Source organism: Corylus avellana, chromosome 3 (genome assembly GCF_965113065.1).
Source record: "Corylus avellana chromosome 3, dhCorAvel1.hap1.2, whole genome shotgun sequence".
Lineage (NCBI taxonomy): Eukaryota > Viridiplantae > Streptophyta > Magnoliopsida > Fagales > Betulaceae > Corylus > Corylus avellana.
Genome location: NC_142492.1, coordinates 11,052,278 through 11,115,279, shown reverse-complemented (window position 1 = coordinate 11,115,279; position 63,002 = coordinate 11,052,278). Strand labels below are relative to the sequence as shown.

At 34.2% G+C, this 63,002-nt stretch overlaps 4 protein-coding genes, 1 long non-coding RNA gene and 3 pseudogenes across 6 annotated transcripts in view; 6 read left to right on the top strand and 2 right to left on the bottom strand.

Moving 5' to 3' along the window:
- Positions 1 to 141, top strand: part of LOC132176234 (Haloacid dehalogenase-like hydrolase (HAD) superfamily protein) — a 2,228-nt gene extending 2,087 nt beyond the window's left edge. The window contains exon 1 of the mRNA XM_059588379.2: positions 1 to 141. This exon is cut by the window's left edge and continues 2,087 nt beyond it. The gene's annotated coding sequence lies outside the window, so the exon portion shown is untranslated.
- Positions 142 to 13,839: 13,698 nt separating this feature from the next.
- Positions 13,840 to 20,800, top strand: LOC132173368 (glutamate--cysteine ligase, chloroplastic). Its single transcript, XM_059584844.2, has 16 exons — positions 13,840 to 13,931; positions 15,296 to 15,573; positions 15,663 to 15,813; positions 15,952 to 16,059; positions 16,541 to 16,633; positions 17,127 to 17,210; positions 17,355 to 17,423; positions 17,507 to 17,577; positions 17,670 to 17,738; positions 18,107 to 18,200; positions 18,371 to 18,460; positions 18,542 to 18,622; positions 19,521 to 19,613; positions 19,695 to 19,775; positions 19,850 to 19,919; positions 20,476 to 20,800. Exons 2-16 carry the CDS (start codon positions 15,305 to 15,307, stop codon positions 20,562 to 20,564), a joined length of 1,512 nt encoding a protein of 503 aa, XP_059440827.2. The 5' UTR covers positions 13,840 to 13,931; positions 15,296 to 15,304; the 3' UTR covers positions 20,565 to 20,800.
- A 4,699-nt stretch (positions 20,801 to 25,499) lies between these two features.
- On the top strand, positions 25,500 to 33,585 carry LOC132173370 (glutamate--cysteine ligase, chloroplastic). Its single transcript, XM_059584851.2, has 17 exons — positions 25,500 to 25,529; positions 25,699 to 25,727; positions 26,385 to 26,651; positions 27,277 to 27,427; positions 27,569 to 27,676; positions 28,325 to 28,417; positions 29,737 to 29,820; positions 30,006 to 30,074; positions 30,160 to 30,230; positions 30,319 to 30,387; positions 30,680 to 30,773; positions 30,932 to 31,021; positions 31,100 to 31,180; positions 32,088 to 32,180; positions 32,268 to 32,348; positions 32,420 to 32,489; positions 33,235 to 33,585. Exons 3-17 carry the CDS (start codon positions 26,386 to 26,388, stop codon positions 33,321 to 33,323), a joined length of 1,509 nt encoding a protein of 502 aa, XP_059440834.2. The 5' UTR covers positions 25,500 to 25,529; positions 25,699 to 25,727; position 26,385; the 3' UTR covers positions 33,324 to 33,585.
- A 5,775-nt stretch (positions 33,586 to 39,360) lies between these two features.
- On the top strand, positions 39,361 to 44,484 carry LOC132175280 (glutamate--cysteine ligase, chloroplastic-like; annotated as a pseudogene). The gene is made up of 13 exons (XR_015911752.1): positions 39,361 to 39,513; positions 40,263 to 40,355; positions 40,488 to 40,571; positions 40,696 to 40,764; positions 40,884 to 40,973; positions 41,046 to 41,112; positions 42,848 to 42,945; positions 43,106 to 43,195; positions 43,270 to 43,350; positions 43,502 to 43,594; positions 43,676 to 43,756; positions 43,851 to 43,920; positions 44,215 to 44,484. The product of XR_015911752.1 is annotated as a glutamate--cysteine ligase, chloroplastic-like (transcript).
- Positions 44,485 to 45,324: 840 nt separating this feature from the next.
- On the bottom strand, positions 45,325 to 53,181 carry LOC132174338 (subtilisin-like protease SBT3 pseudogene; annotated as a pseudogene).
- LOC132176753 (U6 spliceosomal RNA) lies at positions 46,079 to 46,188 on the top strand (annotated as a pseudogene).
- A 4,668-nt stretch (positions 53,182 to 57,849) lies between the features above and the next one.
- Positions 57,850 to 58,626, top strand: LOC132180631 (subtilisin-like protease SBT3). The gene has a single exon (XM_059593523.2). It carries the CDS (start codon positions 57,850 to 57,852, stop codon positions 58,624 to 58,626), a length of 777 nt encoding a protein of 258 aa, XP_059449506.2.
- Positions 58,627 to 60,553: 1,927 nt separating this feature from the next.
- LOC148586781 (uncharacterized) lies at positions 60,554 to 61,015 on the bottom strand. Its single transcript, XR_015911673.1, has 3 exons — positions 60,911 to 61,015; positions 60,717 to 60,809; positions 60,554 to 60,619 (listed from the first exon to the last, which is right to left on the bottom strand). It is a non-coding gene; the product is annotated as an uncharacterized LOC148586781 (long non-coding RNA).
- Between the last annotated feature and the right edge of the window lie 1,987 nt (positions 61,016 to 63,002).

Sequence of the window (63,002 nt, the reverse complement as noted above, 5' to 3'; positions counted from 1 at the left end):
CTGGTGCTGCTTCTCTTCCATCAATATTCAATGATTGAACTGTCTTAATGGGAATATTGATTCCTGAATAGTTATTTTGATATGGGATAGATTGGAAGATGATCAGATTATGTGTGTATTATTAAAATTGATTCCTGAATAGTTATTTGGATATGGGATAGATTAGAAGATGATCAGATGGTGTGTGTATTATTAAAGAAAGTACGGATGAGATTGGCATCTAGTTACTTTATAAATCAGTCTCTACCTGCTTAATTCCTATGTCAAGGGCATATAACTCATTAGGCTTCCAGGTTGGCTGCCCATTTTCTCTTAAAAAGCAAGAATTCCATTTCTTTTCAGAGCAAAATTATGTTGACCGTTGAAACTTCAATAACTAGCCTATCTTTGAAGTAACTTAAGACGTTGGTTGTATTTATTATATGAAGGAAAGTGTTCATGTTTTGATTGGAATAGGATCCTTTCCATTACTTTAAATGGTGATAAACTTTTCATGGTCCAGATTATTAAATTGTATGGGCCTAACGGCGTGTACGTTGTCATGGCATTTAAAATTCTATAAGGTATACACCACTAGATTTGTGAAATCTAATCTTGACTTTAAAATGGAAAGGATCAAGATCTTGATCTTGGATTTTCGGTACTTGATTATGTTTAATTATTAGCTTCTGTAGGTTGAGTTTATCATGTTTGTCGAGTGTTGAGTTGAATAGAGATTAAGAACTATTTCATTAATGTTGTACCAAATCATATACTATAAACTACACTTCTATTTCATTATGATGTATATGTTATCACATCATTTAAAACTTGATAGTGTATATGTCATTAGATTTATGAAATCTAATATTAACCTTAAAATGGAAAGGATTAGGATTCCAATCTTGGTTTTTGGGTACTTGATTGATTATATTTGACTATTAGCTGCGGTATGTTAAATTTATCATGTTTGCCAAATGTTGAGTTGAATAGAGATTATGAAATAGTTCATTCATCTTGCTGTAAATTGCACTTTTATTTAGAGTAGTAATCATTATATATATATCCACCAATAGATTTTGAGAAATGCTATCCGCCTCAACTTTATTTTATTGTTCTTTCACTATACTGATGGGAGAGGAGTGTGGTGGCCTTGGATCAGCCCCCTGATACTGATTGATTTTAGAAAGAAAGAATGGATGAAATCTAGCATTGTTCTTCACCTCAAATGTTATCTCCGTTGCTTCCCTATGGGCTTTATGCCTTTACTGTCCTTTTCCTCCTGCTAATGACCCGTCTCTTACTAAATAGGCCCAACTCTAGGTCTTATTGCCAATGAAACAACCCAAATGTGTATGCACTTTAGTGCAACAAAGAAAAAAACACAATAAAATAAAATAAAATAAATGGGGAGACAAAGTTTTCCTTCATTTTCTCTAATTTAGTATATTAATCTGACTTGTGTTTAAAGCACATGTAAAAATTATATGCATTTTACATTTGTTTAATAAACTATGTTGGAGAAAATTACTTCGACCCAATAGAGAGAAAAAAAAACTTTATCCTAGGTGGTCCGAGCTATCATCCAATGGCAGATTTTAATAGGGTTGTCCCCAAGGAGTAGCTCAATCGGTTGTGGACCACGCCTCATGAAGCGAAAGTTACTAGTTGGAATTCTTTCTCCTCTTTCCCTTGTGTGGATATATCAAAAAAAGATTTTAATAGGGTCTTGGCCAATTCCTATGGATAGATTTGATAAGAATTTTGAAATAGCCGGAAAATAAAGGGATTATGATTAGCAACTGGCACACCATAAAAAACCAAGTGTCTAAGGCTATTTCATGTTTAAGATTGCATTAAGAAGCTTAAAAAGTGTTTTTATACATAAAAAATTGTGTCAAACAAAAATGAGTTTGTTTGGTAAGAAACACCTTTTTTAAAAAATCTTTTTTGCTCTAAAAAATCCTAAAACTACGTTTTGGAAGAAGTTTAAAAATGAAACTTTTTTTTTTTTTTAGACAAAAACTTTATTTTCTAACTAATATATATGGGTGAAGTAAAAGAGAACGTACATGCCGGCAATTTTTTTTTTTTTTTTTTTTTTTTTAATATTAAATTTTTTTTAAAAAAAATGAGAATAGCTTGGCGTGCTAAGCACACCGGTGTTCTCAGAATCACGACCCAATATATTTATATAAAAGACTAGGTGTCAAAATTGGGCTGGCTTATTCTTTCTAAAACAGCTCTAGAGCATAGAGTCCAAATGGCTTTCGATTTAAAGTCCAGAGAGCTCCAAGGTATGTGTTATGAACTTTTTTTTTGACATGTCTGCACAAGAAGGGGGAGGAGAATTCGAACTAGTGACCTCCACTTCATTAAGTGTGATCTCAGCCGATTGAGCTACCTCTTGGAGACCTGTATGTGTTATGAACTTATGAGGTCTACGACGGTCAGCCCATAAGCATTCTCTTTTCAGCTTGTGAGTGTTTACTGTGCTTTCACTTTATTCACAATGCTGCACAATTCTGCAAGAGGGATACTAAGTTTCACGTTACTTGCTTACTATGTCAAATTGAGTTTTATAAGTAATTGTAAAGAACCTTTAAATTGATTAATTTTTTTAAAGTGATAGTGCAGATGTAGTTATAATTTTCACTGGGTCGTTACAAACAGTGCTAGAGCCACCTAGTAATGTCATGTAATATAGGAGCATTGCATGATGTGGCTTTGACGAGGACGTCAAAGGTTTAAGGGTAGGTGAAGTTGGGCTTTATAAGTGATTTTAAGGAAGTTCTAAAATTGACTAATCCTCTTAAGATGATAATACATATATAACTAGTGCTTTTCCTAAATCGTTACCAATAAAAAATTTGGACTATTTCTCAATTTATGCGTGTCATCCTTACGCGAGGGTGTTACACTAACTCTCTTTTATTGTGGTAGCCTAATATAATTTGGGGCCTAAAATGAAAAGTTTACATAAGAATTTTATGATTTTAGTATTATAATATAATAACAAAATTATATTAAATATAAAAGAGTTTTTATGAACTTGTCAACGAGCTAACTATTTGAGGAATTGAAGGGCTATTGGAGGTCACCGATACCAATGGGCCTTTAAGGCTTGACTACTAGGAAGCCCTAAGAGGCCTTAAGAGATGTACATACCACTTAAGCCAATACCATGTTAAGACCAAGCCCGGCGGTCGAGTTCACACCAAGTCTAGAGAGTAGAGACTAACAATAGCATGCACCTTCGTCTCAATAGGACACACCACAGTCGATTCCCTCTCTCGTCAGGTCGTATAACAACCTCCCACACAAGAAACCACCTTAATGGCCTTATATTCCCTTGTCAAGAAGTTCAGTTGGAGGCCCTTGGAGTCCTAGCTAGGCTAGAAGGGTGGAAACCCTACCAATATATAGAGGGCAAGACCCCTCCATCAGGCATGCAATCACTCTCACTCATATGGGTATATACACACACAATATCTACTTTAATCATTTTATCTAACTTTACTCTCTCAGAAAGAGCATTTTACTGACTTGAGCATCAATCGGGGGCTTTTTTACGGTCTCTACATTCTTTTGTAGAAGAATTGTTGTATTTTTTTTTTGGTGGACTAGCATAGTCATTTGTTTTGTTTTGGATCCATAATAAGATGGGCCAATTTTGTGAACTCATGAATAAGCCATTTACTCTCACTCTATATATAAGTAAAGTTTGCCCATTAGGTTTCACTAGATCATTATGTAAAAATTAGGGTCGAGAGTAATATTCTCTCAGTCTTCTTCTATATGTTTGGGCATCTACAAGAGATTGATGAAGGTAGATATTGAAAACTTGTCATGAGAATATTGAAGGTATGACATTGTTAGATTTATTTATATATGCTATGGAGAAAGAACAGATTTATTCTAACAATTGGTATCAGAGCCTCTGTTTCTTTTCTTCATGGCTGTAATAAATCTCGTTTTAGATTGATTTTTTTTAAATTTTTTTTTTTTTTAATTTTTTTTATATATCTGAAAAATATTGTGAACGAAATAGATTTGATTTCGAGTGGAGGTGGTAGTGGGTTTGAATTCCTTGCCGCTGCCACTACTATGGGTAATCTAAGTGTACCGTTCGAAAAATCCTGATTTTTGGTGCCAAATACTCGTAAGTCGCTTAATCTGCCGCCTTTTTTTTTTTTTGGTAGGTTTTGTTTTTCGATTATGAATCGTAGATTGTTTGCGTTTTGGGTGTATGAGATTACTGGTGATAATGGATTTGTTGAATCTGGGTCCAAATTGATAATGGATTGTCGTAAACTTCTAAAAGAAAAAATTAGAAGAAACAAGCTTTTTCTATTATCCAAACTATTGTTTTGGGGTCCTATATAATTCTCAGACCATAATTCTGTCGTGGAATAGGTTTGAGCAGAATAAGTGCACAATCAATTCATAAAGACTGACCGAATTTGGAGTCATGTAGTAAATTGCTCCCTGCTTCTGTATTCTTCTCAACACTATATTGGCATCTGCCATGCATTTATGGGTTATTTGGCAGTTTTAGCAATGACTTTTCTTGAATTATGGATTTGAGTTTTGTACCGACTTGTTCAAAGTAGCCATCTTTGTGTTTCCGTTTATGATTGCTAAAGATAGACATGTGATAGAGTTATGTGTGAACTTCAACAATGTGTGCATATGTGATGGAGTGATGAGACTTTTGCTTTGACATTAATTTACATATTTATCAAACAAAACAGTTAAAGATTAAATCTGTGTAAACTTATCCTAGATTCATGTCTTTTTATGTCCAACTATGAGTTGTTTATATTTTTTATAAACTTGGTTTTATTGGATATGAGGATTTTGGCGAAAAGGAGATTTGTCTCAATTGCGGTATTTATTTTGAGATTGATAAGTTTTTTGTGCAATATTTATTTCAACAATGTGTTTTATTTTGTGAAAATACACATTGTTTTGTTTTTTATGTATACATATGGTTTTGAGTATACATATTATTTTTATCCCTAAAAATGAGGGCTTTGACAACTCCATTGATATTTATTTCAATCATATGTGATGTTTATTTTGATTGAAATATTTTTTGTCAAGCATAAATTGTTAATGTGTTAAAGAGTATATTTATGTTCAACATAAAGATGTAAGCTTTATGGCACACAAATTGAAAATTTCCTGCATGTGTGTTAAATGTAGAACATAGAATTCAAAATTTTTTATTTCCTTTGTCATGGACAACAAGCGTTTTTGACCCAAGAGATTTTAAGTATTATTTCTTGGAGATGTGTCATCTTATGGGAGTAGTATGTTATATATTTTCTTATAAAACTTTGGTTCCAGCCTATCAGTCGATAAAATGCTATTGGTATAACTCTTGTATACGTGACACTCTATGATTTGTAAAATGACTCACATATAAGAGAGAATTGAGTCAATGTAAAAGAAACTCACATGTGAATGAGAGATTTGTTATAAATGCACGTGTGAGTGTTATGTCCCATATTGAGAAATGAAAATAAAAGGGTAAGTATTATATTAAAGAAAACAAATACTAATATCAACTTATTTTATATATACGTATTGTTTTGTATACATTATTAATTAGATTTGTGATTCTGAAATATTTGGTTATGAACAAATACTGATTTTAAGGCATGTGTTATAATAAATAAATAAACGGTGCATGTATTATTGCTTGTGAAATTTATATACATGCATTCCTATTGAGATTAAGGAATTTTGAACAATATGAATAATTGTGTTGTGTATAAAATCGATGATTTTGACTAGTTATGTTCCCACCTATCGTGAAACAAACAGTAATAAATTGTTGAATTTTATCGTAAATTCAATAAATGATTTTTTGTGAACGAATAATTATGTTACAAATAAAATTGATGATTTTGACAAGTTATGCTCTCACCTATCGTGGGACTAACTGCAATAAATTGTTGGATTTTATTGTTAATTTAATAAATGATTTTTTGTGAACGAATAATTATGTTACAAATAAAATTGATGATTTTGACCAGTTATGCTCTCACCTATCGTGGGACTAACTGCAATAAATTGTTGAATGTTATTGTTAATTCAATAAAGTGTTTTGCGAATTTTGAGAGCATCGGCATATTTAATACATGATGCATCATTGTCCTTATTGTAATTCAATGATGCCGTGCATGTGGTGTAATTTGGTGGTTGGCTGGTTGCTACGATTTTTATGTTATTTTGATTTAATATTATTTTGTGTCCGTTGGTTAAATCTCTAGCTTGTTTGAAAGATATCTTGGTGTAAATCTAGAGATTATTTGCAAATATAAAATTCTTGTTTAAATGAACAAAATCAATTTTTGTCTAGAATCTTTTATAATGATTATCAAATAATTATTCAATATGTTGTGTCTTTATCATTGTAAAGGTGCACTTGGTAATCATTTTAATGAGTTATTTCAAAATATTTCTGAACTAAATGAGACAAATAAATGGATATCATTTTCACTTTTACCTAAGAGAAGGATTTTTATTTATTTATTTTTTTTAAAAATGAGATATACAATTTATGACTAATGTTCATTTTGATTATAATTGGAAGCAATATTTGTGATTTTCTATTATCTTCCAATTGACGTTAAACTACATGCATTTATTATGATATCTATTTTGTGATAAAAGAACCGTTAGTTTAATGTGGATATTATTGTTGTAGACCAAACCAATGATTTTGAGTGTTTATATACCCGCCTATTGGGAGACTAATCATGATAAATTATTTGAGTTTTTTGTTGTTGTTCAACATGGATGATGTTGTACATCGAAATAAATGATTTTAAGTGGTTACGTGCTTGCCTATTGTGAGACCAACCATGATAAATTATCGGGTTTTATTGGGTATTATTCAAAATGAATAAATAAATATATGCTGGATTATTATTTTGTGAACTGTTATACTAAGGTCCATACGAATAATTACTTTGCCCTATCGGTAAATTATTATTTGGTAGGATACTTGGGACGACGAAGAAAATAGTTAAATACTTTGCACTTAGTTACCTAGTCCTATCTTTTCGATAGCCGGTCATTTTAAGTTTTTATATTTAATTATTTTGCTTTATCATGCATAGTAGTCTATTTTGTACTGCGGACTCTAGCATAGAATTTTGACAAAAATAGTGCGTAAGAGTCCATTGTGTACTATGGACTATGGCATGGAGTTGAGATAAAAATAATGCGTAAGAGTTAATTATGTGTTGCAGACTCTAGCATGAATTTGAGATTAAAATAATGTATAAGAGTGCAATGCGTATTGCGAACTCTAGCATGTGTGTAAGGTAAAAATCTTACTATTTGGTGAATGAGAATATTTATGAGTGCATATTCTGTTTTCACATGCATCAAAAATTTATTGTGACATCCTCAATCCTTGGTGATCCTGACATGTCTCTCCTGGAAAGACACATATTATGAAAATGTGATAACCAAGAAATCATATTTGCGTTAACTGTGTGTAGCTTGATGTGCACTTAAGTATGTACATAAAATCATATGATTATATTGTTGATGTACTTGGTAAATACTTGAGTCACTTGAAAACTGCAAAGAAGTACTAAGGTACTTGCAGGAGTGTTAAGGAGTTTGTACCAACGTAACGGTAATCCACATTCTTGATGTAGTTGGATATTGTGATGCCGATTGTTTTGGTTGTCCAGGTAGTGTATTTGTGATGGTGGGAAGAACTATTACTGGAAAAGTGTCATACAAACACTTATAGCTTTCTCAACTATTATGTATCTAGCTTGACTAGTGTCAGGATACATAGCTGCAGAATTTTATCTCAGGGCTACGTAGTCTAGATGCCATTGTGATGTTAGAGATATTTTGAATTATATCTGCAGCAATTTTTTTTTTCTCTCGGAATACTAAGAACTCCTTGCTATACAAGCATATTGGCATAAAAGTATTCATTTCTAGAGAGAAAGTTAGTTGAATCTCACATTTGAGTTATGTATACTCCCACAGAACATATGTTGGCGAACTTACTGACCACGGGTATTTGGCTTCTATAGTGTTTCAGGAGCATGCGACTTATATGGGATTGTTAGAGTCTTTTGTTCTATTAAGTTTGTGAGAGTTATGTGCCTTGCTTATATCATGAGTATTTTTGTGCTACCATTTGCGTGGATTTGTGTTAACTATGGCATTGATGTTGTGATACGAGACATTGTGTGTGAGTCTTGGTGAGACATTGTGTATTAGTCTAAGTGGACTTGTGTTATTTGTGTCTTACACTTGTATTCAATTTTTCAGGGTCACGTGATTGTAAGTACTTGTTATATGTCATGCATCCTATCGGTGTATTCTAACTTGTTACTTGCAAATACATTTTGATCAAGTTGTGTGTTTAGAATGCTTATTTGTGTTTATCTTGTGGTTAAATGTCTTATGCTGTCCAAGTAGGAGATTGTTGTATTTATTCATTTTAGGTGGACTAGCATAGTCATTTGTTTTGTTTTGGACCCATAATGGGATGAGCCAATTTTGTGGACACATGAGGAAGCCATTTACTCTCATCCTATATGTAAGTGAAGTTTGCTCATTAAGCATCACTAGGACATTATGTGAAAATTAGGGTTGAGAGTAATAGTCTTTCTCCACACACAAAACACAGTCTTATTCCATATGTTTAGACATCTATAGGAGATTGATGGAGGTAGATATTGAAAGCTTGTCATAAGAATATTAAAGGTATGACATTGTTATTTATTTATATATACTATAGAACAATAACAGATTTATTCTGACAGGAACTCCTTAAAAGATGGTCACGAGGTCACTAAAAGTTCTTGCACCAACAAGAGAATATATAGTCATTTGGAACAATGGCTCAGAAAATATGAGATGATAGAATAAATAGTAAGACAAGACATGATAGAATAAGGTTGTGGAAGCAAAATATTTTTTTTTTAAAAAAAGTAGAATTATTAAGTTAAAGAGAAAAATTCCATTACCACAACCTTCTCTTTCAATGGTAAAGATATATTTCACCTTTTCTTGATTTTTTATTTTGAATAGATTTTTTTTTTTTTGACAGTTGTAAAGATGCCTTTTAGATAATAATAATAATGCCTCTCTTAATCTTAAATATGTGGCATTCAATATTTTAATTTTTAACAGCAGATCGATGTGGTGGAAAGAAGCCGAATTCGTGTGTAAGATATAATTGCCGACATTTGTAAGTCATGCATGTGAGAATTATCAGAGGAGTCGTGGGTCGGCACATGACTCCTGCTGACTAGCGGTTGTCTAAGAATATAAGCTCACATGTTTTGTGCAGTGATACAGTCGTATGATACCTCACTTTTGTTTGGTTATTTTCAATGAGTTGTGGGAATGAGATTAAATATTTAATAATTATTATTTATTTTTTATATGACTTGCTGAGTACTGCAGCAGTTAACTGTGGCAGCTAATCAAATTTTAATCAAAATAATTAGTTGAATATAGAGCATTTTTTTGACAATGTAAATGCTCTTAAGTTGTGTGCAAGAGAATCGACTTCTGTGCTGTAGTAAAACATTTGCTGTTAATATGTTGAATGGCTTAGATTTAACCAAGCCTTTTTTAACTCAAATTGTAACGTTTGAGTCTCACTGCAAAATAACCTTTTTCACAATGCTTTCTGCAATAAATTAAGTTGGAATTCTGATCAAAACCTTGGAGACAAGTGTGGATAGAAAGGAATCATGAATCATTGGGGGAGTGACTTCATTATTATGAACCTCTCATAGATGACATTCATTGAGAAGTGGGAATTGATACTCCACCCACAAAGGGATGTTAGGAAAAATAATAAAATCTTAGTTCTATTAGGTTTTGGACACTTTTTATTTATTTATTTATTTATTTTGTCTTATAATTAACCTAAAATTATTATTAATTATATTTTATTCTACTATAAAAGTATAATTACACTTTATCATAGTTTATTTATATATTACACAAGAGCCTTCTTACTACTTAAAATTGCAGTTAACACTCCCTGAAATATACATAGTGAAATAAAATCAAAATAATTTTATTTTTTTTCAACTGCATCTTAGTTAATTCATTGAGTTCCTACTTTATACTCTTAGAATTCAATATAGAGTATATTTATTTTAGTATCTCTTTACTAAAATGCTTAGATCTAAGACTTAGAATAATTCATTCTCATTAAATCTTTTTAAAGAAATACTTTTTAACCTTTGGAGGGTATATATATCTATGGTGAATCAAGTAAAAGAAAAAAAAAACAAATCTTATCATAATATTATGAGAATATTGAAATAATATTAAAAGAGGAAGCTTGATTTGAAAGCAAGATATCTTCATTAAAAAAGCAAGATATCCATTTTGTTTCGTGCGTGCTTTGTTTCGTGGTTATACATTTTTTATTCATTAAAAAAAATAAAAAGCAAGATATCCTAAGAGCAAACCTTCATCATATTTCCTATAAAGCACGCACGTGGTTCATGATAGAATATTAATTATGAGTAATGCTGTTTTTTAAGTAATTTTATATTAATTACACATTATTTATAATCACATGCTTTGAACAAGTGGTTTGATCTGTATTCAGTAAAAAAATGATTCATGATATAATATTAATTATAATCACGTGCGTGATCAATCGAAACAATGATTGTGGTCGGATAACACTTAAAAAGCTTTCATTATTGCTCTCGGATGTTTATCTTTTTTAAACCCTTTACACGTATAAATTTGATTTTTATATTTGTCTTTATTGAACCCTTTATTAAAGCCAAATTGAATGATATTTGTCTGTCTTTGTTCCTCCTCCACTCTTCATCTAAACCCTTTACACGTATAAATTTTCATGATGAAGCTAGCCACTTGCAAAAAGGTTTAAATGAAGAGTAGTGTAGGAGGACCAACAAAGACAAAATCAAACATCACTTAGCCGCCGCCCGCGTGCAGGGTATTCAGTGTTGTGAGCGTATTCATGAGTTTTTAGTCTCATATTAAAAAATATAAAAAAAAAAAAAGTTAACAGTTAACATACACTAAGTTAACACAAGCTCATTAACTTATGCTTTTAAGTTAGAAAGGTGTTTAAATATATATATTAATGTACTATTGTAAAAACTCTCAAAACCGTTTATCTCTTCAACATTAAGATAATCCTTATGAGATTAGGCACGTACTAAAGCTTGGATTCAACTCTCTCCGTAATAGAAAACCACTCACACAAGCCTAATTAGTATTTGTCACCTTAGAAACTATTGATGTCTTAGTGGAGTTGAATTAAGCTATGACTCAATTGATTTTGAGAGAACGCCTTCTGATTGATATGTCAGTGTATTTGGAATACATTGAACTGGACTAATGTAAGTTATTATTCTATAAACTACAGTCATATAATAATTAAAATCGAGTTTGTTTATAGCATTGACTCGCAATCATGAGAGGAATGTAAACTCAACATACAGTATTGTAAAGATGGAGTCCATCTAGATGTTATTAATTAATTGGAAAAACTTTGCTTAAGGCATGTTTAAGATTGCGTTTGTGAGGCCTAAAAGTATATTTAACACTCAAAGAGGTCTGTTTGAAGAAAAAAAAACTCATTTAGTAAAAAAATTAAAAACATTTTTAAGGGTCTAAAAAACAAAAAAATAGTCAAAACACACTTTTAATAAAAGCTTAAAAATGAAGCTTTTGCCAAAAAGTGCTTTTGACTTAAAAACTCTATTCCTCAAACACAATCCTAAACATGCTCTTAATCTCTATAAATTTTCATCACTTTTGCAATTACTCTCTAAAGTTCAAAAACTCTTAATTTAGTGTATCAAAACTTCTAATTTTTTTTTAATATAACCTCTTTGTTAAATCTTAACGGAGGGGGTGTCAAGATTACCAAAATACCAACCTTCTTTCAATGTGATAAAGGTTTCAATCTTGGGACATGTGGATTATTACTATATTCAAGATATAGTAAAGATGGTTGAATTGAAGTTAACTTTATTACTGCGGTAGTATTAGTGGTCTAAAAAATACCTAGGTGTAGGTGAACGAGATTATGCAATCCTTTATGTGGGACATAATATTGATCTGTTTAACGTAGGAGACATTAATGAGATATGGATATTATGGTTCATATGGATGTAAAGTAATGAGATATAGATATTATGGTTCATATGGATGTAAATACTAATACTCATCTAGTGTAAAGTCACCGATAAGGTGTATCGAGAAAAACCTCAAGACTTAGAACTTGTTCAAAAATTTAGAATAGGTCGACACATGTGATATGTGTTTGGCTGAAGTCATCATGGTGGTATGGGTGTGGACCGTAATGCCCTGAATTAATTAATAAGATAAATAGAATATTCACATATTGCTAGTGGCACTATTGCAGTAACTTGTAATTCACACTGCGAAAGTTGCATGTATTTTTTATTTTTTATTTTTTTCCCACTTACTCACATTCCAAAAGAGATAATTGAACACGAGATCTTTAACTAAACAAACATATTTATATAAATATCAAGAGACATTACAATTAGTCCCAATACTGTTCATAATATTACAAAAGTGCCCCTAATAAAAACTACAACTATTTATGGTTGATCTCTACAAAATCCAGTTATACCTCAAAACCTTAGGGCTTTAGCAGACCTCAGGAATAGAAATTTAGATTCAGATAGTACTGCTCATTCTCTCCCATTGTGACTATATTGGTAAAATCCCACAATCTTTTGGGTGGAAAAAAGTAAGTTCACAGCTCAATAAGTAAATGATAACCGACAAATTTTTGTGTGTAACGCGAGCCATTCATTTCAAAATTTTGCGTTCTCTTATTTTTTTTTTAAAACAAGTCATTTCTGAACAGATGCAGTGCTTTATCATGTAAAAACATTTTAAATTCTAATAGATACTACCTTTCATAATAGATGTTAGGTAACATATACTCTTAGGATCAGAATTATACCAAAACATTAGTGTATATATAGCTTATTTAACTTAATTATTATTTAATAATAATAATGGTAAACTACAGTTAAATCATAACGTGCCAGAGTGTAAAGCAAATGCATATCCCTACATTTTGGGTAGAAACATGTTAAAGTGTTTAATTTGGCATGCAGTGGTAGTTTAGGGCTGGGGCTCCAATGCCACTTTCTAAAATTTAGAGGTATAAATGAAAATGTGGTGATAGTTCAAAAAACTAAAGTATATTTTACCTTACATTTTATTATTATTAATATTCTATTTATTATGTATATCCTTTAATTTTTCAGGCATTACACATGAACTATATTCCCTACCACAGAGGGTTGATGTCTTTCACTTGAAATATAGTGAGATGAAGTGACCCCGAATATGTTAGTGGGAGAGCATATGGTAAAGGGTGTTGTTAGGTTAGGAAAAGACAAAAGCGTGCACAAGACCATGTTACAGTCTTAACGCCAATCTGTAAGTTTTACATATGAGAGTTGGCATGGGCACTTACAAATTTTGGTACCAAAGGTAAAACAAATCCGATTGAAAATCCCATCAATCACTATTATAGTGTACATAAGTGGGAATTAATGTGATGGGTGATCACATAATAATAACTTCACACAGTGAGAAGTTTGCCATCATGACATGTTATGAAGAGGCATGTCATGATGTCTCCCATTAGATCAACACTCTCACAAGATATCACCATAAATCCATAATTGTCAAAAATTAGTGTATGTTAATTTGTACTTATTATATTTCAAGATAAATAGGCATATAATCTTACACGTTCTCTCTCTCTCTCTCTCTCTCTATATATATATATATATATATATATATACCTCAAGTACTACTCCAAGGTCCTCCAACCCTCTGATCATGAGCAACGCACTGAAGTGAAGGTTAACAAGGGAAGCCTTCCTCTCTGCAGCTAGCAGGTACCAATGGGTTTCACTCTACTCTATATATCTCTTACATTGTTTTAACTGAAAATGAAAGGGAGCTAGGGAAGCCTTTGTGCATGGCAGCCTTCTTCTCTTCCTCTTTACAACCCAAAGACAGAACATGTAAGATGATGATATCATCAATCCTTGTCTGGCCGGAAACCAGCCACCCTTGACAAGCCTTTGCACCGGCAGGGTGGTCTTGTTCTGGAAACAACAAGAAGCAGCCGATGAAATGTACACCGTTAGATAGATGCAGGTGTTATTGGCTTGTCAGTTGGCCGGCAAAGTGCAAAAATGAAAGCACTATGGTTTATTTGATCTCTTAACCAAACAGGCGTATAAAAGGTTCTTTTTTTATTTTTTTAATTCTTATCAACCGAGTGCATGAAATTGAATTTGGAATAAAGTTTTGGACTTTTGCTTGTTCTCGCCTCTTTAAGAGAAGAGTACTTTTGAAACAATTTGACTCAGATTGTGATTGTGGTCTTGAATAGAGTAATTTATTGCATGAATGTGTGTTTTGTTGGGTTGAGTGGATTAGGGTCCTTTTTTAATTTAGAGTAAAATGGAGAACAACCATTTCATAATCTAGATTAAGGATCTATTTGGGATTATGTTTGAAGAATCTAAAAGTGGTTTTAACATTCAAAAAGTTCGTTTGAAAAAAAGTACGCGTTTGATTAAAAAAATTAAAAACCCTTTTAAAGGTCTAAAAAACTTAAAAATTGTCAAAAAATATATATATATATATTTTTGAATTTTTGCCTAAAAACTCTTTTTGACTTAAAAGCTTTATTTGTCAAACGCAATCTCAAATAAACTTTAAGTTTCATGCATGTAATGGTTTATATGTGCCATGTCATTTAAAATGTTAATGACATGGTAACACGCATACGGTTAGATATAACAAGACAAAATCTAGACCAAAAAATAAATCATCTCAATTTCGTTGATCTAATTTCGTGCCGAATGGACTTGTGGATTAGTCACATATATAGACAATGTAGAATGGGCTAAACCTGATACTCCTATAGTACTTGACCTATTATAGGCACTCTCATAACTATTCTCGTCTTCCTCCTAAGCATAATGCGGATTTGGTTTAAGGAATCTAACTCAAGCTTTGCTCCAACTCAAGCCGAGCTAGAACTCAGTTCATTTTTGTTGAGCTAACTTTGGACACCCTTCTATATATAGCTAATTAACTCAAGCTCCATCTTACATAAATTTTTTTTAGTCGAATTTGAACAATTAATACTCGGGTTTACTCGACTTGATCCCGACCCTAATGGTGAAGTTGTAATCATGGCTTCATGAGTTTTAACTCACAAGGTTGCATGTGTTTCTTTTGCTAGGATTGTAGCATGGCACTGCTAATTTCCCAACCAGGTCAAGCACATTTCATGGCTTATGGCGTGAAGAGAAATATGGTGGCATCTAGTAAGAAGGAAACTTGTGTTGGTTTTTCTTCCTCACCTCATTTAGCTAAAACTGGGGTTGGAAGGAAACAAGGGCATAAAGTGATTGTTCCAGCAACTGCCACCGAGGCCACTGTATTGCCTACAAAGCCACTAACAAAAGATGATCTTGTCGGTTACTTTGCCTCTGGCTGCAAGCCTAAGGAGGAATGGAGGTATGTAATTGCATTTTGCCAATTATATATACTTTCACCTACACTTGTCAATTGTATGATTTGTTTCTGCATATATGTGGACCTTGCAGAATAGGAACTGAGCATGAAAAGTTTGGTTTCCAGTTGAGAACTCTATGCCCCATAACATATGAACAAATAGAAGAGTTACTCAACGATGTTGCTGCAATATTTGGTTGGGACAAAGTCATGGAAGGTGACAACCTTATTGGACTCAAAAAGGTAAATTTTTTACTTTTATTATTATTATTATTGTAAACAGTGTTGAACTTGTATTAAAATCTTTGTATATCAACAAGACTTTCTAAATTTATTCTCTAATATGCGGCTTAATTAAAGCAGTACATGATTGTGGAATAGGGTAAGCAGAGCATATCACTGGAGGGTGGTGGACAGCTTGAGCTTAGCGGTGCACCTGTCAAAACATTACATGAAACTTATGCCGAGATTAAATCACACCTATGTCAGGTCAGTTGAAATAATCATACTCTAGCATATATATATGCATGAAGAGGCAAGCTTGTAAAAAGCAAGTATCTAATGTGTTTGTAGGATCATTGTTGTTAGGCTGCCTGAAATACATAAAAGTTTGGGCAGCCTAAAAGAGGGGGGCTACGGGGTTCACTTACCTCGGACAGCCAGACTGGGCCACATAACTTTCTTTTCTTAGATTGCCTGAATTTCAAAAACATGGAATCCCAATCCGTTCTGTAAAATAATGGGCCACTCTAACATCTAACAACTATTTACTATTCTAACATATGTTACTAACTGATAGATTGATGATATCTTCCTTGTGATTATTATCATATACCGTAAGAGACTTGATGATTCAATATTGAGAAATTATTATTTTTTTTTTTGTGATTTGGTTTTCAATTCCTTCATAATTTATTTGTTTAACTATTAACTATTTTTTTTTTTTTTTTTTTTTTTTTTTTTTTTATAGGTAAAAGCTGTTGCAACAAAAATGGGAATTGGATTCTTAGGAATAGGTTTCCAGCCCAAAGGGGGACTTAAGGACATGCCTACAATGCCCAAGGTATGTAATGTATACCTCTTTTCAACCGTTCAACTGTTCAAGTTTGATGGAAGAACACAAATTAGTTAGTTGGCTGAAAATGAAAGATATTTAAGATGGAATGAGGAAAACTTCCTCATTGATGGAATTTAATTCATTATTCTAAATGAAGAATGCCAGGTGATCTTCAAACAAGAGATTAGTGCTGGGAGACAAAGTGGTTGTAAAGTTTTTACCTAAAGTACAATATTAATATACATAGTTGAATACCACTTTAACCCAAAAGTCTAAGCTAATGGACTAGGATTATTATTATTTAAAAATTAAAAAAAAAAAATTAAAACTTTTTATGAACAAGGATTATGCAAATCTCCTTAATTTTTTATTTCTATTTGCTTGTTATACCACCCAACCTTTCAATGGTGTCATTTTTTAGTGTTGCTATATTAATATGTTTCAGCCTCTTGGGAATTTGGATAACTTGTTTACTGATGATAAGAGTAATTTGATCCAGCCACATCAAGAGATTTTAGCAGGATACCTTGCTAAAGTTGGCCCACTTGGAATCGATACATTGCGTAGAACATGCACTGTCCAGGTGAGATGAATTTTACACTTTCGTTTTTATGTGCTTATATTGAAAGGCATGCTCTTGAAGGCTCTCTAATTTTTATAATTGAATTTTTTTTTTCTTTTATTTATGAAAAGGGAAATGATGCAAATCAAAATTCAAATCTTACAGGTTAATCTGGATTACAGTTCAGAAGCTGACATGATCAGGAAATTTCGGGCAAGTCTTGCTTTGCAGCCTGTGAGAAACTTTTATCCCTATTATTTTTTTACTAGAAAACTTTATGATTCCATGGGATCTAACTAGTGCAATAAATAAGACAGATAGCAACAGCACTATTTGCAAATTCACCTTTTGCTGAAGGAAATCCAAATGGTTATCTCAGCTTGAGAAGGTTTCCAAAAGTTACTCAAGTTCTTTCTTTCATGTATATTAGTATTATTTTTTCTCATGGGATTTTGCATTTATTTTTATTTGTTTAAACAGCCATTTCTGGACTGGCCATGATAAAAGTCGTACTGGCATGCTCCCCTTTGTTTTTGATGACTCCTTTGGGTAAGTTCATCTTGTTTTTTACTTTCAAAATATTATTCATTTTATTTTCTGAGTGTCCAAATGTCTCTTGTTCTAAACATTTTCATATATACATAAATTTTCTTCACAACAAGGGTTATCATCAAGCAACTTATTTCCTACTTATTGTTATTGCATCAACATCAATTTTCTGTGGCGTCCCACATTACTGGGTATGAGGTGTTTTTGGGGTAAACCGAAGAATAAAATCGTGCAGGCTCACGCTCAAAGCGGACAATATCATACCACTTGAAGCGGGCTGTTTCATTTTTTAGTAGAGTTTTTATCTGTTAGTAAAATTGATTGGATCTGATGGAACCATTTTGTTTGTGCTTAAATTTTTGGTGCAGGTTTGAGCGGTATGTTGATTATGCTCTTGATGTTCCAATGGTTTACATTTACAGGAAAAAGAAATATATTGACAGTGCTGGAATGTCATTCAGGGTTTCCATCTATCCTTTCTAGTTTATTATAACAAGGCTTTCATCAGTAGCCATGTTCTTCTTTTATATTATAAAAAGAAATATAATATTTACTAAATCTTGAGAATACTTTCATCCTAAGCTTGTAATTTGGTCAAGACATATAATGTTGGCCATTGTACTGTTTTGCAGGACTTTATGGCAGGAAAACTTCCTTGTCTACCGGGTGAATTGCCAGCACTCAATGATTGGGAGAATCATTTGGGAACATTATATCCTGAGGTGATTAAGTCTTTGAAAAGTTCCAAATTTGCTTGATTTTTGTGCCTATAACTTAAGCTATAAGTTGCTGTCTATCTTCAGGTTCGGATGAAGACATACTTAGAGATGAGGGGTGCTGATGCAGGGCCTTTGGCAATGTTAAGTGCTTTGCCAGCATTTTGGGTAATGGCCTATATGATCTCCTAAACATCCATTAAACTAATTTGTGATAATCGTATTGTATGATAATCAGGCGCTCATCCATATAGTCACAAATCTAGTATTTCATGAGCGTACAAAGCACATAGAAGTAGACTATCACTTTGTTCGTAGTAAATTAACTAATAAAGAGATCCGCATGTGAAAACATAAGACTAATTGGCATATTTGTTCACCAAAGCTCTAGGTTGTGGACGACTTGCATTTATTTTTTCCAATTTGGTATTATATGACATACATTCTCAAACTTGGAGGGAAAGTGGTAGATTAGGATAAATTACATTTTTTTCTATTTGATTTAGAAAATAGAGTTAAGATTATCTTTGTCAGACCATTCTACTTAGAATCAATCAATTGGTGTTAAGATAGACAAACTCAAGTCTTTTATTGACCTCAACATCGTGTTCTGCAGACTTGTTTTTAGGTCGGTCCCTTCCTCACAGTGAGGCTTCCGCAACTCGATCCCATGACTTCCTGCCACTAATAACTTTTGTCGAACCGTGAGCTGTCATTCCACCTAAAACCAAATAGACTAGTTGGGCGCAATGTCAATGAATTAAAAGACTTGAGTTTGTCTTCCTTAACACTCACTGGTTTTAGGTGGAATCGCAACTTACGGCTTGACAATCTTGTTAGTGGATGTATTTAAATTAAATTGTGCAACTCTCCTTTATAAATAATAATAATGTGTTTGGTGGGTGATTATGAAAATTATCTTACCATTTTTTAAGTTACACATATCTAATAGTCATGTTACATGCCCTATGTCTAACTTGCATAGATTTTTTTTTTTTTTTTATTTTTTTATCAACTTTCTCATTCCACTAACTTCAGCTCATTCTTATTTTCTTATAAATGTCAGGTAGGTTTACTATATGATGAGGTTTCACTTCAAAATGTTCTGGACTTGATAGCTGATTGGACCATGGAAGAACGAGAGATGTTGAGGAATATGGTAATACAAATATGAGACAATAAGCAAATTAAATGGTGATCATCAAGATGGCTAACATAACTGCAAAATTCTGTTTAATAGGTTCCTAAGATTGGTCTAAAAACACCATTTCGGGATGGATTGCTAAGGCATGTTGCTGAAGATGTTGTCAAGTGGGCGAAGGTATATAATTAGTTTGGCATGATTGCTTTTGTTGTTGTTATCACTCAAGGCATTATACATCTTTTCTTCTGCAGGATGGCTTGGACAGAAGAGGCTTTAGGGAATCAGGGTTCCTTGATGAGGTGGCCGAGGTGGTAAAAACAGGTGCTTATTTTTTATTTTATATGTTTATTTTTTATAATTAAAAATAGTAGACCAATTGTAGCTATTTTACCTGAACGTAACTATACTAGCACCTACCCGCTGGGAGCCACACAGGAGGGGCTTAAACGGTGGGAACCGCAGGTGCTCTCTCAAATCCGATTGAGCCATAGCCTGACCCAACCCTACTAGAGTATTAATGGGAATCCAAGGCGGTTAATACTAATCATGCATATGTAGAGATTCTCCATTGCTGAGATTCGAACCCACGCTCTAGTACATGCAATTAGTGGAATTTAGTGGAATTCATGTCTTGTAGACCTCAACCTTAGACTATACTTATTTCATGCCAATTTGTTTTTTTGGGCAAACAAATAAAGCACCAACACCACTGCAATATTTAACTTAAAATCACCAATTGTATCAAATTTTAAGCTATTAGAAAATACTAAATTTAGTCATTTAATTAAAACTCTAACAACACTTTCATTGTTTGTTTTAATGAATAATGATGATTTTGTCATGTGTTCATGTTGGGTGGTGATCGATCCGATGGCAGGAGTGACACCTGCCGAGAAGCTTTTGGAGATGCACCAGGGGAAGTGGGGACAATGTGTGGATCCTGTCTTTCATGAGCTACTCTATTGATCAACTGAAGAATTAGGTTCACCAACATCCTTTTTGGTTTATGGTCGTGTTGTTTTCTTTGGCCTTTGTTGGCCCTCCCTTAAACACTTCTTGGTTCTTGGGTTGCAATCCGACAGTTGCAATTAATCAAGAAAAATAAATCGTGTTGTATTGTATGTCCTTAGCACGATACTCTTGTCTAACTCATTGAATATGAGTAAGATCATTAATAAAGAATGTGAAGGGAAATTTATACATGAGTAATATTCTAAGTTCATTTATTATATTCTTATGCATATAGGTATTTGATTTTTATCATGATATATAAATATTTAGATATGATATTCTTAAGGATAAAGTTTTTCTCCAAACTATATAGATTGGAAAAATTTTCTCTAACCTAATCTATTAAACTAATATGTGTTTGAAATTCACTATTGTGAACCCCAATAGATTGGCTCCGTAGCGCCTATTGAAGCGTAAGTCCTTGAGCAACTATAGAGGTCTGCTGTTCGAAGCCCACCGAGAGTAAACTATTTTTGTTTAAAAACAAATTATCTCGTCATGAAAAGACAACCTCAACAATTAAACATCATGACTATGAAAAAATACAAGAAGAAACTAAAGGATTTAAATACAAAAGAAACGTTGAAGTTGTACGCTTTACATTGCGAAAATGAACACGCGCGAACATGGCTTAGGGGATGACAAAAAATGTAAATTTCAGGCTTCTTCTACTTTTCCCTTTCACTCTCACACCCTTGTGGCTGTATTTTCGAATAAGTGGAGTCTCCGAGGCTTTGTGGGGTTAGAAATAGGTTAAGGATCAAGTTTATAGGGTTTTGGGTGCTTATAAACGAGTTTCTGTCGCATTATAATCAATCCTGAAAATTAGAGGGTTACTCATGGGAGGATCGATTGTTTTTTTTTTTTAAAAAAAAAAACTATTAAATTATATAATAGGTCTAAAGTAGATATATATTATAGCCCATTTCTGTTACTAGATTAGTTGTTAGTTAGGCCTAGTAGTTAGGCCCAAGTAGTGTAAGCTGAGTCTATATAAGACTCCTTAGAGAATTGTAAAGGTATCAAAAAAATTTTAGAATGTTCATTGTGAACTTTGAAGGTTTAAGCATCATTGAAATGCTGAGTTTTCTATAAACAGTTTCCATTTCCATCATCCTGTTCCTTTTTCATCCATTTCAGACTTTCAGTCCATTACAATGTGTTTATTACTGAAATAAACTTTGTTTTGAAAGCATTTTAAAGCACAAGTATTTTTATATTATAAGTCCCTGAGTCAACCCGTCAAAACTACAAAATCCCTATGATTTTTTTTTTTTTTAATTTAATTTGGAATTTTTATTTTCTAGGTTAATCGAAATGCCAATAAAATTCCTACTGTTAGATTTTGTAATGCTTATTAGTCCCAATTAAAATACACTGTTTCACCACATCAACATAATAATTTTTATTAATTTAATTTAAATATTAAATTAAAAAAATAAAAAATAAAAATAAAAATAATTGAAGGGATGGCCAGGGGTGGTGCTCCCACCCATGGCCACCCCCCAACCCCTTGGGGGGTTTGGGGTGGCCTGCGAATGAAAGAACCGGCGGTTGAAGAGATGGAGAATGCAGGAGGCTTTGGTAATGGCTTTCATGGGATAGCTGGAAAAGATGATTTCGACCCAAGTGCGCCGCCTCCATTTAAGATTGCTGAGATCCGAGCTGCCATTCCCAAGCATTGTTGGGTCAAGAATCCCTGGATGTCTCTCAGTTATGCTCTCAGGGATATCTTTCTGGTTATTGCATCAGTTGCTGCTGCAATCTACTTCGATTCTTGGATTTTTACCCATTCTATTGGGTTGCTCAGGGAACAATGTTCTGGGCTATTTTTGTTCTTGGACATGATTGGTAATCGCATACTTTTCTGCATTCTTTGCCATCCATTCTCTAACTTTCCTGTTTACCATTAATGCGTTTATTCATATACTCTGTTTTACAATTTCCTCTGTTTCGATTCAACAGTGGCCATGGAAGCTTTTCGGACAACCCAGAGGTAAATAATTTGGTGGGGCATATCTTGCATTCTGCAATTCTTGTATCCTACCATGGATGGTGGGTTTTCGTGACAACTTTCATTTCTCAGTCAACGGTAACACATTTTTTGCCACGTTACTAATTACTGACGTGGTAATTACTATCACATCAAGAAAAACTTTATTGACGTGTTAAAAATAACACCTCAATAATTATTGACGTGGCATTTTGACAATTATTGACGTGCCAAAATGACACGTCATTATTTCATACGTAAAAAATTAATTAATTAATAATATTAATTATTTGTTTTAAAAAAATTAGATAACAAAATTTAACTAGTAACCTATATTAGGTAACCAAATTTAATTGGTATATGTATAATATATATGTATAATTGGTATATGTTGTCATACATTAAGAGATATATTCATTAGCTATTAAATATATGTTTATAGACAGTGATAAATATGTACTCTTTTAATTTATTTTGAAAAAATTATTATGGCTATATCACGTTTTCAAGATTGTAGGAGTATTATAAACTAAAAAATTAAAGTGTTTTTTAGAATATTAATACATGTATGTGTTCTCTTAGTCTTAAGTATATAGTATTTTTTTTTTTTAAAAAAAAGGATCATATCATATTTTTTTTTCCCTTCTTATTTTCAATTTATTTTCTTGACGTGTCACACGTAGCACGTCAAGAAAAATATTTTCTTGACATGTCAAATTTGACACATCAAGAATTTCTTGACGTGTCAAATCTTGACACGTCGAGAATTTCTTGACATGTCAAATCTTGGCATGTCACTAAAAAAATGAGTGAGATGTCTCTTTTAATTCAACTTTTTCCCTATTCTCTCTCTTCTTATTATTTATTCTTTCCCTCTTTTTTTATTTCCCCACACTCTCTCTCTCTCCTCTCTCAATCTCCCACTTCTGTCTGCACGCCCATGCAGTACCCCCAGCCAGCTCCCTCTAGAGGGAAGAAGAAAAAGAAAAGGAGAAGAGAAAAAGAAGAGAAGCAAAAAAAAAAAAAAAAAGCAGAAGAAGAGAAGAAGAAGAAAAAGAAAAGGAGAAGAGAAGAAGAAGAAGAAGAAAAAGAAAAGGAGAAGAGAAGAAGAAGAAGAGAAGCAGAAGAACAAAAAAAAATTAGAAGAGGAGAAGAAGAAGAGAAGATAAGAAGAATTTTTGGGTTTTTAAAGATTTGTTGGGTTTGACGTTTGGGTTTTTGAAGATTTGTTGGGGTTGACGTTTGAGTTTTTGATTTTTCAGGTTGATTTTTTGATTTGAGTTTTTGATTTTTTGAAGAATTTTTGGGTTTGGGTTTTTGAAAATGGATTTTCTCACTCTCTCTCTTCTTTTCTCCGGAGAAAAGAAGAGAGAGAGAGAGAAAATGGAGAAAAGAAGAGAGAGAGAGAGAGAATGGTGTGCTGGAGAAACAAAGGAAGGGAGAGAGAGAAAGAGATGATGTTGAAAAAATTAAAAAAAAAATTATTTTTTTTAATAAATTTTAAATTTTAGTGACGTTTCGAAATTGACAAGTCAAAAAATTTATTAACGTGTCAATTTCTGGTACGTTAAAAATTAATTACACGTCAATAATTTATTGACACATCAATAGATTTGTTGACGTGTCAAAACTGACACGTCAATAAATTATTGACGTGTTAGAAAATGACACATCAAAATTTTTTTTTTTCACGTGTCACTTTTTGACACGTCAATAATTTATTGACATACCAAACAATGACACATCAAAAAATCTCCATTTTTGACAACCACATTTTTAACGCTCAACACATGTCAATAAAGTTTAGTGACTTGCCAGACTACCTAATACATCAAAAACACCCTGTCAAAAAAAAGTCCATTTTTTGTAGTGACCATGGGAATGTTGAGAATGACGAGTCATGGGTTCCGGTATTATCTCTCTTTTGGTATAATAATTTTAGAAAAAATGCATATGCTAATGTGGCAAAACGATGCATTTTTTTGGGGACCAACGGGCGTAACAAAAATCTAACGGTAAAAATTTTATTGGCATTTCGATTAACTCAAGAAGTAAAAATTCGAAGAAAAAAAAAACCTAAATTTTTTTTAGTTTTGGCAAGTTGACTCATGAACTTATAATATATTTACCCTTTATCTTTTCAAAGAATTACATTCCCCACCCCCAAATTAAGCAAATGCAGTTTGCTTTCAATATGAACCAAAGCATTCGAATGCCATAGATCCAACCAAAGGAAGAGTATGCTACCATCCCACGCTGGGTAGGTCTTGAAAGGGTTTCGGGTGGGTTCATGCAGTATCTCGGGCAGGTCTTTGTGGGGTCTTGGGTGGGTTCTGGTGGGGTCCTGATCAAGTTTCGACAAGGTCTCGAGTGAATCTCAGAAACATGTTGATTGGGTCTATTAATTTAAGAATAAGATCCTTAAACTCGAAAAAATTGTTTTGAAGCTTTCAAAAATTGAAACAATTTTTTGAAAATTAAAGAGGCTTTCTTGATTAAATCGAAAATATTTTTAATTTATTATTATTTTTGATGGTATTAAATACCTTAAAATACAAAAAAATATTTTCCAAAAATCATTTTAAACCAAAACTTACAACCTTATATCTTGAGTTCTTTTCCGCAAAACCATTTTGGGCTGCTTCTAGCTGCATCAGCATGACGTTTGCGCTTTTCAAGGACACGTTGCTATGAAAATACACATATGGGGCAAATATATTCATAAAATAAATAAATAAAATAAAATCAGTTTAGTGGCCGACATTGAGTGACAATTTTAAGAATACTACCATGTCTCTGTCGTAACTGCAAGCTAGAAAAAGTGTTCATATGTATATATATATATATATATATATATTTCTTTAAAAGTTTCAACAACCTCAGTACTGCAGCTATGATGGTTCCTCTGGCTCCGAAGGCTTCGGAGAGTGAGTAAGAGAGAGATGGTGCAGTGTGGAGGACCAGTCTGGCCTTACTAACTGCTCTTCAATGCCACTCACTTGTCGCTTCTTTGTTCTTTTAAATCCTCAACATCTCTGTTTTCCCATCATGAACTCCATTTTCTTAAACTCTCAGTCTGGGTTTTTCTTCTTTTAGGTTTCAGATTCAGACCCAGTATTTTTAAGGTACGTCTTGTAACAAGTTTCTTGGTTTTCTAGCTTCTTTTCCTTCAAAGATAGTTAATTATTCATGTTATAGTCTATAAGAGGTAGTTTAATAAGGATCACACTTTATGAAGTGAAGTTCACTAGTTTGAATTATTCTTTCTTCTTACGCGGACATTTAAAAAAAAAAAAAAAATTATTCATGTTATATACTTATATATATGTCCAGATGCTGAAAACTTAGGAATCTCATGGGGAACTAGCTAGAGAGCCTATCATGATTATCATAATAGTTTCTATTTGCTTAAGCTTTTGGAATATATGGTGAATTAACATAGCCCATCCCTTTTATATATATATATATATATATATATATATATATAGTAATTTATGTAATTGTTATAGTGTTTGGATTAGCAAATGTATCATGTAGAATCAATGTTAATTTGCCCCATTAAAAAATAAGGAATCTGTTAATTTTTGTTGAGTTTGAGTTTGGATACCCTTCTACAGCCTAACTCCAGCTCCATCTTACATAAATTTGTTTTGGTCGAGTTCGAACATTTAATTCTTGGGTTAACTCAAACTCAATCACAACCCTAATGGTGAGATTTGTAATCATTGCTTCGCGAGTTTTAACCGACAAGGTTGCATTCGTTTCTTTTGTTATGATTGCAGCATGTCACTCCTTTCCCAGCCAGGCCAAGCACATTTCATGGCTTATGGGGTGAAGAGAAATATGGTGGCATCTAATAAGAAGGAAACTCATGTTGGTTTTCCTTCCTCTCCTCATTTAGCTAAAACTTGGGTTGGAAGGAAACAAGGGCATAAAGTGATTGTTGCAGCAACCGCCACTGAGGCCAATGTATTTCCTACAGAGCCACTGACAAAAGAGGATCTTGTAGGATACTTTGCCTCTGGGTGCAAGCCTAAGGAGGAATGGAGGTATGTAATTCATGCAGAGTGGTATTGTGCCAATTGAAGATGCTTTGGTAGATTTTTGCATGTTTTAGTTACATTTGAGACACAAGTTTGCTATTACATTCTGCTTTGTTTATATTTCCTATGAATTCAGTATTGACATATAAATTTTTTGCATGCATTCTTTAGTTTCCCCTTCTTTTCCTTTGTTGAAATGTAAGGCCATCTAGTGGAATATTTGGTTTTGACTGGTATTTTGTAGGAAGAGGAAATTTATCCTACATCCTAGCCTAGACTAGTATATTTGGTGAAGAGTAATGCTAGAAAGATCTTGTCCTCATTGTGTCCTCCCAAATATGATGTGTCTTTTAAAATCTCCATTGAATTTGAGATGATCATTATTGGATTTTGTTCTATTAGTAATTTTAAAAGTCAAATCACATTTGAAATGACACAAAGACGATTTTAGTCCTCCTTCTAGCATTATTCTTTGGTAAAATGTACCTTGTCTGAAATCTTTTCCTTTCTTGTATCGATGATCCTGGCTTGACACTAAATAATTAGTTGGCAAATATTATCTTTCCCTGCTTGATGAACCACTTTCATCTGCACTTGTCAATTGTGTGATTTGTTACTGTTGTCCTTGCAGAATAGGAACTGAACATGAAAAGTTTGGTTTTCAGTTGAGAACTTTATGTCCCATAACATATAAACAAATAGAAGAGTTACTCAATAGTGTTGCTGCAATATATGATTGGGGAAAAGTAATGGAAGGTGACAACCTTGTAGGACTCAAAAAGGTAAACTGTTACTGTTTATTATTACTATTATTATAGTCAATAATTTTGAACCTGTATTAGAATTTTCGTATACCAACAAGACTTTCTCAATTTGTTCTCTGATACGTGGCTTAATTAAAGCAATGCATAATTGTGGAACAGGGTAAGCTAAGCATATCATTGGAGACTGGTGGTCAGCTTGAGCTTAGTGGGGCACCTGTCAAAACATTACATGAAACTTATGCCGAGATTAAATCACACCTATGTCAGGTCAGTTGAAATAATCCTACTCTAGTATATCCATGAAGCGGCAAGCTTGTAAAAAAACAAGTATCTCCAAGTATAACATTCCTTTTTTGTATAGTTTTTTCTTTCTTTCTTTCTTTTTTCTTTTTTTTTTTCTTTTTTTTTTGTTGTGGGTGAGTGTACTATGTTTGTTATTGTGATAAATAGTTTTATTTGTGTCATATCTTGTAATTTTTTTTAACCTACTTCATGTTTATGTCAAATTTAGTTTCTAAGAAAAGATGTAGATAAAGAAAAAAGGACAAAATAAAGAAAAAAGGTCTGCCTCGAGCAATCTGATCCACCTTCCCAGGGCATGTGGGCCCTACAACTCCCTTCTTTAGACTGTCCGAATTTCTATAGCATGGAATTCCAATTGGTTCTGTAAAATCACAGGGCCACTCTAATTGTTAACGGCTATTCTAACATATGTTACTAATTGATAGATTAATATCTTGTGATTATTATCATATACCGAAGAGACTTGATGATTCAATGTGAAATTAGTATTTTTTACTTCGGGTTTTCATTCCTTCGTAAATTTATTTGTTTATCTATTAATTCTTTTGGTCTTATGAAGAATCTGTATGTTATTGAACTAAAGAATAGACTTCCTATGTTAATTTTTTATAGGTGAAAGTTGTTGCAACGAAAATGGGAATTGGATTCTTAGGAATAGGTTTCCAGCCCAAAGCGGGACTTAAGGACATGCCTAGGATGCCCAAGGTATGTATTGTATACCTCTTTTCAACTGTTTGAGTTTGAGGGAAGTACACAAATTAGTTAGTTGGCTAAATATCAAATATATTTAAGCTGGAATGAGGAAAATATCCTCATGGATGGAATATAATTGATTACTCTAAATGAAGATAGACACAATTTGTCCACCCACACTATATGTCAGATCTTCAAACAAGAGATTAGGGCTTAATAAATTTTAACCCAAAAGGATTGGCTCAAGTGGTAATGTCTCACCTCAATGACACAATATTGTCCGCTTTTGGCTCTCCCGAACTAGACTTCCTAGGAGATCATCAATCCCGGTACTACTCTCACATAAGCACACTTAACTACGAAGCTCTGATAGGTTCATGATTATCACGACTTTCAAATACATTATGTCAAGAAGGGTGCGAGTATACATATGAGCACATGCTCATCCGCAGGCGATGTGGGACGCCGCAATCACTTCCTCTTAGGACCTAACGTCCTCGCTAGTGACCTTCATAGGCTTGTGCACGCTTGCCCCATCTTAGGCTGGACAATGGCTCTGATACCAAATTGTGAGCGTCCCACATCGCTTGAGTATGGAGTTGGGGATCTGCTTATATGTATATTCGCACACTTTTTGACAATAATGCATTTTAAAGCCGTGATGGCCTTGATCCCATTAGAACTCGGTAGTTAAGCATGTTTTTGCGAGAATACTATCATGATGGGTGACCTCTTGGAAAGTCTGGTTCGGAAGAGTTAAAAGCGGATAATATTGTGTCATTGGGGTAGAGCGTTACATCCTTGGGTGCAAACAATTTATTGTGCAGATCAGTGATAACAATGCTATTGTCTTTGCCATTGATAGTTGTCTACTGGGTTGTTAATATGTGGAAGATGTTGCACTTGTGACCTCCGTATCATGAAAAAAATCCATATGCAGACCTTCTTATCTGATACAACAAATGAAGCCACATTGCATTTACATCAATTGATTTTGATCTTTGGAGTTTTGATCAATTTCATTTCACTAAACTTGTTTTTTGTACTAGCCAGACTTCCCATTATCTCCCTTTGAGCTTTGTTTTCTGATTTTCATGTGCACAGGCTTCTTCCTGAGGGTATTTTGTAAACATGGATTGTGTTTCTAGTTGTCAAAATTTGTTATTTTAATCCCCTTTTTAATCTTTCCAGCATGCATGTTGATCTCGTTATTTCTATTTGGTCCCTATACCACCCAACCTTTCAATGGTGCCATTTTTCATTGTTACTATTCTGTTTTAGCCTTTGCGAACTTGGATATCTTGTTTACTGATAAGAGTAATTTTCTTCAGCCACATCTAGAGATTTTAGCAAGATACTTTGATAAAGATGGCTCAGTTGGAATCGATACAATGTGTAGGACATGCACTGTTCAGGTCAGATGAATTTTACTCCTTTCATGGTGAGACCTTAGAAAGGCATGCTCTTGAAGGCTGGCAAATTTTCATAATTCAATATGCCATTCGTTGATTTTTGATGAAAAGGTTTATCTTTCCAATATATGCATATTTCTTCTAGTTTCAAATGGAAAATGATGCAAATCAAAATTCAAACCTTATAGGTTAATCTGGATTACAGTTCAGAAGCCGACATGATCAAGAAATTCCGTGCTAGTCTGGCTTTGCAGCCTGTGAGAAACTATGATCCCAATTTTTATTTTTTATTGGAGAATTTTCTTGTTCCATGGGATCTAACTAGTGCAACAAATAAGACAGATAGCAACAGCACTATTTGCAAATTCACCTTTTTCTGAAGGAAAGCCAAATGGTTACTACAGCTTGAGAAGGTTTCCAAAATTTACCAAAGTTCTTTCTTCATGTATATTAGTATCTTTTATCATGGGCTTCTGTATTGATTTTTGTTCAATTAAACAGCCATATATGGACTGCTAATGATAAATGTCGTATTGGCATGCTTCCCTTTGTTTTCGATGACTCCTTTGGGTAAGTTCATCTTCGTTTTACTTTTAAAATATTGTTCTAAACATCTACATATGTACAAAACATTTCTTCACAATAAGGGTTGTCATCAAGTAGTACTCCTATTCTACTAAGTAGCAACTTAGTTCCTACTTATTTTTAATTGCATCAACATAAATTTTCTATCACACTTGCATTGATAGAATTTTGTGGTTCTTCTCTAAGAAAATGTCCTTTTTTTAGCAGAGTTTTATTGGTTAGTAAAATTGATTGTATCGGATGGAACCATTGTGTTTATGCATAACTTTTGGTGCAGGTTTGAAAGATATGTTGATTATGCTCTTGATGTTCCAATGCTTTACATTTACAAGGAAAAGAAATATATCGACTGTGCTGGAATGTCATTTCGGGTTTCCATCTATCGTTTCTAGTCTGTTGTAATAAGGATTTCATCAGTAGCCATGCTCTTCTTTCCTCCAACATAATTTTTATTAAATCTTGACAATACTTTCATCCTAAGCTAGTAATTTAGTCGAGACATGATGCTGGCCATTTTATTGTTTTACAGGACTTTATGGCAGGAAAACTTCCTTGTCTACCGGGTGAATTGCCAACACTCAATGATTGGGAGAATCATTTGAGAACATTATATCCTGAGGTGATCAAGTCTCTGCAAGTTCCAATTTTTCCTGATTTTTGTGCCTAACTTAAGCTATAAGTTACTGTCTTTGTTCAGGTTCGGATGAAGACATTCTTAGAGATGAGAGGTGCTGATGCAGGGCCTCTGGCAATGTTATGCGCTTTGCCAGCATTTTGGGTATTGTCTTATATGATCTACTAATACATAATTAGTCTACTTACACATTAATTAAGAGTAAGATATGATGTGGTCACATGCTGATATTACATGATGTTTGTTTTATGAACCTGTGTTACAGCTGAAAATGGAGTATACATATGTGCTTCAATTTTAAGACCCATCTTTTTTTTTTTTTTTTTTGATGAATAAGAAATTTCATTAAGCTCAAACTCAAACAAACAACACCTCAAACCCCATTACAATCCTTTACAAAAGGCCAAAAAGAAACACAAACCAGAAACAAGAACACCTGCAACCCAGCAACTACACAAGTAGTTCTGCAGGAAAGTTCCACAAAACCCCATTACAAGCCTTTACAAAAGGCCAAAACAGAAACAAGCAAACCAGAAAACAAGAACACCTGCAACTACATAAGTAGTTCTGCAGGTAAGTTCCACAAGGAACATAGAATAATGTTCTCCCTAGTTCTAGGAAATTTTCCTTTCCCAGCAATTCTAGTTCTTACTTCCCAAACAATCTTCTTCAAAAGCTGCTCCTCTGTACAAGGCTGGCCAGCATGAATGAGCTCATTCCTAGTGCGCCAAAGATTGTAGACAACTGATCCCATAACCAGTCGGCAGAGCAAACACTTGAGAGATAGACCATCTTTTGAATAGTTACATATTTGTATAGATAAGAAGGATTTCTGTTAAAAAATGGTAGGGTAATTTCAATGAGTTTATTCTGTACAGTTTTGGCAATCTCTAGAAGCATCATGTCAATTATATTCTGTTGCATTGTTAGATTATGATAAATTACAATCTGTTTGTTGCCATTTGATTTAGAAGATGGAATAAAGTTTATCTTGTTAGTAGATGTATTTGAATTAAAATGCGTTAACTCTCATTTTCTTCTAATATGTCAGGTAGGTTTATTATATGATGAGGTTTCACTACAAAATGTTCTAGGCATGATAGCCGATTGGACCGTGGAAGAACGAGAGATGCTGAGGAATAAGGTAATACAAATATGATCGAGACAAGCAAATTAAATGGTGATCATCAAGATGGCTAACATATATAACTGCCAAAATTCTGTTTACTAGGTTCCTAAGACTGGTCTAAAAACACCATTTCGGGATGGATTGCTAAGGCATGTTGCTGAAGAAGTTGTCAAGTGGGCGAAGGTATATAAGTTTGGCATGATTGCTTTTGTTGGTGTTGTCACTCATGGAATTATACACCTTTTCTTCTGCAGGATGGCTTGGAAAGAAGAGGCTTTAAAGAATCAGGGTTCCTGGATGAGGTGGCTGAGGTGGCAAAAGCAGGTGCTAATTTAGAGTTCATATTTGTGAACCTCAACCTTAGACATTACTCATTTCATGCCAAAGACTATCAAATTAAGCACCAACACCACCTCTCTACACTAGTAAAGAGAGGTTAGAAAGTTTATTCTAAAGCATAAAAAGAAAATTAAGCAGGTAAATAAACAGGGAGTTGCCGGGGAAATCGCAAAGCATATAAACATTTTTGTAACTACGAGTAATTCTAGAAGGAGAGCTCGAGTCCTCCTTGTGTCCTCTCGAATGTGATGTAGGATTTATGGTGATTTTAAAAGCCACATCATATTTGGAAGGACATAGTTCTTCTCCCAAAAGCTAGATATGGGTTTGTCGGGCCCCTTTTAGGCTGGATATTTTTATTCTAAGGTAAAATGATCAGGTAACTTAAGCTCTTTGTTACAAGGGAAAAGCTATTTTTTCAAAACCACCATTGAATTATGAGGGTCTTATAGATTCGAGGGTGAATTTGAAAAAAAGATGGATGGGAGATGGAGGAGTCTCAAAAGTCTAAACTAATGCAACATTTAACTTAAATGGAAAATATAATATGGAGTTAATGTCCAAACATACCATTGAGTTAATACATATTAAATCACTGATTGCATCAAATTTTAAACTGTTGGAAAATAATAAATTTAGTCATGATTTAATTAAATTCTAACAACAATTGCATTGTTGTTTTAATGATGATTTTCGCATGTGTGCATGTTGGCTGGTGATCCTGTGGCAGGAGTGACACCTGCTGAGAAACTTTTGGAGATGCACCAGAGGAAGTGGAGACAATGTGTGGATCCTCTCTTCCATGAGCTACTCTATTGATGAGGTGAATTAGGTTCTTATGCCTCTTCACCAGCATTCTTTTTGGTCAAACCCTTTAATCAATCCATGGCTCGAGTCCTAGTTGTTGCTGTTCTGTAGCTAGCTATATATGTCCAATTTATGGTCTTGTTCATTTCTTTGGCCTTTGGTGGCTCTCCCTTAAACACTTCTTGGTTCTTGGGTTGCAATCCTGAAAAACAAATCGTGTTGTATGCCCTTATTATGATGCTTGTCTAAATGAAAATGAGCAAGATCTTTTTTTATTTTTTTTTTATTTTTTGGATGAATAACAAGTTTCATAGCACACAAAGAATTTACACAGTTCTCTCCAGGAAGAGAAAAACTCCACTGGACCTCAAGTTGCTCAGCAACTTTACAACTAAGGAAGCCCAACAATCAAGCAAACCTCAGCAATCTATACTAAGACTACTGTCTATACAGCAAACCTCAGCAATCTATACAAAGACTACTCTCTATACAGCAAACCAGCAGCACAGCAGTAGCTCAACAAGTAGAACAGAAGCAACACAGCATCAAACAACAGAACCGCCAAAAGCAAAATGCAGCACTCCGAAGCAAAAAAACTTGTTGAGAATAAAGTTGTATATTGAATCACATTGAAGGGGCTTATATATACAAGCCAATAATACAGATAGATACATACATACATAACCTATATGAGACAACCACTACATATAATCTAGCAGAACTAAAAACACCATGAGCTCCTCAGCTATCAGATTCATCCAACAGCACAGTAGAGAACATTATTCATTTGTTTTCATAAATTGTAAAATGTGAGACAACCACTACATATAATCTAGCAGAACTAAAAACAACACGAGCTCCTCAGCTATCAGATTCATCCAACAGCACAGCAGAAAACATTATTCATTTGTTTTCATAAATTGTAAACACAAGAGCCACAAACGAGCTTACAAAGAACATTCTTAAGACTTTTCCCTTTCCAGTCAATTATGCCCTCTCTCACAACTTCAAGTCTTCAACCCAAGAAACCTACGTTCTTAATTTGGACATTAATCATACTTGAGCTATTAATATTAAGATACCAAAAAAATCCCAGTTGATTTAAGTTTTTAATATATTTTGATTTATACTTATATATTATATATTATATAATTAAGCATTACATAGATATGTTAAAGAGACACTTGTCAACATTTTAGATTGTCACTTGTCACAATTCTAAGCTATTTTATTGAAGGTTTTGGTTTTTGCATGTTTATAATATATATGTATATAGTAATGACTATTTTAAAAATTGACACGTGTCATAATGTTAAGCTTCCACTTGTCAACTTTTCAAACAATCTTGACTAGCTATTATGTGATAAATGATATCCAAAATATTAATAATTTGACTCATGTCATAACTTCAAATTGTCACTTGTCAGAATTCTAAACTATGCCCTTGAATGCTTATGCTTTTATATATGCATATACTTCATAAAAATTTAGGTATTATATTATAAGGATAAAGCTTTCCTCTAAATTAGATTGGAAAGGAAATTCGTCAAATCTAATTTATTAAACTGATATATGTCCAACATTCTTTACCTTGAACCAACCCTTAATCACAAATTAAGGTAAGCTGTTTCTAAATAATGACTATTAAAATTATAATTTGAAAACTTTTTTGTTTAACTACATGGATATATCTATTATTATCAGACAGAAAATTAAGCAATGTGCCTATCCAACTAGCTAGTAATAAGAAACATATTTCTGGTCAGGTGATACACAATGATAAGAGTCATGTGATCGGTCCATGAGTCCTGTTGATTATGTTGTGTGTAAAAATATAATCCCCGACATGTCTTGTGAAATGATAAGATATAATTGCCGACAAGTATGGTCTGGTTTTATATATACAATGATAAAGTTTTTTGAAGGAATTATTATGAACTTCAGTCTCGTACATTATAGATGACATTCATTCTCCACCAACAGATACAGCCGCAGCCAGTTGTGCATACCACTCTCCTCATGATAATGAAGAGAATAAATGGGCCAGTCGAACTCAGGAGAAGGCAAGCCATGCATCTTTGCTGGCAGCCACATTAGGATTCAAAGGGGATTTCCTGATTTTTATCCTGGCAATCAATAATTGGAATTTAATGCATGGCAGATTGCAGCAGTAATATCAGACATGCTAAACAAAATCTATGAAATGAAAGATATAACAATGCTATACAATCATGCAAGAATATTGTCTTTAAAGGTTGATTTGTGCCTCTCAAAATATATACTTTCCATAATTAGACTATAGTGTATACTTTTGTTAAAGGCATACTTCCAAAAATGAAGGCTAATAAAAGGCACAGAGAAAATTAAATGCTTATCTGCAATTTCATGAACCTGGAAACTGGTTTTATGGAACCAACAACCATTACAAGGATAGTAATACCTAATTGCCACAAGGATAAGTCCTAATAACCTATTTGAGGCACAAACCATTTAGGTCTTTATTATTATTATTTTTTTCCTTGAAGATTATTGGTGTAAAAAATAATGAAGAAAGTATAAATCTGTCAGATAGCTGACTCAACTGATCCAAACTGATGCATTATAAAGTAGTTGTTACTTGTTAGCTAGTTAATGTCATCAAATTCTATTTGCATTTTTCTAATTCAAGTTATAAAATCTTAGTTACAAGTCCCCTAACCTCCTTCTCTTCATCAAGTACTGAAACCACCCCAAAAGGCCAAACTATTTTATTTATTTATTTATTTTTGGCCTTTTGGCCTTTTGGGGGTGGCCACACCACCCCCTTGGCCAAAATGAGGTGGTCCGGCCACCCCATTTTCCAGCCACCCCTTTCATTTTTTATTTTATATTTTTAATAGTTTGAGTTTTTTAATATTTTTATTTTTTAAATTATTGATATTTTTAATAATTAATTAATTTTATATTATTTCTTTAAAAATATTACTTTTTTATTGCCATGGGAAGATCTCAACCTTCCATCCAAACTACTGCAGGTAGTTTAATTGGAATCACCGCATGTAAGCATCGCCCTATCAAACTACCAAGGTGTGCCAAAAATGCTATTTTTCATTATATTCCTATAATACCCTTATTCTCTTAATAAAATAAAAAACAAAACTATTTTTTCAACAAAAAAAAAAAAAAAACCCTAGGGGTGGATAAATACAAATACAAATACAAATACAAATACAAAAAAAAAAAAAAAAAAAAAGAAAAAAAAGAGAGAGGTTTTTTTAGGATAAATAAAAAATTAGTCATTGTGGTTGACCTAAATTACAAATCGCTCGTGCGGTATGAGAATAGGGATAAATGCAAAATTACACAATGTTGTTGGCCTAAATTACAAATTGCTCAATGTTGTATGTAAATGAACTCAAAGGTCCCTAGAATATGCCAAAAAAATAATTTAGTCCTTTGGGGGTGGCTTGCGAGCCACTCCCTAAGGTGGCGGGGGCGGGGGCGGGGGCGGGGGTGAGGGCGGCTCGCTGCCACCCCAGATGTGGCCAGCACCTTTGAGGTGGCTTGCAGGCCACCCCTTTCTTTTTTCTTTTTTTTTTTCAAAAAAAAAATTTAGTTTTGTAGTTTTTTATTTCAATTTTTAAGAGAATAAAGCTATTATAAGAATATAATAAAGAAGTGGTGTTTTTGAAACACTTTAGTAGTTTAATGTATCACTTTAACACAATTTAAACTTCATGTGATTATTTCAAAAACGACTTTTTATTTGTTTATATTTTTTCCATTTTTCTTGTTTGCGCGTTTTCCTGTTATATATGTCTGTGTTGCATATATTACTTTACATGTGTACTTTTGTTTTGTTTTTTTGTTTTCTTTGTTTGAGAATAAGGAAAAAGAAGAAAAAGTTTTTGTGAGCGCTAATTATCACAAGCATAGAGTTTGAAACATCAATATCACATATAGATCACATATATATATATATAGTTGATGATGTACGTGACTGAATTTGATATGAGTATTTGATGATCTTGACGGATTATATATGTGCATTATATTTGTGTTTCATGATTGATTTTTGTACTTATTAATATAAATTAGTTTATATTATTATATTTCTAAATAAATAGCCATACATTTTCTACACGTTGGCTCACATACTTTTCTCTCTCTCTCTCTCTCTCTCTAAACACTCCCACAACTCAATCCTCTGAGCAACGCACTGAAGTGAAGCTTAACGAGGGAAGCAGCAGCAGCCAGCAGGTACGTACCATCTGTTTCTCGTCTCCCTTGCGTTCTTTTTACTGAAAATGAAAAGGAGGGAAACCTTTGCATGTGCATGGCAGCCTCCTTCTCGGATCCTCGATCTTGTCTAGCCGGAAACCAGCCACCCCTGGCTGCCGGGTGGCCAATGAAATGAACCGATTCCTTTTTTTACGTCTATTTTCAAGCCCCAAACCACCACCCCTTCGAGACCGCTTCTTTCTTTCTAAGTGAGGGATTTTTTGAGTGAGACACGTGTATTTGATCTCTTAGCAACCAAACAGGGGATTAAAGAGGTTCTTTTTTTATTTTATTTGTTAATTCTTAGCAACCCAATGAAATTTGATTTCGGATAAATTTGGAGAAGAGATATGATATAAAACTTACATCATTCAATAGAAATTTGACACATTAGGTAAAAATACCAAATATAATAGAGATTAAAACATCGTATCTTCAATTCAAATCAATACCATTTACTTCCACCAACGAATTTCTCACCCACCTCCGAGTCCCAGACACCAGAATCTCCAAAGCCAACCGGTGGCTTTAATGGTTTTGGCGGTGGTTTTGTCAATAAATATTTTATCTATGAGGTATTTTGTTAAGACAAAGAACATTATTTAGGTGCAAAACATCAAATTTACCACATGACTTGATTGATATTATTCTCACAAACTTTTGGTGTTAATTTTGCCTACTCGAACTAAAAGTCTTTTTAAAAAGACTTTGGAAGTTGAATGAGTGCAATGCTAACAAAATGCTAGTCCCTAATACATGATAATGAGTCTCAGAGAGTTTGCATGATGAGTTATTGTCATACAAGTACTGATGAAATATCCTTCTCGAACTTCTATGTTGTTCATCTTTATATTCTCAATTTCACACCTTACTTATCCAGTTGCCCCTAGTTTAGATTAAACACACGCCAAGTTGGATTGCCATGCTAGCGCATTTTTATGCCATGCTAGCACATTTTATAAAAATGAGAAATGCTACGTAGGTCCTTCTCTCATCCTTTTTCATCCTTCCTTTAACTATCATTAGATCAACCTTCACTTAGGTGGGTTCCTAGGGCTACTCAAGCCCTAGCAGGTGACTTAGGCAGTTGTCTAGGGCCCTCAACTAATAATTATACAATAAATATTTTTTTCGTAAATAATATTTTAAGGCTCTAATATGGTAAAAAGTTAATAAATAGTATCTAATTAAGGCCCCAATTAATAATTGTACAATAAAATTCTTTCTAAAAAAATATTTTAAGGCTCTAATATAGTTCTTGGTTCATTTTTGTTGAATTGAGTTTGGACAACCTTGTAGATCTTAACTCGAGCTCCATCTAACATAATTCTTATTTTAGTCGAATTTGAACCATTAATACTTGTCTCGACTCGACTCAATCACGTCCCTAATGGTAAGGTTTGTAATCATGGCTTCACGAGTTCTAACTCAAAAGGCTGCGCGCATGGGTTTCTTTTGTTAGGATTGTAGCATGGCACTCCTTTCCCAGCCAAGTGAACCACATTTCATGGCTTATGGAATGAAGAGAAATAAGCTAGCATCTAGTAATTAAGAAGGAAACTCATGTTGGTTTTCCTTGCTCACCTCGTCTAGCTAAAACTGGGGTAGGAAGGAGGCCACTGTATTGCCTGCAGAGCCACTGACAAAAGAGGATCTTGTCGGATACTTTGCCTCAGGGTGCAAGCCTAAGGAGGAATGGAGGTATGTAATTCATGCAGATTCATGGCATTGTGCCAATTATACTTCATCTACACTACTTGTCAATTGATGCTCTTTATGTCCTTGCAGAATAGGAACTGAGCATGAAAAGTTTGGTTTTCAGATGAGGACTTTATGTCCCATAACATATAAGCAAATACAAGAGTTACTCAATGGTGTTGCTGCAATATATGATGAATGGGGCAAAATAATGGAAGGTGACAACCTTATAGGACTTAAAAAGGTAAACGTTTACTTTTATTATTGTCAATAATATTGAACTTGTATTAGAATATTTGTATATGCCAACTAGACTTTTTTAATTTGTTCTTTGATATGTGGCTTAATTAAACCAATACATGATTGTGGAACAGGGTAAGCAAAACATATCATTGGAGCCTGGTGGCCAGCTTGAGCTGAGTGGTGCACCTGTCAAAACATTACATGAAACTTATACCGAGATTAAATCACACCTATATATATCAAGTCAGTTGAAATACTTTGTTATGTATAGCAGTCGAGTCTATATATAAGATTATGTATGAGAAGTACTAGAGTACATTTGTGGTTTAGTAAGGGTGCGGATCCTCGTTACTAGGCTGCTCGAATTTCATAAAAAAATTGGGTAGCCTAAAAGAGGGTGCTACGGGGTTTATTTGCCTAGGGCAGGTGGGCCTCACAACCCTACTCTCTTTGACTGTTTGAATTTCAATAACATGCATCTCAATTCGTTTTGTACAACCATGGGCCACTCTATTCCCTAATGGCTATTCTAATATATGTTACTAATTTATAGATTGATATCTTGTGATTATTATCACATACCTGGCCTAGGAGACTTGAATATTCAATGAAAAATTAATATTTTTTTGCTTTAGGATTTTTTTTTTCCTTCAATTTATGTTTATCTATTAACTCTTTTGATCTCATGAATAATTTAATTTGTATGTTAGTGAACTAAAGAATAGACTTCGTGTGTTAATTTTTTTATAGGTGAAAGCTGTTGCAACAAAAATGGGAATTGGATTCTTAGGAATAGGTCTCCAGCCCAAGGGAGGACTTAAGGACATGCCTAGGATGCCCAAGGCATCCATTGTTTTGATCAATTTCATTTCTGTAAACTTGTTTCTTGTACTAGCTAGATTCCCCATCGTGTCCCTTTAAGCTTTGCTTTCTAATTTGCATATTGCATTTACTGATAAGAGTGATTTGATTCAGCCAAATCAAGAGATTTTATCGAGATACTTTGCTAAAGTTGGCTCATTTGGACTGCATGCAATGCATAGGACATGCACTGTTCAGGTTAGAAGAATTTTACTCTTTTGATTGTGAGGCCTTTGAAAAGCATGCTCTTTCCAATATAATTAAGCATATTTCTACATGTTTCAAGTGAAGAATGATGCAAATCGAAATTCAAATCTTATAGGTTAATCTAGATTACAGTTCAGAAGCTGACATGATCAGGAAATTTCGTGCTAGTCTTGCTTTGCAGCCTGTGAGAAACTTTGATATATCCCTATGTTTTTGCTAGACAACTTATATATATATATATATATATATATATATATATATATATGATTCTATGGGATCTAACTAGTGTAACAAATAAGACAGGTAGCAACAGCACTATTTGCAAATTCACCTTTTGCTAAAGGAAATCCAAATGGTTATCTCAGCTTGAGAAGATTTCCAAAAGTAACTCAAGTTCTTTCTTTCATGTATATTAGTATTATTTTTTCTCATGGGATTTTGTATTTATTTTTATTGTTTAAACAGCCATTTCTGGACTGGCCATGAAAAAGTCGTACTGGCATGCTACCCTTTGTTTTGATGACTCCTTTGGGTAAGTTCCTCGTAAAATATTAGTTTATTTTATTTCACAAGTGGAATAAAGTACAAATCTAACTTGTAAAAATCTCTCTCTCACACTCCTCCCAAGTGTTTCCCACCTTTCTCTTATTATCAATACTCTCAAAACCCTTTTATATCATGTGTTAAAAATCAAGGATTTTTTTGTCTTAAATTTTCAATCCAGAATGTGGCCTATTTATAGGCAACATTTTGAGCTTCAATTCGTTTGAACGGGCCTCTTTCTCATTTGAATAAGATTTCCTTAGCCACTGAAAAATTCAAATTTAGGCGCCAATTTTTCATCGACACATATCTTCCGTCGAATGAGCCTCTTTGTCATTTGAAGGAACTTTCCTTAGTCATCAAGAAATGAAATTTCGGCATTCTGACATGTGGAAAACCATTCTCTTTCAAATGAGATGGATCTCTTTTGAATGAATAGCTATAGTTTGCGCATGTGACAATAAATCGGCCATAACTTTTGTTATAAGTCTCAGAATCATGCATATGACCCCAATTTGGGTTCAAAATCCATCGATTTGTAAGAAATACTTGGTTCTTTTGTGATGGCTACGGCTCTCTTTGTTAGGAAATTAATCCTATTTTTCAAAACTCGTGAGATGTGAAAAATAAGAAGAATGCGAAATAACAAAGATAAACAATCATACATGATATAAAGATTTAAGTGGTTCGGCTTAACAAGTATACATCCACTGGCAGAGACGAACCAAAGAAAATCCACTATCAAAAGATGGAGTACAAAAATAGTAGAGAGAAAATTACTCAGATCCCAAAGTCCCAATACACTCAAATCTCACTATCACGCAATAGAGATTATTCTCAAAATAGAATACAAAAGACAGATGTACAAACTCTTCTTTTGCTGAAACAGATGGCAGCTGATCTCTATTTTGTTCTCTCACTCTACAGCACATTTTTCTTCTGATCACTTGTTTTTTGCTCCTCCAAAAACTACCAAAAAGAAAAACACCGTTGCTGCCCTTAATTTGAGCATACTTTCTCAGATTCTCTCTTTTTCTCCACCCTTGGGTGCTCACATATATTCACGGTTTGGCACTCCACTGATGCTCTATATCTTAGCATACTACAACACAAAGGCCATGCCTTTATATAATGCAACTCCAATACGTGGGAGTTGCATTATACGTGGGAGAGAAAACCAACTCCAAGTTGGTCAAGTATTTCTAATACCCTTTGGACAAGGAAAGCTTCAATAAGTCCAATTCCATATAGGACAAGAACAAGCACTTCCTTTAAAGGACAAATCGACGAGTCCCACAAGCACATTGATGGCTTTAAGTCACATACCACAACACTCTTTTCCCTGTCTCTTTCTTCTTAAATTCTCTATCATATGTTTTGAGAATAACTTAAGTGTTTGTACATAATTTACTATCTTATTCTGCCATCTCCAATTTTCTAGTTTCTTTTAGCTTTTATTTTCCTAAGTATTACGTACACCGAGTGTCCAAGTGTCACTTGTTCTAAATATTTACATATATACAGAAATTTTCTTCACAATAAGGGTTGTCATCAAGCAGTACTCTTATTCTACTAAGCAGCAACTTATATAGTTTCTACCTATTTGTTATCGCATCAGTATTGAGAAAATTTTGTGGTTCTACTTAAAGGAAAGTTCTTTTTTATTAGATCGAGTTTTATTTGTAAGTAAAATTGATTTTGTTTATGCTTAACTTTTGGTGTAGGTTTGATCGGTACGTTGATTATGCTCTTGACGTTTCAATGCTTTACATTTACAGGAAAAAGAAATATATATATTGACTGTGCTGGAATGTCATTCCGGGTTTCCATCTATCCTTTCTAGTCTGTTGAAATAAGGCTTTCATCTGTAGCCATATATATATATATATATGTTCTTCTTTTATCTCTTTTATTAAATCTAGAGAATACTTTCATCTGAAGCTAGTAATTAATTAAGTCGAGAAATAATGTTTGTTTTACAGGATTTTATGGCAGGAAAACTCTCTTGTCTACCGGGTGAATTGCCAACCATCAATGATTGGGGGAATCATTTGGCAACATTATATCCTGAGGTGATCAAGTCTCTGAATTTTCAAATTTGCCTAATTTTTGTGCCTAACTTGAGCTGTAAGTTATCTTTGTTCAGGTTCGGATGAAGACATACTTAGAGATGAGGGGTGCTGATGCAGGGCCTCTAGCAATGTTATTGGCTTTGCCAGCATTTTGGGTAATGCCCTATATATATACGATCTGCTAATACATATATAATCACCCATCTACTTGTACATTAATTAATTATACTAATGTTAGGTAGGTTATTGGCTTTGCCAGCATTTTTTTTATCAACTTTCTCATTCTCATTTTCTTCTAAATGTCAGGTAGGTTTACTATATGATGAGGTTTCACTTCAAAATGTTCTACACTTGATAGCTGATTGGACCACAGAAGAACGAGAGATGTTGAGGAATAAGGTAATACAAATATGAGACAATAAGCAACTTAAATGATGATCATCAACATGGCTAACATAACTGCAAAATTCTGTTTAATAGGTCCCTAAGATTGGTCTAAAAACACCACTTCGGGATGGATTGCTAAGCCATGTTGCTGAAGATGTTGTCAAGTGGGCGAAGGTGTATAACTTTGGCATGATGGATTTTGTTTTTGTCTCTGCTGTTATCACTCAAGGCATTATATATATATATAAACCTATATATTCTTCTGCAGGATGGCTTGGAAAGAAGAGGCTTTGAAGAATCAGGGTTCCTTGATGAGGTGGCCGAGGTGGTAAAAACAGGTGGGAAAACAAAGAGAAATATTATTTTTTTCATCTCTCATCCATTTCCGGTCATCTATATTTTTCAAATCCACCATTGAGTAACGTGGGTTCTACAGATTCAATGGTGGATTATAGGAGATCAATGGAGGAGTATTATATTAAATTACCAATTGTATCAAATTTTAAGTGGTTAGAAAATACTAATTTTAGTCATTTAACTAAATTCTAACAACATTTGCATTGTTGTTTTAATGATGATTTTGTCATGTGTTCATGTTGGATGGTGATCATCATTCATCCAATGCATGGCAGGTGTGACACCTGCTGAGAAGCTTTTGGAGATGCACCAAGGGAAGTGGGGACAATGTGTGGATCCTGTCTTTCATGAGCTACTCTATTGATCAACTCAATAATTAGGTTCACCAACATCCTTGGGTGCATGTACTCCTAGTTGTTCCTGTTCTATAGCTATACATGTCCAAATTTATGGTCGTGTTCTTTCTTTGGCCTTTGTTGGCCCTTCCTTAAACACTTCTTGCTTCTTTGGTTGCAATCCAAAAAAATAAATCGTGTTGTATATGAATAAGATCATTAATAAAGAAAAAAGGAATATAAGATTAAACTTTGTTCAGCTTATACTAGTTGATCTTTGTAACCTCATATATCGGGTACACTAATTTAGGACTTCAATAATACAAATAGTAATGGTTTTTTTTTTTTTTTTGAAATATATATATAAGGATTAAAACTTTAAAAAAAAAAAAAATAGTTTTTAAAGAAAAAGTTGTCAATTCCTTCCGGAATAGCTATTCTCTTATTACTATTCTTGTATATAAGGGATTAGTGATTCTTACAGGAATAACTATTCATAGGAATAAATCCTTACCAAACAAAAGATTGACTATTCCATAGAAATAGCCATTCTATTCCAAGGGTCTATTCCACAAACCAAACTGGCCCACAAGTGTATCAGATTTTTTCGAATACATGTTAGCCAAATTGAAGACACTAAAAAATAACATGTTTTGGCCTTTGGAGGTGCCACGCAGGCTTTTTTGGAGAAGCCTTTTCTTTTCTTCAAAGAAGATTTTCTTTTGTGTGGTGGCCGGTAAGATTTGAATGTATTTGAACTTTAAGATTTAACTTTTTTTTTCTTCACTATTTTGTATTCCATCTTTGATAGTGAATTTATTTTTGCACGATCGTCTCCACTTAAAGAACGTATCTCACATTGCGGGAACTACTTACATTTTGGTGTTCTATGATTTTTTGTCTTACCCAAATTGTGATCTTTGCACAACATTAACAATGTCAAAGCAGCAGGATTTTATATCTAACTGATTTATTAGATAGTCCTCACACATGCATTTTCAATTAAAATTTACAAATAACAAGCACAAGTGTAGGCTCATTCTACTAATATTAGGGTGATATGACAATGGGGCTTCTCACTGTATGATTTCTATTTTCTTCAACCCAGACAAGTTCTCCAAATGAAACCTCTCTTTTGACATTCCCTCCATAAGTTATAGTTACTGTATATGACTGCTTCTCATACTTCCTTCCAAAGATCAATGTCTTTGGTGAAACCATCACTGTTGACCCTGTTGGTGATGTCACCGTTGCCTTGTAAGTCACGGCACCTTCTCCAACATTAGTTACTGTTCTTTGAAATTTTTGAACAGTTGATTCTCTTAAAACAAACGCTGGATAGTTGAAATCAGAAGATGGAATTGAGCAATTATAATTTTTTGACCCTGTAAAGCTCTCAATTTGCTTCTCAGTAAAGTTCATAGAGCACAAGAGATTCACATAATCTTGTGGAGTTGCATCGTAAATTAAACCTGGGTCAAGTGCTTGATTTGGGCGAATCTGACCAGCTCCCATGACAAAGGGTGAAGCAATTGAGTTATTCATGTTATCCTTAATTGGGCTATGAGTATTATCATATGGGTCTGCAATTGTCATAATGGCAGATCTAATTAATGGCGGTAGGACTCCATTGTGGGTGTGCTCCTTTTAGAAGTGCAGCTACTCCAGCAGCATGCGGGCAAGCTATCGACGTCCCAGACAAAATGTTGTGATGTGTCCGTAAGCCTCTCTGGCCTCTACTAATTTTTCTATTTGGGGGCCATGCAGCCAATACTAGTGAGCCAGCTGGTGCCATTACATCCGGTTTCAAGATAGCTGAAAAATTCGATAAAATTGGAATGATACAGAGAAGCTTAGCATAACCTGATCTGTGCCAGGATGAAACGCATAAATCGATAAGTAGCCCAAATTTTATTCATAAAAAATAAAAAATTAAAACGAAAGAAAAGCAAGATACCTGGAAATTGTGAAGGACCTCTTAATGCACTAGCAGCTACAGCTGGTGTAGGCTTAATTTATCCCTAGAATGGTTTGGAAGAATGTCATGTTAGCCAAAGGCGTCTGAGTGGATTCTATGAATTCGAGTAATTCCACTGCGTCAATTGATGTGATTAGCATACAGGGACAGGGTGTGTCAGATATAGATTCTATTTCAGATGAAATTGAATTATTCACAATAAATACAGCTCCTAGTGGATTTGACCAAACGATATTTTCAATTTGTTTTGAAATAGGAAGATATCCATTGCAAATAATTATGCCATAAGGGATGTCTGACAACACCTTGTCACACATCATTCGACACTTGTCATAAACCAATGGGAGATTTTATCTTGATGCATTGCCAAAGAAAATGGTCCATCCAGTAATGGCCAACCCATTTTCAAGAGCCAAAGTCCCAGCATACCAACGATCAATGGTTCCTGCCGTGGCGGTTAAGACCCATGGGTAATCATTGCTTATGATTTGATTACCTGAGCTTCTATAATTTCCAGCTGAATTTGAAACCAGCACTCCTTTCTCCATAGCACCAAATGAAGCTCTTGCTAAAGGATCCTTATGTAGTGGCTTTTTCTTTGGATTATCCATAGACATGGAAATTACATCAACGCCATCAGAAATGGCTTGTTTCATAGCAGCAACTGCATCAGAGGTGTATGTTCCCTCGTCCCAAGAAACCTTGTAAATGGCTAGCCTAGCCCGTGGTGCAACACCTTTTGCTACTCCAGAAGCATACCCAAAAAAAGTAGCACCATTTACATAATTTCCTGCAACAATGGAGGCAGTATAGGTCCCATGCCCACTAGTATCCCTAGCAGAATTCATGCTAATAGTGATGTGTTAGGGGTGAACACCAATTTCAGATGCTCAGCGAAATTAATCTACCCCTCTTTGTGCAAATTAAATAGTAACACAATAGCAAAATAATAATCAAGCAAACCCACAAGCAAGACACCAAGATTTTTACGTGAAAAACCCTCCAATGCGAAGGTAAAAACCACGGGACCTAGTCCAGTTAAATCTTCCACTATCAACAATAATGAGTTTACAATTTGTCTTCCCTAGAGAAATATCTAGAGATTATCACCACATCAAGAATACATGCATTCTTGGATTAAACATAAATTCATCACCCTAAAGTGGATTCCAATAATAATAAAGAAAGATCTCACCAAGTAGGTATTTGCAACCAAGTGATTGGAGAGGAATTCCAACGATCGACACCAGTCAATACGTAGCACTCGTCGTCAAGAGCAACACTCTAAAATTGCATCAAGATCGGACCACAAACGAACCTCCAATCTCTGACAGATGTGAATAGGCGAAACCCTTTTTTTCTCCTTTTTCTTTTTCTTTCTCTCCTTGCGCCGCACTCTCCCTGTACGCAGCACTCCTCCTTTTTCCTTTTTATTATTTTTGTCTTACGTGTCTCACTTAAACACTCACCATGTATTAGAATCTTACTACAAACAAAACTCCTTGTTTTGTTGTAGCCTATGTGGTCCCCACATAAGAGGGACCACCCAACAAATCTCCCCCTCCCGACTATGTGGGGGGCTCCACCAAGCCCGCCGCGCTTCTGCAAATTTCAAGCTTTTGCATAGGCAACGATTTAGTCATCATATCTGACCCATTATCATCAGTATGGATTTTCTCAATCTGTAACAGCTTATCCTCCAGTGCATCACGAATCCAATGACATTTAACATCAATATGTTTCGATCTTGAACGGAAAGTTGAATTCTTACTGAGATGGATGGCACTCTGATTGTCACAGTAAAGCACATACCTCTCTTGCTGTAAACCCAGTTCTTGTAAGAACTTTTTCATCCATAACAATTCTTTAGCCGCTTCAGTAATAGCAATGTACTCTGCCTCTGTGGTAGACAAAGCAACACACTTCTGCAATCTGGACTGCCATGATACTGCTCCCCCTGAATAAGTAATCAGGTACCCTGAAGTAGATTTTCTAGAATCAATATCCCCAGCCATATCTGCATCTGTAAACCCATCAAGCACCTGTTGACCACTGCCGAAGCACAAACATACTCTCGAAGTACCTCTGAGATACCTGAGAATCCATTTCACAGCTGCCCAATGTTCTTTACCAGGATTAGAAAGGAACCGACTAACAACTCCAACTGCATGAGCGATATCAGGCCTCGTACACACCATGGCGTACATCAAGCTACCCACGGCTGATGCGTAAGGCACTTTCTTCATTTCATCTTTTTCTTTCTCACTTGTAGGACTTTGTTTTGAACTCAACTTCAAATGCCCTGCAAGTGTAGAGCTCACCGGTTTTGCTTTGCTCATGTTGAACCTGTCCAATACCTTCTCGATATAACTCTCTTGTGATAGCCACAATTTTCCTTTCTTCCTATCACGAGAGATCTTCATACCAAGGATATGCTTTGCGGGTCCCAAGTCCTTCATAGCAAAGGACTTACTCAATTCTTTCTTCAATCTGTCAATTTTAGTAGTGTCACGACAAACAATCAACATGTCGTCCACATACAGCAAGAGAATAATAAATTCTCCATCAGAGAATTTCTTCACAAACACACAATGATCTGCTGTAGTTCTCTCATACCCATGATCAACCATAAAAGAATCAAACTTCTTATACCACTGTCTCGGTGCCTGCTTGAGTCCGTACAAGCTCTTTTTCAACCGACACACTAAGTGTTCTTTGCCTTTAGCTGTGAACCCCTCTGGTTGCTCCATATAAATTTCCTCCTCCAAGTCACCATGAAGGAAAGCAGTCTTCACATCAAGCTGTTCGATCTCCAAATTCATTTTGGCAGCCAAACTCAAAACAACTCTGATAGAAGACATCTTTACCACGGGTGAGAAAATTTCATCAAAATCAATGCCCTTCTTTTGACCGAACCCCTTTACAACTAGTCGCGCCTTGTACCTTGGCTGTGATCTGTTTGGTTCAATCTTGCATTTGAACACCCATTTATTCTTGAGTGCTCTCTTGCCCTTAGGCAGTTCTACCAAATCATATGTGTGATTCTCATGCAAGGATTTCATCTCGTCTTGCATGGCTTCTAACCATTGATTTTTCTGGTCATGTAGCATAACCTCTTGATAACTTTCTGGCTCTCCCCCATCAGAAAGTAACACATACTCATTAACTGAATATTTTCTGGAAGGCTGTCGGTCTCTAGTAGATCTCCTCAACTGAATCTCAGCGGCTAGTTCTGAAGAAGCTTGCTCTAGATGCTCTTCTGACTCCACACTATCAATTGTAGGCTCACCATTTTCACCAACTGTATCAACCTGTTCTTCTTGTACATCTCCCATGTGTTCATCATGCATCACACAAGGAGGAATAACTGGATCCAAATCAACACGGTATTCACTCAGAGATTCTGCCTTTTTCTGATCCAAGTCTTCAATGGTTTGATCTTCAAAGAATACGACATCTCTGCTTCGTATGATTTTCTTGTTAACTGGATCCCACAATCTGTAACCAAACTCCTCATGCCCATAACCCATGAAGATACATTGCTTGACTTTGCTATCAAGCTTTAACCTCTCGTCTCTAGGAATATGGACGAATGCCCTGCAGCCAAACACTCTCAAGTGCTTAAAAGAAACATCTTTCCCTGTCCAAACCCTTTGAGGAATGTCACCATCCAAAGGAACTGAAGGAGAAAGATTTATCAAGTCAACTGCTGTCCTCATTGCCTCACCCCAAAAATATTTAGGCAATTTTGCATGAGAGAGCATACACCTGATTCTCTCACAGATGGTTCTGTTCATTCTCTCTGCTACGCCATTATGCTGCAGAGTCTTGGGCACAGTTTTCTCAAGCCTGATCCCATGGCTTTTGCAATACTCTTCAAATGGTCCTCTGTATTCACCACCATTGTCTGCACGGACGCATTTTAACTGCCTTCCAGTTTCTCTTTCAACCTTCATATGAAAGACTTTGAACATACCCAATACCTGATCTTTGGTTTTCAAAGCAAACACACATACCTTTCTAGAGTGGTCATCAATAAAAGTCACATAATAAAGTGCACCACCTAGAGTTTTAGTGTTCATAGTGCAGACATCAGTGTGAACTAAATCAAGAATATTAGACTTTCTTGATGAAGAAGATTTTTGAAAAGAAACTCTTCTTTGTTTTCCAACAAGACAATGAATACAGGGCGTTAGTGACGTACCTTTATTATTAGGTAGGAGCTGTTCCTTGGCGAGAATCTGAAGTCCCTTCTCACTCATGTGACCAAGCCTCTTGTACCATAGCTCAGTGGAGTTTTCATTCTCAACAACAATCGCATCTCCCTTGACTAGTCTTGCAGCTGTCTTGTAGAGAGTGTTGTTCTTCTTTCCCCTGGCTAAGATAAGAGAACCCTTGCTCAGTTTCCACTGTCCACCTCCAAGGTAATTGTGGTAGCCTTCATCATCAAGTTTCCCAATAGAAATCAAGTTGAAGCGCATTTCAGGAACATGCCTAACATCCTTGAGAATCAATTTGCACCCAATGCTGATTTCTAGCTGTATATCTCTCATGCCCACAACTTTACACTTTGCTTCATTTCCCATCCTAACCCAACCAAAATCGCCACTGGTGTAGGAAGAGAAGAAATCTTTATGTGGAGTAATATGAAAAGATGCTGCTGTATCAACTACCCACGTAGATTCATCACATGCGAGATTAGCATAAGCTTCATCAAAAGCAAATACCACATCACCATCAGATGCAACTGCTGCAGTGTCTTTTTCTTCTTGACGTTCTTCGTCTTTTCCTTTCAACTGTTCCCTCTTAAACTTTCTGCAATCTCTTCTTATATGCCCAGGCTTGCCACAGTGAAAACATTTTATGTCCATTTTTGAATAGGACTTTCCTCTTGACTTGTCACGACTGTCATACCTGTGAGGTTTTCTGTTTTTACTTCTCCCCCGCCTTTCTATAACAAGTGCCTCTGAATGAGAAGAAATACCTTGCTCTTTCCTTCTTGCCTCTTCATTGAACATGCTGTCTTTTACCATACCCATAGTTATCACACCATTGGGAGCCGAATTACTGAGTGACACCACCAACGTTTCCCAACTATCTGGCAAAGAACTCAACACAAGTAATGCTTGCACCTCATCATCTAGTGCAAGTTTCATGGTAGACAACTCGTTCAACATTCCCTGAAAATTACTTAGATGCTCCGTAACACTATGCCCATCTTTGTACTTCAAATTCACAAGCCTTCTTATCACAAAGGCTTTGTTTTGAGCAGTCTTTCGTTCATAAAGACTCTCTAACTTCTGCCAAAGACCATAGGCATCAACTTCTTTGGCTACGTGATGAAAGACACTTTGATCAACCCACTACCTGATATATCCAACGGCTTTCCTATTCAATTTCTTCCAATCATCGTTGGTTACAGCAACTGGTTTAACACCTTTCAATTCAATGGGGTCAAACAATTCCTTGCAATACAAAATATCTTCCATCCTAGTCTTCCAAATTGAATAATTGGAAGCTGTGAGTTTAACCATGCTATTAGATGACTCTTCCATTTAATTCACACAAGAACTCCACACAAATAATGAACCAAAGGCTCTGATACCACTTTGTTAGGGGTGAACACCAATTTCAGATGCTCAGCGGAATTAATCTACCCCTCTTTGTGCAAATTAAATAGTAACACAATAGCAAAATAATAATCAAGCAAACCCACAAGCAAGACACCAAGATTTTTACGTGGAAAACCCTCCAATGCGAAGGTAAAAACCACGGGACCTAGTCCAGTTAAATCTTCCACTATCAACAATAATGAGTTTACAATTTGTCTTCCCTAGAAAAATATCTAGAGATTATCACCACATCAAGAATATATGCATTCTTGGATTAAACATAAATTCATCACCCTAAAGTGGATTCCAATAATAATAAAGAAAGATCTCACCAAGTAGGTATTTGCAACCAAGTGATTGGAGAGGAATTCTAACGATCGACACCAGTCAATACGTAGCACTCGTCGTCAGGAGCAACACTCTAAAATTGCATCAAGATCGGACCACAAACGAACCTCCAATCTCTGACAGATGTGAATAGGCGAAACCCTTTTTTTCTCCTTTTTCTTTTTCTTTCTCTCCTTGCGCCGCACTCTCCCTGTACGCAGCACTCCTCCTTTTTCCTTTTTATTATTTTTGTCTTACGTGTCTCACTTAAACACTCACCATGTATTAGAATCTTACTACAAACAAAACTCCTTGTTTTGTTGTAGCATATGTGGTCCCCACATAAGAGGGACCACCCAACATGATGTTGGGATTTGTAGAAATTACACCCTTATTGAAGTACCTGGCTCCAATGACCTTTGCATTACAAAAGGAGGAGTTGAAGTTTTGTCCTACCTCACATGTTCCATTCCACTTTTCTGGAAGTTTTTTAGGCATTCCTTTGTCGTTGAAGCTCTCACTCTCAGGCCACACCCCAGAGTCGATGACACCAACAATGACATCTTCGCCATATTTCGAAGTCGGCCATAGGCCTGTGGAAGGATTGAGGGAGAGGAACTCAGGTGTGTAAGTGGTATCAAGTGTGAGAATGCTATCTCTATAAGCTGAGATGAACCCCAATGATTTTCTTAAAGCCTCTAGTTCATGTGAAGAGAGGAGAGCACAAAAACCACTAAAAGCATGATCATAAGTATATAAAATTAGTGATGGTGAGGATTGGTAATTATGGAATGAGGCAGGATTTGTATACTTGAGAGAATCAATGATGGAGGAGTACCAATTGTGATGATTAGTGAAGACTTTAGGCATGAGGGATGTGTCCATGTGGACAATATATGTAGTTCTTTTCAATGAGATTGATTTAACATGTAAAGTTAGAAACAAAAACACAAGCAAGAATAAGTATGGAAGAGGAACCCCTAACCCCATTTTTGTTTTAATGACCAAAAATGTAGCTTAGATTTATTAATTATATAGACGATGCATCTATTTATTACGAAATATTGTAAGGCTACCTCTATTTAAATGTTTAACTAATTAAGTCTCTAATTGGTTATTTACAACTACATGTACTGTTAAGTTAAACTAATATTGATTACAAAACAAGTTTTCTTTTCATATGATTAGAAGGTTAATTAGACTCTTCAGATGTTAGAAACACACACTTGAATTGCATCTATTCATGGCAAGAGGGGACAAAGAAAATTTATAACTAATGTGAGATCGATTTGTACCGTGATACAATTCATTTTTCTTAAGAGATTGTCTCTAACTTAATTTATGATTTTATATAACTTGTTATGCTATATAGCAATCCACCATTTTAGCATAACAATATACTTTTTACAAGCCTAACATACCAGACAGCCCCATTCATTTTATTTCAAAAAATTAATTTGCCAATGGCGTTCCATCTTATAAGATAAATAACACTACAAATTCAAAATGGATTTTTTTCTTGACAGACAGTTTTTGACGTGTTAGGTGGTCTGACACGTCACTAAAATTTACTGATGGGTCATTATTGACGTGTGTCGGACGTTAAAATTATGGGTGTCAAAAACAGTGATTTTTTGGCGTGTTACTTTTAACACGTCAATAATTTTTTACGTGTCAAAAAGTGACACGTCAAAAAAAATTTATAACGTGTCAAATTGCCATGTCAACAAATTTTTTGACGTGTCATATTTAACACAGAACCTTTGACTCTGATACCGTCTTAAATTACCAGTTATCCCACAAGCTTAAGCTGATTGAAAATTGTAAATTTAATCACTTAATCATTAATTTAACACTAAAAACTTCATGTTTATGAATAAGCATATGGATAAAATCTCAGAACCAAGAATAAAAAGAAAGAGGGATATGGGATCTCCCCACTTGGGGGTGAATTTGGCAAATGGGGATCTATCAAGAACAATAGAATATATAGAACACTGTGGAATGACATGCGTGCGTTTATTGAATTATTTGGATGGGCACTGGAAAAATGTCCATTGTCTTTGTCATGGAAAAGTAATGTGGCCAAGAAAACCTGAAGATGATTGCAATTTAGGTAGTATTGATTTATATTAATGACATTTTATTTAATTAATTAATTAAGTAAAATATCATTATTATAGCAACGTTATATAGGAGTACTATGACTCATTCCACTATAAGCATTTCACTTATGCATTACACGTGGCATGTTTATGATCCTTCAAGAATCAATAACTTTTCAAGTCACTCTATGCTTCTTTTAATTTTTTACTTTATTTTATGATAAAGAAAAAAAAAAAAAAAAAAAAAAAAAAACCTAAGGATCAATGTGTGGGTTAATTAGTACTTTCGAATCATTAATTCTTTTACTCATAACTTGTTTGTTTATGTTAGAATATTAATTATACAATTAAATCAACTATTTCTTATATATGTGTCGAAGTTATGGGGATACACAATGACTTAACATGGTGTCAGAACAAAGGTCATAATTTTGAACCCCACCTCCGTACGTAGTATTAGAACATGTCTTTAATTAATTCAAACGTTAACTTCGTCACCACTTTCCATTTTAATTAAATATTTCACATGTTAAATCTCAATTATTACACGAGAGTTTGAGACAATCGACATATGAGAAGGAATGTTTACATCTTGAAAAAATAATTAAAACAACAATTTCCTATTAATTTCATTAAGCTTTTGGAAAAAGTGATGATTTAACATGGTATTTTAACAAATGTCCTAAATTCGAATATTGTCTTAGTAATTTACCTATCATTCAATTTAATTGAATATTTCACGTGTTAAGCCTCACTCAATAGAGAGTTTAAGCCCACACGTCACTTCTTGGGCTTAATTTAATAGAAAGTTTGAACCTAAATATAAAGAAAAGTATTAAAATATCCTACTAACTTAACCTTTTAAGATAAACAATGATTTAAAGTCTGAATAGAATACTTATCGAATTCTAACCTTTTTTTTAGCCCCAAGAGCCCGTTGTTATAACCAAACAATCAAAGGACAGAATGGATTGAAGGTTGGATTGTAAATATAATAGAATTTTCTCTTATTTGTTTAATTCATTAGTAAAAGCTTTTATAACATCATATATTGGCTTTACCCATGCAAAACTGAATATTTAGTTTCACGACTTTTCATGTGATCCATCTCTTGTGGAAATTTTGTATTAATTTCTTAATTCCCCCCTCCAATAAATTAAAAGTATGGTGACAAGTTTATACGGTTCTAAAAACATTTATGACAAGATATATGAAATCTGGTTCCTCTTGTATTAATGTGTTTTGGTTAAAAATCCAATCAATTTCGACTTCATGCATGCCTATCCGATCACTTTTAGTACGTGTTCCAAATGCCTTTAACAAATTAAACACTAAAATGAGGATTATGTTGACGAGACAAGACCTTATCTACTTGTTACACAAGATTTCTAAAATATAAGAGACCTCGAGCTCCCCTGTTATATATATATATATATATATATATATATATATATATAATGGCCCCAAAAAAGAGGAAGAAGAGCATATATATTAAGATAAAGGGATGTTGGAGGATGTTAACATTTTTTTTTAAAAAAATAGTTATTATTTTTTTAAATGGACATTTTAAGTTAGTTAGGAAAAATTACAATTTACCTCCGTAAAGTTGACAGCGTTTTTCAATTCGAACATCAAAGTTTCAATTTTTGTAATCTACCCCCCACAAAGTTCCAATTTATTTCAATTCGACCAATATTATCCTAATATTCCCATATTACCCCTGATTTTTTTTTTATGAAAAAATAAATAAATTTGAGGGTGCAAAAATGGCCAGATGACGAATTTTTTTAAAAAAAATTTTTTATAAAAAATAAAAAAAATAAAAATTATGGGCAATATGGGAAGTTTTGGACACAATTGGTCAATTTGCAAAAATTTGGAACTTTGGGGGGTGGATTGCAAAAATTGAAACTTTGATGTTTGAATTGAAAAATGCTGTCAACTTTGAGGGGGCCGGTAAACTGTAATTTTCCCAATTAGTTATTATTATTCTAAAATGCAGTCAACTAATATTATTTTTATTCTACAAAAAAAAATTATATATATATAATATTAAAATATTTAGATATCTATAGTTAAATATTTGTATAGAGTTAGAAAAATTAAGAATATTTTTCATGTAGTTGAAAATATACTTGATTCATATTTAGTAGTTTCATTTTCATGTCAGTATTTCCTCGTACTCAAGTATATATATATATATATAGTAATTAGGAAAACCATATTATAAAATATATTTCCCTCTACTATATATGCTTGGAATTATATACTGTGATTTCAATATGGGGATTTCACTACATAGGCGTTAGGATTTAAAATTTTGAATTGTTAATTTAGTGAAGCATCTCAAGAATCAGTCATTTTAGGGTTAAATACTTTATTAGTACCTAGATTTGTAGTTTTTTTTTAATTTTTTCGCCTAAGGTTCAAAAAGGGTCATAAATGGTATCTGACTTACGGGAAAAGACTAACTTAGTACATTCATTAGGTTCCGTTAGCCCAAACTAATGGAATGCCACGTGTTCTCACAAAGAAATGTCACGTGTCCTAAAAAAAATAATTAAGAAATAAAAAATTAATTAAAACAACTAAACCTTAAAAAAAATAATAAAAAATATATATTTAAAAAATTGAAAAATTCATGGGCCACCCCATGAATTTGTCAATTTTTTTTTTTTTTTTAAGGTTTAGTTTTTTTTTATTATTATTATTTTTAATTTTTAGGACACATGGCACTTTGATATGATGACACGTGTGACGAAACTTAACGGAGGTACCAAGTTGGTCTTTTCCCGTAAGTCATGTACCATTTATGACCGTTTTTGAACCCTAAGTGGGAAAAAATAAAAAACTGTAAACCTAAATATTAATAAAGTATTTAACCCTTATTTTTACTTAACTGTATATTATTAACATAGCATACCCCATAAATGAGTTTTAGTTATTTGTTTGGCCCCTATTGCTAGCTAGCAGTAAAAAGTTTAAATTCTATTTTTTTTTTTTTTCTCTCTCTCTCTTTCTATTACAATATTAATTAATTTATTAAATTCACATTTTTGTTATAAATTTAAGTTTTGAAAATAATTGATGATTTAACATGATATGATATAGAATAGAGATCCTAAATTCGAACCCTTACTTCATAATTTAACATTGATTTCAATTAAATATTCCATGTAGCGATTTAACATTTTCTTTCTTCTTTCTCGTTTTTTTTTTTTTTTTTTTTTTTTTTTTTTTTACATTCCAACCTTTGGATTATATGAGAAGCAAATTTATTTTATCACTTACATTGACAATGTGTTTATTGTGCCAATTCCCATCATAGAAAAGAAGACTTTGTCTAATTTTTACAAGAGATTAGCCATTCAATTTTCTTTATTATTATTATTTTTCCTTTTTTTCTTATTTTCTTATTATCTTTTTTTTTTTTTTTTTTTTTGGTGGGGGGGGGGGGGGGGGGTGGTGGTGTATTGGGGGGGTTCATTCTCTATATAAATTGATCACAATGGCCATTAAATTCTAAACAAAAGCTCTGGTCATTAAAGCAACAATGGAGTTTGATAGGGTTCCTTTTTTGTACTTGTTCTTTCTTGTGTCCTTCTTTCTAGCTTTCCATGCTGAATCAATGTCCTTCACTAATCACCTTCACTGGTTTTCTTCCATCATTGAATCCCTCAGGTTTACAAATCCTGCCTCTTTAGAAAGTCATCGATCCTCCCCACCACATATTCAAGATCATGTTTTCCAAGGTCTTATTACTACACTTCACTCTCAATATGAGCTTGAGGTTTCAAAGAAGCCACCAAGGTTTTCCTTTGCTTCTAATGAAAAGACTTTCACCCTTTACACCCCCCACACTTCAAGCTGTTATGGAAAAAATGTCAAATTGATTGTCATTCACGCCGGAGTTTGGCCAGAAAGCGAGAGCTTCAAAGATAATGGTATGATAAGGAAAGTTCCAAATAAGTGGAAGGGAAGATGTGAGGCCATTATTGGAGCCAGGTTCTTCAATAAGGGTTTAGTTACTAAGACACGCAGTATTAAGATTAGTAGATTGGCAATATACAAAGTCTCTTGGGATGAAGGAAGATGCTTATTTTATGTCTTTGCAGCTATGTACCAAGACATTGTTGATGGTGTTGATGTGATTTTTTTGTTTTTTACCTCCTGCACATATGCAGTGCCATCAGAAATGGATCGTTTAGCAGAAGCTTCATTTGCTGCCATGGACAAAGGCGTTAGGTTTTCAACTGTGGCAGGATATAAAGGCCATGGCACTACAAAAATTATGTGGGTTAGTAACAGTGGTTTAGTAACGTGTCACTAGGGTTAACACGTTACTAAATTTTAGTAACATGTATATAGTAACGTGTCTGGCGTATTAGGAATTTGATTGTTGCTAAATCCCGTTTAGTAACGTGTTAAGACTGACACGTTACTACTTAGTAACGTGTCAATTTTTGACACGTTACTAAGTATAGTAACGTGTCATAAACTGACACATTACTACTTAGTAACGTGTCATAAACTGACACGTTACTACTTAGTAACGTGTCAGTTTATGACACGTTACGATTTTGTGCATAAAAAAAAAAAAAAAAAAATTAAAATTAATTTCTCCAAATTTTGTTTATTTGTACACACATGATCATACATCATAAATTGCTCTCACCATACATCATCAATTGCTATCAACATACATCCATTTCTCAAGTCCTATCCCAACATTCCCCACAACATATATCCATTTCATGTCCACAAAAATTGATATATATATACAATAACATTGTTGTATATTACGTCATTGTCCACAAATAAATTATAACTATATACATATACATTAACAAAACCTTAAACATACAAGTTAAGTGATTCTCGAGTACATTACGTATAAACACCCCAACAAAAAATCTGGTGAACACCATCATAACGGGTTGACTTCTCCGCACTCACTGCAAATGATTACACAACAATTAGTCAGCAAACAAACACTCGAACAATCAATCAGGAATCATCAAGTCCTAAGCGACTAACTTCGTCAAACTATACAAACGTCATACTCAACAATATTTAACAGTAGTGAAGTGAATAAACAGACGATAAATAACTTCAACGCTATAGCTACACTGCCAACACACACCTTAGAGTACAACGCTATAGTTTCAATGATAATCCAAACTGTGAAAATGATCTAAAATTACAAAGCATATATATGATCTACGCGTATCCAGCATTTCCACAACCACAATACATATTAATTTGTATTCCTAATTCCAAGTATTTTGAGTTAAGTATATACGCTATTTATAAATATTCGATAATAACTGGCGCGAAATAAGTCATATGTATACATACGGGCTTGCTAAACCAGTGGTACAATGTCTTGATAAGCGAGACTTTTGTCCACTCGGGGTCCGTTGTGGGTGTTCGTTTTGATTGTCATCCTCAGCTTCTAGCCTTACGTCATCTACACATATTACGGTATAAATGTGTTATACACATGCATGTATTCCAAAAACATATGAACAAAGTGTGATTACCAAACAAATTTATTAACTATTAAATTGATAGCCATTTCAGAAGTTACTCGTATTACTTTAAGAGAAACAAAAACTAATATAGTTTTACCTGGTCCGCTAGCTACTGAGGACCTCACAATCGCACGGACTGGGGATTCTAAGTCTGGCGGAGCTCTAACATTGGTCACCTCTGGCTCGGAGACATGTCTCGAGCTCTCAAGCACACGAAGTCGGGCCTCATACGCCGCCATCTGTGCAGCCATAAGTGCTTTAAACTCCGCAGTAATCTCAGACCTCTGCTGTGCCAATTGTGCAGCCATATCTATCTTGTGCTGCTCCCTTTCAGCTCCGAGTGCTCTTTCAATCATTTTCGGGACATTTGAGCTTCTTGGGTTCTGTGAGAATGGTTTATAGTAAGAGTAGATTGCCGTGCGTAGGAAGAATATTCTTACTAACCCCCCGAACACGACCCGCATATTCTGGCTTAGAGTTGTGCACTTGGGCGTATACGTCGTTTGGTGCTCACCGAATGGTCCCATGAGGAGCGTCTGCCAATTCTGCAGGATCGTTTTCCACTAGCTCCTCCATCAACAACTGTAAGTTACATTACATCAAATCATTGTTATTTATGTTGTCCATCACAAATAAATTTTCTATACACAAATACAAATAAAAAGATGAAGGGTGTAAACAACATACAACTCTCTCCTCGACCACCCGATTTGGGAAGCTACCGTCTGTCTTTCGGTGAGTCTTGATGTAAGCCTTCGCTCGAGTAAGAGTTATGCCCGTATTAATTAGCTGCAATTAAAAACCCACAACACAATCCATATGTTAGTATGTATATTAAATTAATGATGACATATATATGTATATAAATGGTAAATGACAGACATACCTCCTCATTGCATAACCTTGCCAAGCTCTTCGAGCCAGTGCAGTGTGGTGTGTTATTCTTGGCTCGTATCTCTCTCATATGCTGAGCAAAGTCCTACACGTACACAACACATATACGTTATTAATTTGTGACACATCTTTATAATATTAAACTGTTACTGAAACTACACAATTGAAATTAACTTAGTAACCTACTTGATACGCGGGATCGCACCATTGCTCCAACAATATATCCACGTCTGTCGTATTGTACTCTTTAAGGAGCTGGGACATCCTTTGCTTCACTATCGCAGGCGTCTCACCTCGTTGAATATGGAGTGTCGCTCTAAAGTCATGTCTCCAACGCCTCAACTTGTTGCCCATGTCACGGAATGCGTCCTTCTTGATCGCCACAATGTCAAAGCCAGGCGGGATATAAAACTGCGTCTGCATAAGTTTCAAATTGAGAAATTATGACATGTACATCAATTAATCGTTAGTACCAGTGAGTCAAATAACTGCTATGTACAGTTGACTGTAAATTGAGAATTTCGTAACGTTTCACATACCATCAATGAGCTCCACAAGTCCTCCTTCGTGTTGTCGGGTACCTTCAACCAGTCGTCAGATATCCTAAGGAAAGCCCCGCCCCTAACAACCTTGCCCGTCACCCGTCTAAATTTTGACCCGCTTAGTCCTACTGGCTGCCACAATCCATTATACTCCATCACAATCTTTTTCCCAAGGGGGATGTCCCATACCTTGCGCGACGTATTTATATGCAACACTTCAATATTATTCTGTGAATCTGCATTGATGTTTAACACACAAAAATTAAAAAATACCAACATTAATCGGAAGTGAAATCAACCAAAACCTCCAAGACTCCTAATATGCCATTCAAACAATAATATCAAGAAATCAACCAAAACCCCCAAGACTCCTAATATGCCATTCAAACAATAATATCAAGAAATCAAACAAAACCCCCAAGACTCCTAATATGCCATTCAAACAATAATATGAGGAAATCAACCAAAACCTCCATGACTCATAATATGTCATTCAAACAATAATATCAAGAAATCAAACAAAAGCCTAAAAATTAACTCCTAATATGCCATTCAAACAATAATATTAGGAAATCAAGCAAAACCCCCAAGACTCCTAATATGCCATTCAAACAATAATATCAAGAGATCAACCAAAACCCCCAAGACTCCTAGTATGCCATTCAAGCAATAATATTAGGAAATCAACCAAAACTCCCAAGACTCCTAATATGCCATTCAAACAATAATATCAAGAAATCAAACAAAACCCCCAAGACTCCTAATATGCCATTCAAACAATAATATTAGGAAATCAACCAAAACCTTCATGACTCCTAATATGTCATTCAAACAATAATATCAAGAAATCAAACAAAAGCCTAAAAATTAACTCCTAATATGCCATTCAAACAATAATATTAGGAAATCAAGCAAAACCCCCAAGACTCCTAATATGCCATTCAAACAATAATATCAAGAAATCAAACAAAACCCCCAAGACTCCTAATATGCCATTCAAACAATAATATTAGGAAATCAACCAAAACCTCCATGACTCCTAATATGTCATTCAAACAATAATATCAAGAAATCAAACAAAAGCCTAAAAATTAACTCCTAATATGCCATTCAAACAATAATATCAAGAGATCAACCAAAACCCCCAAGACTCCTAATATGCCATTCAAGCAATAATATTAGGAAATCAACCAAAACCTCCAAAACTCCTAATATGCCATTCAAACAATAATATCAAGAAATCAACCAAAACCCCCAAGACTCCTAATATGCCATTCAAACAATAATATCAAGAAATCAAACAAAACCCCCAAGACTCCTAATATGCCATTCAAACAATAATATTAGGAAATCAACCAAAACCTCCATGACTCCTAATATGTCATTCAAACAATAATATCAAGAAATCAAACAAAAGCCTAAAAATTAACTCCTAATATGCCATTCAAACAACAATATTAGGAAATCAAGCAAAACCCCCAAGACTCCTAATATGCCATTCAAACAATAATATCAAGAAATCAACCAAAACCCCCAAAACTCCTAATATGCCATTCAAACAATAATATTAGGAAATCAACCAAAACCTCCAAGACTCCTAATATGCCATTCAAACAATAATATTAAGAAATCAAACAAAGGCCTAAAAGTTAACAAATAATATGCCATTCAAACAATAATATCAAGAAATCAACCAAAACCCCCAAAACTCCTAATATGTCATTCAAACAATAATA

Bases quoted from the DNA above. Each gene is read 5' to 3' on its own strand.
- LOC132173368 (XM_059584844.2), top strand. From the start codon at position 15,305: ATGGCACTGCTAATTTCCCAACCAGGTCAAGCACATTTCATGGCTTAT. The intron at 17,424-17,506 runs GTGAGAAACTTT...TAAATAAGACAG, and splicing joins CAAGTCTTGCTTTGCAGCCT to ATAGCAACAGCACTATTTGC. The intron at 18,623-19,520 runs GTAATGGCCTAT...TATAAATGTCAG, and splicing joins GTGCTTTGCCAGCATTTTGG to GTAGGTTTACTATATGATGA.
- LOC132173370 (XM_059584851.2), top strand. From the start codon at position 26,386: ATGTCACTCCTTTCCCAGCCAGGCCAAGCACATTTCATGGCTTATGGG. The intron at 26,652-27,276 runs GTATGTAATTCA...TTGTCCTTGCAG, and splicing joins AAGCCTAAGGAGGAATGGAG to AATAGGAACTGAACATGAAA. The intron at 30,231-30,318 runs GTTTCCAAAATT...TCAATTAAACAG, and splicing joins GGTTACTACAGCTTGAGAAG to CCATATATGGACTGCTAATG.
- LOC132180631 (XM_059593523.2), top strand. From the start codon at position 57,850: ATGGAGTTTGATAGGGTTCCTTTTTTGTACTTGTTCTTTCTTGTGTCC.